Genomic DNA, 71,569 nt, shown 5'->3' with positions numbered 1-71,569 from the left:
CTTTCTATAGGTAAGTTCAAGTCTGTGAGTTGAATGCACTCAACACAAAGAAGTTTCTGAGAATGCTTCTGTTCAGTTTTTATGTGAAGATATTTCCTTTTCCAGCATAGGCCTCAAACGGCTCCAAATATCCACTTGCAGATTCTACAAAAAGAGTGTTTCCAAACTTCTCTATCAATGGGTAGGTTCAACTCTGTGAGTTGAATGAACTCATCACAAAGAAGTTTCTGAGAATGCTTCTGTCTAGTTTGTATGTGAAGATATTTCCTTTTCCAACGTTGGCCTCAAGGTGCTCCGAATAAACACTTGCAGATTCTACAAAAGGAGTGTTTCAAAACTGTTCTATCAAAGGGATCGTACAAGTCTGTGAGTTGAATGCACTCATCACACAGAAGTTTCTCAGAATGCTTCTGTCTAGTTTTTAGGTGAAGAGATTTCATTTCCCAGCATAGGCCTCAAAGCGCTCCAAATATCCCCTTGCAGATTCTACGAAAAGAGTGTTTCAAAGCTGCTCTTTCAAAAGCAATGTTCAAGTCTGTGTGTTGAATGCACTCATCAGAAAGAAGTTTCTGAGAATGCTTCTGTCTAGTTCTTACGTGAAGATATTTCCTTTTCCAGCTTAGGCCTCAAAGCGCTCCAAATAAACACTTGCAAATACCACAAAAGGAGTGTTTCAAAAGAGGTCTATCAAAAGGAATGTTCAAGTCTGTGAGTTGAATGCACTTATCATACAGAAGTTTCCTGGAATGCTTCTGTCTAGTTTTTATGTGAAGACATTTCCTTTTCCAGCATAGGCCTCAGAGCCCTCCAAATATCCACTTGCAGATTCTACCAAAAGAGTGTTTCAAAACTGCTCTATCAAAAGCAAGCTTCAACACTGTGAGTAGAATGCACTCATCACAAAGAAGTTTCGGAGAATGCTTCTGTCTAGTTTGTATGTGAAGATATTTCCTTTTCCAACATAGGCCTCAAAGCGCTCCAAATAAACACTTGCAGATTCTACAAAAGGAGTGTTTCAAAACTGCTCTTTCGAGAGGAACGTTCAAGTCTGTGAGTTGAATGCACTCATCACACAGAAGTTTCTGAGAATGCTTCTGTCTAGTTTTTATGTGAAGATATTTCCTTTTCCAGCATAGGCCTCAAAACGCTCCAAATATCCTCTTGCAGATTCTACAAAAAGAGTGTTCCAAAACTGTTCTATCAAAAGGAAGGTTCAACTCTGTGAGTTGAATGAGTGCATCGTGAAGAACTTTCTGAGAATGCTTCTCTGTAGTTTTTAGGTGAAGATATTCCATATCCCAGCACAGGCCTCGAAGTGCTCCAAATAACCACTTGCAGATTTTACCAAAAGAGTGTTTCAAAACTGCTCTTTCTATAGGTAAGTTCAAGTCTGTGAGTTGAATGCACTCAACACAAAGAAGTTTCTGAGAATGCTTCTGTTCAGTTTTTATGTGAAGATATTTCTTTTTCCAGCATAGGCCTCAAACGGCTCCAAATATCCACTTGCAGATTCTACAAAAAGAGTGTTTCCAAACTTCTCTATCAATTGGTAGGTTCAACTCTGTGAGTTGAATGAACTCATCACAAAGAAGTTTCTGAGAATCCTTCTCTCTAGTTTTTATGTGAAGATATTTCCTTTTCCAACATAGGCCTCAATGTGCTCCGAATAAACACTTGCAGATTCTACAAAAGGAGTGTTTCAAAACTGTTCTATCAAAGGGAACGTTCAAGTCTGTGAGTTGAATGCACTCATCACACAGAAGTTTCTCAGAATGCTTCTGTCTAGTTTTTAGGTGAAGAGATGTCATTTCCCAGCATAGGCCTCAAAGCGCTCCAAATATCCACTTGCAGATTCTACGAAAAGAGTGTTTCAAAGCTGCTCTTTCAAAAGCAAGGTTCAAGTCTGTGTGTTGAATGCACTCATCAGAAAGAAGTTTCTGAGAATGCTTCTGTCTAGTTCTTACGTGAAGATATTTCCTTTTCCAGCTTAGGCCTCAAAGCGCTCCAAATAAACACTTGCAAATACCACAAAAGGAGTGTTTCAAAAGAGTTCTATCAAAAGGAACGTTCAAGTCTGTGAGTTGAATGCACTTATCATACAGAAGTTTCCTGGAATGCTTCTGTCTAGTTTTTATGTGAAGACATTTCCTTTTCCAGCATAGGCCTCAAAGCCCTCCAAATATCCACTTGCAGATTCTACCAAAAGAGTGTTTCAAAACTGCTCTATCAAAAGCAAGCTTCAACACTGTGAGTAGAATGCACTCATCACAAAGAAGTTTCGGAGAATGCTTCTGTCTAGTTTTTATGTGAAGATATTTCCTTTTCAAACATAGGCCTCAAAGCGCTCCAAATAAACACTTGCAGATTCTACAAAAGGAGTGTTTCAAAACTGCTCTTTCGAGAGGAACGTTCAAGTCTGTGAGTTGAATGCACTCATCACACAGAAGGTTCCGAGAATGCTTCTGTCTAGTTTTTATGTGAAGATATTTCCTTTTCCAGCATAGGCCTCAAAACGCTCCAAATATCCTCTTGCAGATTCTACAAAAAGAGTGTTTCAAAACTGTTCTATCAAAAGGAAGGTTCAACTCTGTGAGTTGAATGAATCCATCGTGAGGAATTTTCTGAGAATGCTTCTCTGTAGTTTTTAGGTGAAGATATTCCATATCCCAGCACAGGCCTCGAAGTGCTCCAAATAACCACTTGCAGATTTTACCAAAAGAGTGTTTCAAAACTGCTCTTTCTATAGGTAAGTTCAAGTCTGTGAGTTGAATGCACTCAACACAAAGAAGTTTCTGAGAATGCTTCTGTTCAGTTTTTATGTGAAGATATTTCCTTTTCCAGCATAGGCCTCAAACGGCTCCAAATATCCACTTGCAGATTCTACAAAAAGAGTGTTTCCAAACTTCTCTATCAATTGGTAGGTTCAACTCTGTGAGTTGAATGAACTCATCCCAAAGAAGTTTCTGAGAATGCTTCTGTCTAGTTTTTATGTGAAGATATTTCCTTTTCCAACATAGGCCTCAATGTGCTCCGAATAAACACTTGCAGATTCTACAAAAGGAGTGTTTCAAAACTGTTCTATCAAAGGGAACGTTCAAGTCTGTGAGTTGAATGCACTCATCACACAGAAGTTTCTCAGAATGCTTCTGTCTAGTTTTTAGGTGAAGAGATGTCATTTCCCAGCATAGGCCTCAAAGCGCTCCAAATATCCACTTGCAGATTCTACGAAAATAGTGTTTCAAAGCTGCTCTTTCAAAAGCAAGGTTCAAGTCTGTGTGTTGAATGCACTCATCAGAAAGAAGTTTCTGAGAATGCTTCTGTCTAGTTCTTACGTGAAGATATTTCCTTTTCCAGCTTAGGCCTCAAAGCGCTCCAAATAAACACTTGCAAATACCACAAAAGGAGTGTTTCAAAAGAGTTCTATCAAAAGGAACGTTCAAGTCTGTGAGTTGAATGCACTTATCATACAGAAGTTTCCTGGAATGCTTCTGTCTAGTTTTTATGTGAAGACATTTCCTTTTCCAGCATAGGCCTCAAAGCCCTCCAAATATCCACTTGCAGATTCTACCAAAAGTGTGTTTCAAAACTGCTCTATCAAAAGCAAGCTTCAACACTGTGAGTAGAATGCACTCATCACAAAGAAGTTTCGGAGAATGCTTCTGTCTAGTTTTTATGTGAAGATATTTCCTTTTCCAACATAGGCCTCAAAGCGCTCCAAATAAACACTTGCAGATTCTACAAAAGGAGTGTTTCAAAACTGCTCTTTCGAGAGGAACGTTCAAGTCTGTGAGTTGAATGCACTCATCACACAGAAGGTTCCGAGAATGCTTCTGTCTAGTTTTTATGTGAAGATATTTCCTTTTCCAGCATAGGCCTCAAAACGCTCCAAATATCCTCTTGCAGATTCTACAAAAAGAGTGTTTCAAAACTGTTCTATCAAAAGGAAGGTTCAACTCTGTGAGTTGAATGAATCCATCGTGAGGAACTTTCTGAGAATGCTTCTCTGTAGTTTTTAGGTGAAGATATTCCATATCCCAGCACAGGCCTCGAAGTGCTCCAAATAACCACTTGCAGATTTTACCAAAAGAGTGTTTCAAAACTTCTCTTTCTATTGGTAAGTTCAAGTCTGTGAGTTGAATGCACTCAACACAAAGAAGTTTCTGAGAATGCTTCTGTTCAGTTTTTATGTGAAGATATTTCCTTTTCCAGCATAGGCCTCAAACGGCTCCAAATATCCACTTGCAGATTCTACAAAAAGAGTGTTTCCAAACTTCTCTATCAATTGGTAGGTTCAACTCTGTGAGTTGAATGAACTCATCCCAAAGAAGTTTCTGAGAATGCTTCTGTCTAGTTTTTATGTGAAGATATTTCCTTTTCCAACATAGGCCTCAAGGTGCTCCGAATAAACACTTGCAGATTCTACAAAAGGAGTGTTTCAAAACTGTTCTATCAAAAGGAACGTTCAAGTCTGTGAGTTGAATGCACTCATCACACAGAAGTTTCTCAGAATGCTTCTGTCTAGTTTTTAGGTGAAGAGATGTCATTTCCCAGCATAGGCCTCAAAGCGCTCCAAATATCCACTTGCAGATTCTACGAAAAGAGTGTTTCAAAGCTGCTCTTTCAAAAGCAAGGTTCAAGTCTGTGTGTTGAATGCACTCATCAGAAAGAAGTTTCTGAGAATGCTTCTGTCTAGTTCTTACGTGAAGATATTTCCTTTTCCAGCTTAGGCCTCAAAGCGCTCCAAATAAACACTTGCAAATTCCACAAAAGGAGTGTTTCAAAAGAGTTCTATCAAAAGGAACGTTCAAGTCTGTGAGTTGAATGCACTTATCATACAGAAGTTTCCTGGAATGCTTCTGTCTAGTTTTTATGTGAAGACATTTCCTTTTCCAGCATAGGCCTCAAAGCCCTCCAAATATCCACTTGCAGATTCTACCAAAAGAGTGTTTCAAAACTGCTCTATCAAAAGCAAGCTTCAACACTGTGAGTAGAATGCACTCATCACAAAGAAGTTTCGGAGAATGCTTCTGTCTAGTTTGTATGTGAAGATATTTCCTTTTCCAACATAGGCCTCAAAGCGCTCCAAATAAACACTTGCAGATTCTACAAAAGGAGTGTTTCAAAACTGCTCTTTCAAGAGGAACGTTCAAGTCTGTGAGTTGAATGCACTCATCACACAGAAGTTTCTGAGAATGCTTCTGTCTAGTTTTTATGTGAAGATATTTCCTTTTCCAGCATAGGCCTCAAAACCCTCCAAATATCCTCTTGCAGATTCTTCAAAAAGAGTGTTTCAAAACTGTTCTATCAAAAGGAAGGTTCAACTCTGTGAGTTGAATGAATGCATCGTGAAGAACTTTCTGAGAATGCTTCTCTGTAGTTTTTAGGTGAAGATATTCCATATCCCAGCACAGGCCTCGAAGTGCTCCAAATAACCACTTGCAGATTTTACCAAAAGAGTGTTTCAAAACTTCTCTTTCTATAGGTAAGTTCAGGTCTGTGAGTTGAATACACTCAACACAAAGAAGTTTCTGAGAATGCTTCTGTTCAGTTTTTATGTGAAGATATTTCCATTTCCAGCATAGGCCTCAAACGGCTCCAAATATCCACTTGCAGATTCTACAAAAAGAGTGTTTCCAAACTTCTCTATCAATTGGTAGGTTCAACTCTGTGAGTTGAATGAACTCATCACAAAGAAGTTTCTGAGAATCCTTCTCTCTAGTTTTTATGTGAAGATATTTCCTTTTCCAACATAGGCCTCAATGTGCTCCGAATAAACACTTGCAGATTCTACAAAAGGAGTGTTTCAAAACTGTTCTATCAAAGGGAACGTTCAAGTCTGTGAGTTGAATGCACTCATCACACAGAAGTTTCTCAGAATGCTTCTGTCTAGTTTTTAGGTGAAGAGATGTCATTTCCCAGCATAGGCCTCAAAGCGCTCCAAATATCCACTTGCAGATTCTACGAAAAGAGTGTTTCAAAGCTGCTCTTTCAAAAGCAAGGTTCAAGTCTGTGTGTTGAATGCACTCATCAGAAAGAAGTTTCTGAGAATGCTTCTGTCTAGTTCTTACGTGAAGATATTTCCTTTTCCAGCTTAGGCCTCAAAGCGCTCCAAATAAACACTTGCAAATTCCACAAAAGGAGTGTTTCAAAAGAGGTCTATCAAAAGGAACGTTCAAGTCTGTGAGTTGAATGCACTTATCATACAGAAGTTTCCTGGAATGCTTCTGTCTAGTTTTTATGTGAAGACATTTCCTTTTCCAGCATAGGCCTCAAAGCCCTCCAAATATCCACTTGCAGATTCTACCAAAAGAGTGTTTCAAAACTGCTCTATCAAAAGCAAGCTTCAACACTGTGAGTAGAATGCACTCATCACAAAGAAGTTTCGGAGAATGCTTCTGTCTAGTTTGTATGTGAAGATATTTCCTTTACCAACATAGGCCTCAAAGCGCTCCAAATAAACACTTGCAGATTCTACAAAAGGAGTGTTTCAAAACTGCTCTTTCGAGAGGAACGTTCAAGTCTGTGAGTTGAATGCACTCATCACACAGAAGTTTCTGAGAATGCTTCTGTCTAGTTTTTATGTGAAGATATTTCCTTTTCCAGCATAGGCCTCAAAACGCTCCAAATATCCTCTTGCAGATTCTTCAAAAAGAGTGTTTCAAAACTGTTCTATCAAAAGGAAGGTTCAACTCTGTGAGTTGAATGAATGCATCGTGAAGAACTTTCTGAGAATGCTTCTCTGTAGTTTTTAGGTGAAGATATTCCATATCCCAGCACAGGCCTCGAAGTGCTCCAAATAACCACTTGCAGATTTTACCAAAAGAGTGTTTCAAAACTTCTCTTTCTATAGGTAAGTTCAAGTCTGTGAGTTGAATACACTCAACACAAAGAAGTTTCTGAGAATGCTTCTGTTCAGTTTTTATGTGAAGATATTTCCATTTCCAGCATAGGCCTCAAACGGCTCCAAATATCCACTTGCAGATTCTACAAAAAGAGTGTTTCCAAACTTCTCTATCAATTGGTAGGTTCAACTCTGTGAGTTGAATGAACTCATCACAAAGAAGTTTCTGAGAATCCTTCTCTCTAGTTTTTATGTGAAGATATTTCCTTTTCCAACATAGGCCTCAATGTGCTCCGAATAAACACTTGCAGATTCTACAAAAGGAGTGTTTCAAAACTGTTCTATCAAAGGGAACGTTCAAGTCTGTGAGTTGAATGCACTCATCACACAGAAGTTTCTCAGAATGCTTCTGTCTAGTTTTTAGGTGAAGAGATGTCATTTCCCAGCATAGGCCTCAAAGCGCTCCAAATATCCACTTGCAGATTCTACGAAAAGAGTGTTTCAAAGCTGCTCTTTCAAAAGCAAGGTTCAAGTCTGTGTGTTGAATGCACTCATCAGAAAGAAGTTTCTGAGAATGCTTCTGTCTAGTTCTTACGTGAAGATATTTCCTTTTCCAGCTTAGGCCTCAAAGCGCTCCAAATAAACACTTGCAAATTCCACAAAAGGAGTGTTTCAAAAGAGGTCTATCAAAAGGAACGTTCAAGTCTGTGAGTTGAATGCACTTATCATACAGAAGTTTCCTGGAATGCTTCTGTCTAGTTTTTATGTGAAGACATCTCCTTTTCCAGCATAGGCCTCAAAGCCCTCCAAATATCCACTTGCAGATTCTACCAAAAGAGTGTTTCAAAACTGCTCTATCAAAAGCAAGCTTCAACACTGTGAGTAGAATGCACTCATCACAAAGAAGTTTCGGAGAATGCTTCTGTCTAGTTTTTATGTGAAGATATTTCCTTTTCCAACATAGGCCTCAAAGCGCTCCAAATAAACACTTGCAGATTCTACAAAAGGAGGGTTTCAAAACTGCTCTTTCGAGAGGAACGTTCAAGTCTGTGAGTTGAATGCACTCATCACACAGAAGTTTCTGAGAATGCTTCTGTCTAGTTTTTATGTGAAGATATTTCCTTTTCCAGCATAGGCCTCAAAACGCTCCAAATATCCTCTTGCAGATTCTACAAAAAGAGTGTTTCAAAACTGTTCTATCAAAAGGAAGGTTCAACTCTGTGAGTTGAATGAATGCATCGTGAAGAACTTTCTGAGAATGCTTCTCTGTAGTTTTTAGGTGAAGATATTCCATATCCCAGCACAGGCCTCGAAGTGCTCCAAATAACCACTTGCAGATTTTACCAAAAGAGTGTTTCAAAACTTCTCTTTCTATTGGTAAGTTCAAGTCTGTGAGTTGAATGCACTCAACACAAAGAAGTTTCTGAGAATGCTTCTGTTCAGTTTTTATGTGAAGATATTTCCTTTTCCAGCATAGGCCTCAAACGGCTCCAAATATCCACTTGCAGATTCTACAAAAAGAGTGTTTCCAAACTTCTCTATCAATTGGTAGGTTCAACTCTGTGAGTTGAATGAACTCATCACAAAGAAGTTTCTGAGAATCCTTCTCAGTAGTTTTTATGTGAAGTTATTTCCTTTTCCAACATAGGCCTCAAGGTGCTCCGAATAAACACTTGCAGATTCTACAAAAGGAGTGTTTCAAAACTGTTCTATCAAAGGGATCGTTCAAGTCTGTGAGTTGAATGCACTCATCACACAGAAGTTTCTCAGAATGCTTCTGTCTAGTTTTTAGGTGAAGAGATGTGATTTCCCAGCATAGGCCTCAAAGCGCTCCAAATATCCACTTGCAGATTCTACGAAAAGAGTGTTTCACAGCTGCTCTTTCAAAAGCAAGGTTCAAGTCTGTGTGTTGAATGCACTCATCAGAAAGAAGTTTCTGAGAATGCTTCTGTCTAGTTCTTACGTGAAGATATTTCCTTTTCCAGCTTAGGCCTCAAAGCGCTCCAAATAAACACTTGCAAATTCCACAAAAGGAGTGTTTCAAAAGAGTTCTATCAAAAGGAACGTTCAAGTCTGTGAGTTGAATGCACTTATCATACAGAAGTTTCCTGGAATGCTTCTGTCTAGTTTTTATGTGAAGACATTTCCTTTTCCAGCATAGGCCTCAAAGCCCTCCAAATATCCACTTGCAGATTCTACCAAAAGAGTGTTTCAAAACTGCTCTATCAAAAGCAAGCTTCAACACTGTGAGTAGAATGCACTCATCACAAAGAAGTTTCGGAGAATGCTTCTGTCTAGTTTTTATGTGAAGATATTTCCTTTTCCAACATAGGCCTCAAAGCGCTCCAAATAAACACTTGCAGATTCTACAAAAGGAGTGTTTCAAAACTGCTCTTTCGAGAGGAACGTTCAAGTCTGTGAGTTGAATGCACTCATCACACAGAAGTTTCTGAGAATGCTTCTGTCTAGTTTTTATGTGAAGATATTTCCTTTTCCAGCATAGGCCTCAAAACGCTCCAAATATCCTCTTGCAGATTCTTCAAAAAGAGTGTTTCAAAACTGTTCTATCAAAAGGAAGGTTCAACTCTGTGAGTTGAATGAATGCATCGTGAAGAACTTTCTGAGAATGCTTCTCTGTAGTTTTTAGGTGAAGATATTCCATATCCCAGCACAGGCCTCGAAGTGCTCCAAATAACCACTTGCAGATTTTACCAAAAGAGTGTTTCAAAACTTCTCTTTCTATAGGTAAGTTCAAGTCTGTGAGTTGAATACACTCAACACAAAGAAGTTTCTGAGAATGCTTCTGTTCAGTTTTTATGTGAAGATATTTCCATTTCCAGCATAGGCCTCAAACGGCTCCAAATATCCACTTGCAGATTCTACAAAAAGAGTGTTTCCAAACTTCTCTATCAATTGGTAGGTTCAACTCTGTGAGTTGAATGAACTCATCACAAAGAAGTTTCTGAGAATGCTTCTGTCTAGTTTTTATGTGAAGATATTTCCTTTTCCAACATAGGCCTCAAGGTGCTCCGAATAAACACTTGCAGATTCTACAAAAGGAGTGTTTCAAAACTGTTCTATCAAAGGGAACGTTCAAGTCTGTGAGTTGAATGCACTCATCACACAGAAGTTTCTCAGAATGCTTCTGTCTAGTTTTTAGGTGAAGAGATTTCATTTCCCAGCATAGGCCTCAAAGCGCTCCAAATATCCCCTTGCAGATTCTACGAAAAGAGTGTTTCAAAGCTGCTCTTTCAAAAGCAATGTTCAAGTCTGTGTGTTGAATGCACTCATCAGAAAGAAGTTTCTGAGAATGCTTCTGTCTAGTTCTTACGTGAAGATATTTCCTTTTCCAGCTTAGGCCTCAAAGCGCTCCAAATAAACACTTGCAAATTCCACAAAAGGAGTGTTTCAAAAGAGGTCTATCAAAAGGAATGTTCAAGTCTGTGAGTTGAATGCACTTATCATACAGAAGTTTCCTGGAATGCTTCTGTCTAGTTTTTATGTGAAGACATTTCCTTTTCCAGCATAGGCCTCAAAGCCCTCCAAATACCCACTTGCAGATTCTACCAAAAGAGTGTTTCAAAACTGCTCTATCAAAAGCAAGCTTCAACACTGTGAGTAGAATGCACTCATCACAAAGAAGTTTCGGAGAATGCTTCTGTCTAGTTTGTATGTGAAGATATTTCCTTTTCCAACATAGGCCTCAAAGCGCTCCAAATAAACACTTGCAGATTCTACAAAAGGAGTGTTTCAAAACTGCTCTTTCGAGAGGAACGTTCAAGTCTGTGAGTTGAATGCACTCATCACACAGAAGTTTCTGAGAATGCTTCTGTCTAGTTTTTATGTGAAGATATTTCCTTTTCCAGCATAGGCCTCAAAACGCTCCAAATATCCTCTTGCAGATTCTACAAAAAGAGTGTTCCAAAACTGTTCTATCAAAAGGAAGGTTCAACTCTGTGAGTTGAATGAGTGCATCGTGAAGAACTTTCTGAGAATGCTTCTCTGTAGTTTCTAGGTGAAGATATTCCATATCCCAGCACAGGCCTCGAAGTGCTCCAAATAACCACTTGCAGATTTTACCAAAAGAGTGTTTCAAAACTGCTCTTTCTATAGGTAAGTTCAAGTCTGTGAGTTGAATGCACTCAACACAAAGAAGTTTCTGAGAATGCTTCTGTTCAGTTTTTATGTGAAGATATTTCTTTTTCCAGCATAGGCCTCAAACGGCTCCAAATATCCACTTGCAGATTCTACAAAAAGAGTGTTTCCAAACTTCTCTATCAATTGGTAGGTTCAACTCTGTGAGTTGAATGAACTCATCCCAAAGAAGTTTCTGAGAATGCTTCTGTCTAGTTTTTATGTGAAGATATTTCCTTTTCCAACATAGGCCTCAAGGTGCTCCGAATAAACACTTGCAGATTCTACAAAAGGAGTGTTTCAAAACTGTTCTATCAAAAGGAACGTTCAAGTCTGTGAGTTGAATGCACTCATCACAAAGAAGTTTCTCAGAATGCTTCTGTCTAGTTTTTAGGTGAAGAGATGTCATTTCCCAGCATAGGCCTCAAAGCGCTCCAAATATCCACTTGCAGATTCTACGAAAAGAGTGTTTCAAAGCTGCTCTTTCAAAAGCAAGGTTCAAGTCTGTGTGTTGAATGCACTCATCAGAAAGAAGTTTCTGGGAATGCTTCTGTCTAGTTCTTACGTGAAGATATTTCCTTTTCCAGCTTAGGCCTCAAAGCGCTCCAAATAAACACTTGCAAATTCCACAAAAGGAGTGTTTCAAAAGAGTTCTATCAAAAGGAACGTTGAAGTCTGTGAGTTGAATGCACTTATCATACAGAAGTTTCCTGGAATGCTTCTGTCTAGTTTTTATGTGAAGACATTTCCTTTTCCAGCATAGGCCTCAAAGCCCTCCAAATATCCACTTGCAGATTCTACCAAAAGAGTGTTTCAAAACTGCTCTATCAAAAGCAAGCTTCAACACTGTGAGTAGAATGCACTCATCACAAAGAAGTTTCGGAGAATGCTTCTGTCTAGTTTTTATGTGAAGATATTTCCTTTTCCAACATAGGCCTCAAAGCGCTCCAAATAAACACTTGCAGATTCTACAAAAGGAGTGTTTCAAAACTGCTCTTTCGAGAGGAACGTTCAAGTCTGTGAGTTGAATGCACTCATCACACAGAAGTTTCTGAGAATGCTTCTGTCTAGTTTTTATGTGAAGATATTTCCTTTTCCAGCATAGGCCTCAAAACGCTCCAAATATCCTCTTGCAGATTCTTCAAAAAGAGTGTTTCAAAACTGTTCTATCAAAAGGAAGGTTCAACTCTGTGAGTTGAATGAATGCATCGTGAAGAACTTTCTGAGAATGCTTCTCTGTAGTTTTTAGGTGAAGATATTCCATATCCCAGCACAGGCCTCGAAGTGCTCCAAATAACCACTTGCAGATTTTACCAAAAGAGTGTTTCAAAACTTCTCTTTCTATAGGTAAGTTCGAGTCTGTGAGTTGAATACACTCAACACAAAGAAGTTTCTGAGAATGCTTCTGTTCAGTTTTTATGTGAAGATATTTCCATTTCCAGCATAGGCCTCAAATGGCTCCAAATATCCACTTGCAGATTCTACAAAAAGAGTGTTTCCAAACTTCTCTATCAATTGGTAGGTTCAACTCTGTGAGTTGAATGAACTCATCCCAAAGAAGTTTCTGAGAATGCTTCTGTCTAGTTTTTATGTGAAGATATTTCCTTTTCCAACATAGGCCTCAAGGTGCTCCGAATAAACAATTGCAGATTCTACAAAAGGAGTGTTTCAAAACTGTTCTATCAAAGGGAACGTTCAAGTCTGTGAGTTGAATGCACTCCTCACACAGAAGTTTCTCAGAATGCTTCTGTCTAGTTTTTAGCTGAAGAGATTTCATTTCCCAGCATAGGCCTCAAAGCGCTCTAAATATCACCTTGCAGATTCTACGAAAAGAGTGTTTCAAAGCTGCTCTTTCAAAAGCAAGGTTCAAGTCTGTGTGTTGAATGCACTCATCAGAAAGAAGTTTCTGAGAATGCTTCTGTCTAGTTCTTACGTGAAGATATTTCCTTTTCCAGCTTAGGCCTCAAAGCGCTCCAAATAAACACTTGCAAATTCCACAAAAGGAGTGTTTCAAAAGAGTTCTATCAAAAGGAACGTTCAAGTCTGTGAGTTGAATGCACTTATCATGCAGAAGTTTCCTGGAATGCTTCTGTCTAGTTTTTATATGAAGACATTTCATTTACCAGCATAGGCCTCAAAGCCCTCCAAATATCCACTTGCAGATTCTACCAAAAGAGTGTTTCAAAACTGCTCTATCAAAAGCAAGCTTCAACACTGTGAGTAGAATGCACTCATCACAAAGAAGTTTCGGAGAATGCTTCTGTCTAGTTTGTATGTGAAGATATTTCCTTTTCCAACATAGGCCTCAAAGCGCTCCAAATAAACACTTGCAGATTCTACAAAAGGAGTGTTTCAAAACTGCTCTTTCGAGAGGAACGTTCAAGTCTGTGAGTTGAATGCACTCATCACACAGAAGTTTCTGAGAATGCTTCTGTCTAGTTTTTATGTGAAGATATTTCCTTTTCCAGCATAGGCCTCAAAACGCTCCAAATATCCTCTTGCAGATTCTACAAAAAGAGTGTTTCAAAACTGTTCTATCAAAAGGAAGGTTCAACTCTGTGAGTTGAATGAGTGCATCGTGAAGAACTTTCTGAGAATGCTTCTGTGTAGTTTTTAGGTGAAGATATCCCAGCACAGGCCTCGAAGTGCTCCAAATAACCACTTGCAGATTTTACCAAAAGAGTGTTTCAAAACTGCTCTTTCTATAGGTAAGTTCAAGTCTGTGAGTTGAATGCACTCAACACAAAGAAGTTGCTGAGAATGCTTCTGTTCAGTTTTTATGTGAAGATATATCCTTTTCCAACATAGGCCTCAAGGTGCTCCGAATAAACACTTGCAGATTCTACAAAAGGAGTGTTTCAAAACTGTTCTATCAAAGGGAACGTTCAAGTCTGTGAGTTGAATGCACTCATCACACAGAAGTTTCTCAGAATGCTTCTGTCTAGTTTTTAGGTGAAGAGATTTCATTTCCCAGCATAGGCCTCAAAGCGCTCCAATTATCCACTTGCAGATTCTACGAAAAGAGTGTTTCAAAGCTGCTCTTTCAAAACCAAGGTTCAAGTCTGTGTGTTGAATGCACTCATCAGAAAGAAGTTTCTGAGAATGCTTCTGTCTAGTTCTTACGTGAAGATATTTCCTTTTCCAGCTTAGGCCACAAAGCGCTCCAAAGAAACACTTGCAAATTCCACAAAAGGAGTGTTTCAAAAGAGTTCTATCAAAAGGAACGTTCAAGTCTGTGAGTTGAATGCACTTATCATACAGAAGTTTCCTGGAATGCTTCTGTCTAGTTTTTATGTGAAGACATCTCCTTTTCCAGCATAGGCCTCAAAGCCCTCCAAATATCCACTTGCAGATTCTACCAAAAGAGTGTTTCAAAACTGCTCTATCAAAAGCAAGCTTCAACACTGTGAGTAGAATGCACTCATCACAAAGAAGTTTCGGAGAATGCTTCTGTCTAGTTTTTATGTGAAGATATCTCCTTTTAAAACATAGGCCTCAAAGCGCTCCAAATAAACACTTGCAGATTCTACAAAAGGAGTGTTTCAAAACTGCTCTTTCGAGAGGAACGTTCACGTCTGTGAGTTGAATACACTCAACACACAGAAGTTTCTGAGAATGCTTCTGTCTAGTTTTTATGTGAAGATATTTCCTTTTCCAGCATAGGCCTCAAAACGCTCCAAATATCCTCTTGCAGATTCTACAAAAAGAGTGTTTCAAAACTGTTCTATCAAAAGGAAGGTTCAACTCTGTGAGTTGAATGAATGCATCGTGAAGAACTTTCTGAGAATGCTTCTGTGTAGTTTTTAGGTGAAGATATTCCATATCCCAGCACAGGCCTCGAAGTGCTCCAAATAACCACTTGCAGATTTTACCAAAAGAGTGTTTCAAAACTGCTCTTTCTATAGGTAAGTTCAAGTCTGTGAGTTGAATGCACTCAACACAAAGAAGTTTCTGAGAATGCTCCTGTTCAGTTTTTATGTGAAGATATTTCCTTTTCCAGCATACGCCCCAAACGGCTCCAAATATCCACTTGCAGATTCTACAAAAATAGTGTTTCAAAACTGTTCTATCAAAAGGATGGTTCAAATCTGTGAGTTGAATGAATGCATCGGGAAGAACTTTCTGAGCATGCTTCTCTGTAGTTTTTAGGTGAAGATATTCCATATCCCAGCACAGGCCTCGAAGTGCTCCAAATAACCACTTGCAGATTTTACCAAAAGAGTGTTTCAAAACTGCTCTTTCTATAGGTAAGTTCAAGTCTGTGAGTTGAATACACTCAACACAAAGAAGTTTCTGAGAATGCTTCTGTTCAGTTTTTATGTGAAGATATTTCCTTTTCCAGCATAGGCCTCAAACGGCTCCAAATATCCACTTGCAGATTCTACAAAAAGAGTGTTTCCAAACTTCTCTATCAATTGGTAGGTTCAACTCTGTGAGTTGAATGAACTCATCACAAAGAAGTTTCTGAGAATCCTTCTCAGTAGTTTTTATGTGAAGTTATTTCCTTTTCCAACATAGGCCTCAAGGTGCTCCGAATAAACACTTGCAGATTCTACAAAAGGAGTGTTTCAAAACTGTTCTATCAAAGGGATCGTTCAAGTCTGTGAGTTGAATGCACTCATCACACAGAAGTTTCTCAGAATGCTTCTGTCTAGTTTTTAGGTGAAGAGATGTGATTTCCCAGCATAGGCCTCAAAGCGCTCCAAATATCCACTTGCAGATTCTACGAAAAGAGTGTTTCACAGCTGCTCTTTCAAAAGCAAGGTTCAAGTCTGTGTGTTGAATGCACTCATCAGAAAGAAGTTTCTGAGAATGCTTCTGTCTAGTTCTTACGTGAAGATATTTCCTTTTCCAGCTTAGGCCTCAAAGCGCTCCAAATAAACACTTGCAAATTCCACAAAAGGAGTGTTTCAAAAGAGTTCTATCAAAAGGAACGTTCAAGTCTGTGAGTTGAATGCACTTATCATACAGAAGTTTCCTGGAATGCTTCTGTCTAGTTTTTATGTGAAGACATTTCCTTTTCCAGCATAGGCCTCAAAGCCCTCCAAATATCCACTTGCAGATTCTACCAAAAGAGTGTTTCAAAACTGCTCTATCAAAAGCAAGCTTCAACACTGTGAGTAGAATGCACTCATCACAAAGAAGTTTCGGAGAATGCTTCTGTCTAGTTTTTATGTGAAGATATTTCCTTTTCCAACATAGGCCTCAAAGCGCTCCAAATAAACACTTGCAGATTCTACAAAAGGAGTGTTTCAAAACTGCTCTTTCGAGAGGAACGTTCAAGTCTGTGAGTTGAATGCACTCATCACACAGAAGTTTCTGAGAATGCTTCTGTCTAGTTTTTATGTGAAGATATTTCCTTTTCCAGCATAGGCCTCAAAACGCTCCAAATATCCTCTTGCAGATTCTTCAAAAAGAGTGTTTCAAAACTGTTCTATCAAAAGGAAGGTTCAACTCTGTGAGTTGAATGAATGCATCGTGAAGAACTTTCTGAGAATGCTTCTCTGTAGTTTTTAGGTGAAGATATTCCATATCCCAGCACAGGCCTCGAAGTGCTCCAAATAACCACTTGCAGATTTTACCAAAAGAGTGTTTCAAAACTTCTCTTTCTATAGGTAAGTTCAAGTCTGTGAGTTGAATACACTCAACACAAAGAAGTTTCTGAGAATGCTTCTGTTCAGTTTTTATGTGAAGATATTTCCATTTCCAGCATAGGCCTCAAACGGCTCCAAATATCCACTTGCAGATTCTACAAAAAGAGTGTTTCCAAACTTCTCTATCAATTGGTAGGTTCAACTCTGTGAGTTGAATGAACTCATCACAAAGAAGTTTCTGAGAATGCTTCTGTCTAGTTTTTATGTGAAGATATTTCCTTTTCCAACATAGGCCTCAAGGTGCTCCGAATAAACACTTGCAGATTCTACAAAAGGAGTGTTTCAAAACTGTTCTATCAAAGGGAACGTTCAAGTCTGTGAGTTGAATGCACTCATCACACAGAAGTTTCTCAGAATGCTTCTGTCTAGTTTTTAGGTGAAGAGATTTCATTTCCCAGCATAGGCCTCAAAGCGCTCCAAATATCCCCTTGCAGATTCTACGAAAAGAGTGTTTCAAAGCTGCTCTTTCAAAAGCAATGTTCAAGTCTGTGTGTTGAATGCACTCATCAGAAAGAAGTTTCTGAGAATGCTTCTGTCTAGTTCTTACGTGAAGATATTTCCTTTTCCAGCTTAGGCCTCAAAGCGCTCCAAATAAACACTTGCAAATTCCACAAAAGGAGTGTTTCAAAAGAGGTCTATCAAAAGGAACGTTCAAGTCTTTGAGTTGAAGGCACTTATCATACAGAAGTTTCCTGGAATGCTTCTGTCTAGTTTTTATGTGAAGACATTTCCTTTTCCAGCATAGGCCTCAAAGCCCTCCAAATATCCACTTGCAGATTCTACCAAAAGAGTGTTTCAAAACTGCTCTATCAAAAGCAAGCTTCAACACTGTGAGTAGAATGCACTCATCACAAAGAAGTTTCGGAGAATGCTTCTGTCTAGTTTGTATGTGAAGATATTTCCTTTTCCAACATAGGCCTCAAAGCGCTCCAAATAAACACTTGCAGATTCTACAAAAGGAGTGTTTCAAAACTGCTCTTTCGAGAGGAACGTTCAAGTCTGTGAGTTGAATGCACTCATCACACAGAAGTTTCTGAGAATGCTTCTGTCTAGTTTTTAGGTGAAGATATTTCCTTTTCCAGCATAGGCCTCAAAACGCTCCAAATATCCTCTTGCAGATTCTACAAAAAGAGTGTTTCAAAACTGTTCTATCAAAAGGAAGGTTCAACTCTGTGAGTTGAGCGAATGCATCGTGAAGAACTTTCTGAGAATGCTTCTCTGTAGTTTTTAGGTGAAGATATTCCATATCCCAGCACAGGCCTCGAAGTGCTCCAAATAACCACTTGCAGATTTTACCAAAAGAGTGTTTCAAAACCGCTCTTTCTATAGGTAAGTTCAAGTCTGTGAGTTGAATGCACTCAACACAAAGAAGTTTCTGAGAATGCTTCTGTTCAGTTTTTATGTGAAGATATTTCTTTTTCCAGCATAGGCCTCAAACGGCTCCAAAGATCCACTTGCAGATTCTACAAAAAGAGTGTTTCCAAACTTCTCTATCAATTGGTAGGTTCAACTCTGTGAGTTGAATGAACTCATCACAAAGAAGTTTCTGAGAATCCTTCTCTCTAGTTTTTATGTCAAGATATTTCCTTTTCCAACATAGGCCTCAAGGTGCTCCGAATAAACACTTGCAGATTCTACAAAAGGAGTGTTTCAAAACTGTTCTATCAAAGGGAACGTTCAAGTCTGTGAGTTGAATGCACTCATCACACAGAAGTTTCTCAGAATGCTTCTGTCTAGTTTTTAGGTGAAGAGATTTCATTTCCCAGCATAGGCCTCAAAGCGCTCCAAATATCCACTTGCAGATTCTACGAAAAGAGTGTTTCAAAGCTGCTCTTTCAAAAGCAAGGTTCAAGTCTGTGTGTTGAATGCACTCATCAGAAAGAAGTTTCTGAGAATGCTTCTGTCTAGTTCTTACGTGAAGATATTTCCTTTTCCAGCTTAGGCCTCAAAGCGCTCCAAATAAACACTTGCAAATTCCACAAAAGGAGTGTTTCAAAAGAGTTCTATCAAAAGGAACGTTCAAGTCTGTGAGTTGAATGCACTTATCATACAGAAGTTTCCTGGAATGCTTCTGTCTAGTTTTTATGTGAAGACATTTCCTTTTCCAGCATAGGCCTCAAAGCCCTCCAAATATCCACTTGCAGATTCTACCAAAAGAGTGTTTCAAAACTGCTCTATCAAAAGCAAGCTTCAACACTGTGAGTAGAATGCACTCATCACAAAGAAGTTTCGGAGAATGCTTCTGTCTAGTTTTTATGTGAAGATATTTCCTTTTCCAACATAGGCCTCAAAGCGCTCCAAATAAACACTTGCAGATTCTACAAAAGGAGTGTTTCAAAACTGCTCTTTCGAGAGGAACGTTCAAGTCTGTGAGTTGAATGCACTCATCACACAGAAGTTTCTGAGAATGCTTCTGTCTAGTTTTTATGTGAAGATATTTCCTTTTCCAGCATAGGCCTCAAAACGCTCCAAATATCCTCTTGCAGATTCTACAAAAAGAGTGTTTCAAAACTGTTCTATCAAAAGGAAGGTTCAACTCTGTGAGTTGAGCGTATGCATCATGAAGAACTTTCTGAGAATGCTTCTCTGTAGTTTTTAGGTGAAGATATTCCATATCCCAGCACACGCCTCGAAGTGCTCCAAATAACCACTTGCAGATTTTACCAAAAGAGTGTTTCAAAACTGCTCTTTCTATAGGTAAGTTCAAGTCTGTGAGTTGAATGCACTCAACACAAAGAAGTTTCTGAGAATGCTTCTGTTCAGTTTTTATGTGAAGATATTTCTTTTTCCAGCATAGGCCTCAAACGGCTCCAAAGATCCACTTGCAGATTCTACAAAAAGAGTGTTTCCAAACTTCTCTATCAATTGGTAGGTTCAACTCTGTGAGTTGAATGAACTCATCACAAAGAAGTTTCTGAGAATCCTTCTCTCTAGTTTTTATGTGAAGATATTTCCTTTTCCAACATAGGCCTCAAGGTGCTCCGAATAAACACTTGCAGATTCTACAAAAGGAGTGTTTCAAAACTGTTCTATCAAAGGGAACGTTCAAGTCTGTGAGTTGAATGCACTCATCACACAGAAGTTTCTCAGAATGCTTCTGTCTAGTTTTTAGGTGAAGAGATGTCATTTCCCAGCATAGGCCTCAAAGCGCTCCAAATATCCACTTGCAGATTCTACGAAAAGAGTGTTTCAAAGCTGCTCTTTCAAAAGCAAGGTTCAAGTCTGTGTGTTGAATACACTCATCAGAAAGAAGTTTCTGAGAATGCTTCTGTCTAGTTCTTACGTGAAGATATTTCCTTTTCCAGCTTAGGCCTCAAAGCGCTCCAAATAAACACTTGCAAATTCCACAAAAGGAGTGTTTCAAAAGAGTTCTATCAAAAGGAACGTTCAAGTCTGTGAGTTGAATGCACGTATCATACAGAAGTTTCCTGGAATGCTTCTGTCTAGTTTTTATGTGAAGACATCTCCTTTTCCAGCATAGGCCTCAAAGCCCTCCAAATATCCACTTGCAGATTCTACCAAAAGAGTGTTTCAAAACTGCTCTATCAAAAGCAAGCTTCAACACTGTGAGTAGAATGCACTCATCACAAAGAAGTTTCGGAGAATGCTTCTGTCTAGTTTTTATGTGAAGATATTTCCTTTTCCAACATAGGCCTCAAAGCGCTCCAAATAAACACTTGCAGATTCTACAAAAGGAGTGTTTCAAAACTGCTCTTTCGAGAGGAACGTTCAAGTCTGTGAGTTGAATGCACTCATCACACAGAAGTTTCTGAGAATGCTTCTGTCTAGTTTTTATGTGAAGATATTTCCTTTTCCAGCATAGGCCTCAAAACGCTCCAAATATCCTCTTGCAGATTCTACAAAAAGAGTGTTTCAAAACTGTTCTATCAAAAGGAAGGTTCAACTCTGTGAGTTGAATGAATGCATCGTGAAGAACTTTCTGAGAATGCTTCTCTGTAGTTTTTAGGTGAAGATATTCCATATCCCAGCACAGGCCTCGAAGTGCTCCAAATAACCACTTGCAGATTTTACCAAAAGAGTGTTTCAAAACTTCTCTTTCTATTGGTAATTTCAAGTCTGTGAGTTGAATGCACTCAACACAAAGAAGTTTCTGAGAATGCTTCTGTTCAGTTTTTATGTGAAGATATTTCCTTTTCCAGCATAGGCCTCAAACGGCTCCAAATATCCACTTGCAGATTCTACAAAAAGAGTGTTTCCAAACTTCTCTATCAATTGGTAGGTTCAACTCTGTGAGTTGAATGAACTCATCACAAAGAAGTTTCTGAGAATCCTTCTCTCTAGTTTTTATGTGAAGTTACTTCCTTTTCCAACATAGGCCTCAAGGTGCTCCGAATAAACACTTGCAGATTCTACAAAAGGAGTGTTTCAAAACTGTTCTATCAAAGGGAACGTTCAAGTCTGTGAGTTGAATGCACTCATCACACAGAAGTTTCTCAGAATGCTTCTGTCTAGTTTTTAGGTGAAGAGATGTGATTTACCAGCATAGGCCTCAAAGCGCTCCAAATATCCCCTTGCAGATTCTACGAAAAGAGTGTTTCAAAGCTGCTCTTTCAAAAGCAATGTTCAAGTCTGTGTGTTGAATGCACTCATCAGAGAGAAGTTTCTGAGAATGCTTCTGTCTAGTTCTTACGTGAAGATATTTCCTTTTCCAGCTTAGGCCTCAAAGCGCTCCAAATAAACACTTGCAAATTCCACAAAAGGAGTGTTTCAAAAGAGGTCTATCAAAAGGAATGTTCAAGTCTGTGAGTTGAATGCACTTATCATACAGAAGTTTCCTGGAATGCTTCTGTCTAGTTTTTATGTGAAGACATTTCCTTTTCCAGCATAGGCCTCAAAGCCCTCCAAATATCCACTTGCAGATTCTACCAAAAGAGTGTTTCAAAACTGCTCTATCAAAAGCAAGCTTCAACACTGTGAGTAGAATGCACTCATCACAAAGAAGTTTCGGAGAATGCTTCTGTCTAGTTTGTATGTGAAGATATTTCCTTTTCCAACATAGGCCTCAAAGCGCTCCAAATAAACACTTGCAGATTCTGCAAAAGGAGTGTTTCAAAACTGCTCTTTCGAGAGGAACGTTCAAGTCTGTGAGTTGAATGCACTCATCACACAGAAGTTTCTGAGAATGCTTCTGTCTAGTTTTTATGTGAAGATATTTCCTTTTCCAGCATAGGCCTCAAAACGCTCCAAATATCCTCTTGCAGATTCTACAAAAAGAGTGTTCCAAAACTGTTCTATCAAAAGGAAGGTTCAACTCTGTGAGTTGAATGAGTGCATCGTGAAGAACTTTCTGAGAATGCTTCTCTGTAGTTTTTAGGTGAAGATATTCCATATCCCAGCACAGGCCTCGAAGTGCTCCAAATAACCACTTGCAGATTTTACCAAAAGAGTGTTTCAAAACTGCTCTTTCTATAGGTAAGTTCAAGTCTGTGAGTTGAATGCACTCAACACAAAGAAGTTTCTGAGAATGCTTCTGTTCAGTTTTTATGTGAAGATATTTCTTTTTCCAGCATAGGCCTCAAACGGCTCCAAATATCCACTTGCAGATTCTACAAAAAGAGTGTTTCCAAACTTCTCTATCAATTGGTAGGTTCAACTCTGTGAGTTGAATGAACTCATCACAAAGAAGTTTCTGAGAATCCTTCTCAGTAGTTTTTATGTGAAGTTATTTCCTTTTCCAACATAGGCCTCAAGGTGCTCCGAATAAACACTTGCAGATTCTACAAAAGGAGTGTTTCAAAACTGTTCTATCAAAGGGATCGTTCAAGTCTGTGAGTTGAATGCACTCATCACACAGAAGTTTCTCAGAATGCTTCTGTCTAGTTTTTAGGTGAAGAGATGTGATTTCCCAGCATAGGCCTCAAAGCGCTCCAAATATCCACTTGCAGATTCTACGAAAAGAGTGTTTCAAAGCTGCTCTTTCAAAAGCAAGGTTCAAGTCTGTGTGTTGAATGCACTCATCAGAAAGAAGTTTCTGAGAATGCTTCTGTCTAGTTCTTACGTGAAGATATTTCCTTTTCCAGCTTAGGCCTCAAAGCGCTCCAAATAAACACTTGCAAATTCCACAAAAGGAGTGTTTCAAAAGAGTTCTATCAAAAGGAACGTTCAAGTCTGTGAGTTGAATGCACTTATCATACAGAAGTTTCCTGGAATGCTTCTGTCTAGTTTTTATGTGAAGACCTTTCCTTTTCCAGCATAGGCCTCAAAGCCCTCCAAATATCCACTTGCAGATTCTACCAAAAGAGTGTTTCAAAACTGCTCTATCAAAAGCAAGCTTCAACACTGTGAGTAGAATGCACTCATCACAAAGAAGTTTCGGAGAATGCTTCTGTCTAGTTTTTATGTGAAGATATTTCCTTTTCCAACATAGGCCTCAAAGCGCTCCAAATAAACACTTGCAGATTCTACAAAAGGAGTGTTTCAAAACTGCTCTTTCGAGAGGAACGTTCAAGTCTGTGAGTTGAATGCACTCATCACACAGAAGTTTCTGAGAATGCTTCTGTCTAGTTTTTATGTGAAGATATTTCCTTTTCCAGCATAGGCCTCAAAACGCTCCAAATATCCTCTTGCAGATTCTTCAAAAAGAGTGTTTCAAAACTGTTCTATCAAAAGGAAGGTTCAACTCTGTGAGTTGAATGAATGCATCGTGAAGAACTTTCTGAGAATGCTTCTCTGTAGTTTTTAGGTGAAGATATTCCATATCCCAGCACAGGCCTCGAAGTGCTCCAAATAACCACTTGCAGATTTTACCAAAAGAGTGTTTCAAAACTTCTCTTTCTATAGGTAAGTTCAAGTCTGTGAGTTGAATACACTCAACACAAAGAAGTTTCTGAGAATGCTTCTGTTCAGTTTTTATGTGAAGATATTTCCATTTCCAGCATAGGCCTCAAACGGCTCCAAATATCCACTTGCAGATTCTACAAAAAGAGTGTTTCCAAACTTCTCTATCAATTGGTAGGTTCAACTCTGTGAGTTGAATGAACTCATCACAAAGAAGTTTCTGAGAATGCTTCTGTCTAGTTTTTATGTGAAGATATTTCCTTTTCCAACATAGGCCTCAAGGTGCTCCGAATAAACACTTGCAGATTCTACAAAAGGAGTGTTTCAAAACTGTTCTATCAAAGGGAACGTTCAAGTCTGTGAGTTGAATGCACTCATCACACAGAAGTTTCTCAGAATGCTTCTGTCTAGTTTTTAGGTGAAGAGATTTCATTTCCCAGCATAGGCCTCAAAGCGCTCCAAATATCCCCTTGCAGATTCTACGAAAAGAGTGTTTCAAAGCTGCTCTTTCAAAAGCAATGTTCAAGTCTGTGTGTTGAATGCACTCATCAGAAAGAAGTTTCTGAGAATGCTTCTGTCTAGTTCTTACGTGAAGATATTTCCTTTTCCAGCTTAGGCCTCAAAGCGCTCCAAATAAACACTTGCAAATTCCACAAAAGGAGTGTTTCAAAAGAGGTCTATCAAAAGGAACGTTCAAGTCTGTGAGTTGAATGCACTTATCATACAGAAGTTTCCTGGAATGCTTCTGTCTAGTTTTTATGTGAAGACATCTCCTTTTCCAGCATAGGCCTCAAAGCCCTCCAAATATCCACTTGCAGATTCTACCAAAAGAGTGTTTCAAAACTGCTCTATCAAAAGCAAGCTTCAACACTGTGAGTAGAATGCACTCATCACAAAGAAGTTTCGGAGAATGCTTCTGTCTAGTTTGTATGTGAAGATATTTCCTTTTCCAACATAGGCCTCAAAGCGCTCCAAATAAACACTTGCAGATTCTACAAAAGGAGTGTTTCAAAACTGCTCTTTCGAGAGGAACGTTCAAGTCTGTGAGTTGAATGCACTCATCACACAGAAGTTTCTGAGAATGCTTCTGTCTAGTTTTTATGTGAAGATATTTCCTTTTCCAGCATAGGCCTCAAAACGCTCCAAATATCCTCTTGCAGATTCTACAAAAAGAGTGTTTCAAAACTGTTCTATCAAAAGGAAGGTTCAACTCTGTGAGTTGAATGAATGCATCGTGAAGAACTTTCTGAGAATGCTTCTCTGTAGTTTTTAGGTGAAGATATTCCATATCCCAGCACAGGCCTCGAAGTGCTCCAAATAACCACTTGCAGATTTTACCAAAAGAGTGTTTCAAAACTGCTCTTTCTATACGTAAGTTCAAGTCTGTGAGTTGAATGCACTCAACACAAAGAAGTTTCTGAGAATGCTCCTGTTCAGTTTTTATGTGAAGATATTTCCTTTTCCAGCATACGCCCCAAACGGCTCCAAATATCCACTTGCAGATTCTACAAAAATAGTGTTTCAAAACTGTTCTATCAAAAGGATGGTTCAAATCTGTGAGTTGAATGAATGCATCGGGAAGAACTTTCTGAGCATGCTTCTCTGTAGTTTTTAGGTGAAGATATTCCATATCCCAGCACAGGCCTCGAAGTGCTCCAAATAACCACTTGCAGATTTTACCAAAAGAGTGTTTCAAAACTGCTCTTTCTATAGGTAAGTTCAAGTCTGTGAGTTGAATACACTCAACACAAAGAAGTTTCTGAGAATGCTTCTGTTCAGTTTTTATGTGAAGATATTTCCTTTTCCAGCATAGGCCTCAAACGGCTCCAAATATCCACTTGCAGATTCTACAAAAAGAGTGTTTCCAAACTTCTCTATCAATTGGTAGGTTCAACTCTGTGAGTTGAATGAACTCATCACAAAGAAGTTTCTGAGAATCCTTCTCAGTAGTTTTTATGTGAAGTTATTTCCTTTTCCAACATAGGCCTCAAGGTGCTCCGAATAAACACTTGCAGATTCTACAAAAGGAGTGTTTCAAAACTGTTCTCTCAAAGGGATCGTTCAAGTCTGTGAGTTGAATGCACTCATCACACAGAAGTTTCTCAGAATGCTTCTGTCTAGTTTTTAGGTGAAGAGATGTGATTTCCCAGCATAGGCCTCAAAGCGCTCCAAATATCCACTTGCAGATTCTACGAAAAGAGTGTTTCACAGCTGCTCTTTCAAAAGCAAGGTTCAAGTCTGTGTGTTGAATGCACTCATCAGAAAGAAGTTTCTGAGAATGCTTCTGTCTAGTTCTTACGTGAAGATATTTCCTTTTCCAGCTTAGGCCTCAAAGCGCTCCAAATAAACACTTGCAAATTCCACAAAAGGAGTGTTTCAAAAGAGTTCTATCAAAAGGAACGTTCAAGTCTGTGAGTTGAATGCACTTATCATACAGAAGTTTCCTGGAATGCTTCTGTCTAGTTTTTATGTGAAGACATTTCCTTTTCCAGCATAGGCCTCAAAGCCCTCCAAATATCCACTTGCAGATTCTACCAAAAGAGTGTTTCAAAACTGCTCTATCAAAAGCAAGCTTCAACACTGTGAGTAGAATGCACTCATCACAAAGAAGTTTCGGAGAATGCTTCTGTCTAGTTTTTATGTGAAGATATTTCCTTTTCCAACATAGGCCTCAAAGCGCTCCAAATAAACACTTGCAGATTCTACAAAAGGAGTGTTTCAAAACTGCTCTTTCGAGAGGAACGTTCAAGTCTGTGAGTTGAATGCACTCATCACACAGAAGTTTCTGAGAATGCTTCTGTCTAGTTTTTATGTGAAGATATTTCCTTTTCCAGCATAGGCCTCAAAACGCTCCAAATATCCTCTTGCAGATTCTTCAAAAAGAGTGTTTCAAAACTGTTCTATCAAAAGGAAGGTTCAACTCTGTGAGTTGAATGAATGCATCGTGAAGAACTTTCTGAGAATGCTTCTCTGTAGTTTTTAGGTGAAGATATTCCATATCCCAGCACAGGCCTCGAAGTGCTCCAAATAACCACTTGCAGATTTTACCAAAAGAGTGTTTCAAAACTTCTCTTTCTATAGGTAAGTTCAAGTCTGTGAGTTGAATACACTCAACACAAAGAAGTTTCTGAGAATGCTTCTGTTCAGTTTTTATGTGAAGATATTTCCATTTCCAGCATAGGCCTCAAACGGCTCCAAATATCCACTTGCAGATTCTACAAAAAGAGTGTTTCCAAACTTCTCTATCAATTGGTAGGTTCAACTCTGTGAGTTGAATGAACTCATCACAAAGAAGTTTCTGAGAATGCTTCTGTCTAGTTTTTATGTGAAGATATTTCCTTTTCCAACATAGGCCTCAAGGTGCTCCGAATAAACACTTGCAGATTCTACAAAAGGAGTGTTTCAAAACTGTTCTATCAAAGGGAACGTTCAAGTCTGTGAGTTGAATGCACTCATCACACAGAAGTTTCTCAGAATGCTTCTGTCTAGTTTTTAGGTGAAGAGATTTCATTTCCCAGCATAGGCCTCAAAGCGCTCCAAATATCCCCTTGCAGATTCTACGAAAAGAGTGTTTCAAAGCTGCTCTTTCAAAAGCAATGTTCAAGTCTGTGTGTTGAATGCACTCATCAGAAAGAAGTTTCTGAGAATGCTTCTGTCTAGTTCTTACGTGAAGATATTTCCTTTTCCAGCTTAGGCCTCAAAGCGCTCCAAATAAACACTTGCAAATTCCACAAAAGGAGTGTTTCAAAAGAGGTCTATCAAAAGGAATGTTCAAGTCTGTGAGTTGAATGCACTTATCATACAGAAGTTTCCTGGAATGCTTCTGTCTAGTTTTTATGTGAAGACATTTCCTTTTCCAGCATAGGCCTCAAAGCCCTCCAAATATCCACTTGCAGATTCTACCAAAAGAGTGTTTCAAAACTGCTCTATCAAAAGCAAGCTTCAACACTGTGAGTAGAATGCACTCATCACAAAGAAGTTTCGGAGAATGCTTCTGTCTAGTTTGTATGTGAAGATATTTCCTTTTCCAACATAGGCCTCAAAGCGCTCCAAATAAACACTTGCAGATTCTACAAAAGGAGTGTTTCAAAACTGCTCTTTCGAGAGGAACGTTCAAGTCTGTGAGTTGAATGCACTCATCACACAGAAGTTTCTGAGAATGCTTCTGTCTAGTTTTTATGTGAAGATATTTCCTTTTCCAGCATAGGCCTCAAAACGCTCCAAATATCCTCTTGCAGATTCTACAAAAAGAGTGTTCCAAAACTGTTCTATCAAAAGGAAGGTTCAACTCTGTGAGTTGAATGAGTGCATCGTGAAGAACTTTCTGAGAATGCTTCTCTGTAGTTTTTAGGTGAAGATATTCCATATCCCAGCACAGGCCTCGAAGTGCTCCAAATAACCACTTGCAGATTTTACCAAAAGAGTGTTTCAAAACTGCTCTTTCTATAGGTAAGTTCAAGTCTGTGAGTTGAATGCACTCAACACAAAGAAGTTTCTGAGAATGCTTCTGTTCAGTTTTTATGTGAAGATATTTCTTTTTCCAGCATAGGCCTCAAACGGCTCCAAATATCCACTTGCAGATTCTACAAAAAGAGTGTTTCCAAACTTCTCTATCAATTGGTAGGTTCAACTCTGTGAGTTGAATGAACTCATCCCAAAGAAGTTTCTGAGAATGCTTCTGTCTAGTTTTTATGTGAAGATATTTCCTTTTCCAGCATAGGCCTCAAAACGCTCCAAATATCCTCTTGCAGATTCTACAAAAAGAGTGTTTCAAAACTGTTCTATCAAAAGGAAGGTTCAACTCTGTGAGTTGAATGAGTGCATCGTGAAGAACTTTCTGAGAATGCTTCTGTGTAGTTTTTAGGTGAAGATATCCCAGCACAGGCCTCGAAGTGCTCCAAATAACCACTTGCAGATTTTACCAAAAGAGTGTTTCAAAACTGCTCTTTCTATAGGTAAGTTCAAGTCTGTGAGTTGAATGCACTCAACACAAAGAAGTTGCTGAGAATGCTTCTGTTCAGTTTTTATGTGAAGATATATCCTTTTCCAACATAGGCCTCAAGGTGCTCCGAATAAACACTTGCAGATTCTACAAAAGGAGTGTTTCAAAACTGTTCTATCAAAGGGAACGTTCAAGTCTGTGAGTTGAATGCACTCATCACACAGAAGTTTCTCAGAATGCTTCTGTCTAGTTTTTAGGTGAAGAGATTTCATTTCCCAGCATAGGCCTCAAAGCGCTCCAATTATCCACTTGCAGATTCTACGAAAAGAGTGTTTCAAAGCTGCTCTTTCAAAACCAAGGTTCAAGTCTGTGTGTTGAATGCACTCATCAGAAAGAAGTTTCTGAGAATGCTTCTGTCTAGTTCTTACGTGAAGATATTTCCTTTTCCAGCTTAGGCCACAAAGCGCTCCAAAGAAACACTTGCAAATTCCACAAAAGGAGTGTTTCAAAAGAGTTCTATCAAAAGGAACGTTCAAGTCTGTGAGTTGAATGCACTTATCATACAGAAGTTTCCTGGAATGCTTCTGTCTAGTTTTTATGTGAAGACATCTCCTTTTCCAGCATAGGCCTCAAAGCCCTCCAAATATCCACTTGCAGATTCTACCAAAAGAGTGTTTCAAAACTGCTCTATCAAAAGCAAGCTTCAACACTGTGAGTAGAATGCACTCATCACAAAGAAGTTTCGGAGAATGCTTCTGTCTAGTTTTTATGTGAAGATATCTCCTTTTAAAACATAGGCCTCAAAGCGCTCCAAATAAACACTTGCAGATTCTACAAAAGGAGTGTTTCAAAACTGCTCTTTCGAGAGGAACGTTCACGTCTGTGAGTTGAATACACTCAACACACAGAAGTTTCTGAGAATGCTTCTGTCTAGTTTTTATGTGAAGATATTTCCTTTTCCAGCATAGGCCTCAAAACGCTCCAAATATCCTCTTGCAGATTCTACAAAAAGAGTGTTTCAAAACTGTTCTATCAAAAGGAAGGTTCAACTCTGTGAGTTGAATGAATGCATCGTGAAGAACTTTCTGAGAATGCTTCTGTGTAGTTTTTAGGTGAAGATATTCCATATCCCAGCACAGGCCTCGAAGTGCTCCAAATAACCACTTGCAGATTTTACCAAAAGAGTGTTTCAAAACTGCTCTTTCTATAGGTAAGTTCAAGTCTGTGAGTTGAATGCACTCAACACAAAGAAGTTTCTGAGAATGCTCCTGTTCAGTTTTTATGTGAAGATATTTCCTTTTCCAGCATACGCCCCAAACGGCTCCAAATATCCACTTGCAGATTCTACAAAAATAGTGTTTCAAAACTGTTCTATCAAAAGGATGGTTCAAATCTGTGAGTTGAATGAATGCATCGGGAAGAACTTTCTGAGCATGCTTCTCTGTAGTTTTTAGGTGAAGATATTCCATATCCCAGCACAGGCCTCGAAGTGCTCCAAATAACCACTTGCAGATTTTACCAAAAGAGTGTTTCAAAACTGCTCTTTCTATAGGTAAGTTCAAGTCTGTGAGTTGAATGCACTCAACACAAAGAAGTTTCTGAGAATGCTTCTGTTCAGTTTTTATGTGAAGATATTTCCTTTTCCAGCATAGGCCTCAAACGGCTCCAAATATCCACTTGCAGATTCTACAAAAAGAGTGTTTCCAAACTTCTCTATCAATGGGTAGGTTCAACTCTGTGAGTTGAATGAACTCATCACAAAGAAGTTTCTGAGAATCCTTCTCTCTAGTTTTTATGTGAAGATATTTCCTTTTCCAACATAGGCCTCAAGGTGCTCTGAATAAACACTTGCAGATTCTACAAAAGGAGTGTTTCAAAACTGTTCTATCAAAGGGAACGTTCAAGTCTGTGAGTTGAATGCACTCGTCACACAGAAGTTTCTCAGAATGCTTCTGTCTAGTTTTTAGGTGAAGAGATGTCATTTCCCAGCATAGGCCTCAAAGCGCTCCAAATATCCACTTGCAGATTCTACGAAAAGAGTGTTTCAAAGCTGCTCTTTCAAAAGCAAGGTTCAAGTCTGTGTGTTGAATGCACTCATCAGAAAGAAGTTTCTGAGAATGCTTCTGTCTAGTTCTTACGTGAAGATATTTCCTTTTCCAGCTTAGGCCTCAAAGCGCTCCAAATAAACACTTGCAAATTCCACAAAAGGAGTGTTTCAAAAGAGTTCTATCAAAAGGAACGTTCAAGTCTGTGAGTTGAATGCACTTATCATACAGAAGTTTCCTGGAATGCTTCTGTCTAGTTTTTATGTGAAGACATTTCCTTTTCCAGCATAGGCCTCAAAGCCCTCCAAATATCCACTTGCAGATTCTACCAAAAGAGTGTTTCAAAACTGCTCTATCAAAAGCAAGCTTCAACACTGTGAGTAGAATGCACTCATCACAAAGAAGTTTCGGAGAATGCTTCTGTCTAGTTTGTATGTGAAGATATTTCCTTTTCCAACATAGGCCTCAAAGCGCTCCAAATAAACACTTGCAGATTCTACAAAAGGAGTGTTTCAAAACTGCTCTTTCAAGAGGAACGTTCAAGTCTGTGAGTTGAATGCACTCATCACACAGAAGTTTCTGAGAATGCTTCTGTCTTGTTTTTATGTGAAGATATTTCCTTTTCCAGCATAGGCCTCAAAACGCTCCAAATATCCTCTTGCAGATTCTACAAAAAGAGTGTTTCAAAACTGTTCTATCAAAAGGAAGGTTCAACTCTGTGAGTTGAGCGAATGCATCGTGAAGAACTTTCTGAGAATGCTTCTCTGTAGTTTTTAGGTGAAGATATTCCATATCCCAGCACAGGCCTCGAAGTGCTCCAAATAACCACTTGCAGATTTTACCAAAAGAGTGTTTCAAAACCGCTCTTTCTATAGGTAAGTTCAAGTCTGTGAGTTGAATGCACTCAACACAAAGAAGTTTCTGAGAATGCTTCTGTTCAGTTTTTATGTGAAGATATTTCTTTTTCCAGCATAGGCCTCAAACGGCTCCAAAGATCCACTTGCAGATTCTACAAAAAGAGTGTTTCCAAACTTCTCTATCAATTGGTAGGTTCAACTCTGTGAGTTGAATGAACTCATCACAAAGAAGTTTCTGAGAATCCTTCTCTCTAGTTTTTATGTCAAGATATTTCCTTTTCCAACATAGGCCTCAAGGTGCTCTGAATAAACACTTGCAGATTCTACAAAAGGAGTGTTTCAAAACTGTTCTATCAAAGGGAACGTTCAAGTCTGTGAGTTGAATGCACTCATCACACAGAAGTTTCTCAGAATGCTTCTGTCTAGTTTTTAGGTGAAGAGATTTCATTTCCCAGCATAGGCCTCAAAGCGCTCCAAATATCCACTTGCAGATTCTACGAAAAGAGTGTTTCAAAGCTGCTCTTTCAAAAGCAAGGTTCAAGTCTGTGTGTTGAATGCACTCATCAGAAAGAAGTTTCTGAGAATGCTTCTGTCTAGTTCTTACGTGAAGATATTTCCTTTTCCAGCTTAGGCCTCAAAGCGCTCCAAATAAACACTTGCAAATTCCACAAAAGGAGTGTTTCAAAAGAGTTCTATCAAAAGGAACGTTCAAGTCTGTGAGTTGAATGCACTTATCATACAGAAGTTTCCTGGAATGCTTCTGTCTAGTTTTTATGTGAAGACATTTCCTTTTCCAGCATAGGCCTCAAAGCCCTCCAAATATCCACTTGCAGATTCTACCAAAAGAGTGTTTCAAAACTGCTCTATCAAAAGCAAGCTTCAACACTGTGAGTAGAATGCACTCATCACAAAGAAGTTTCGGAGAATGCTTCTGTCTAGTTTGTATGTGAAGATATTTCCTTTTCCAACATAGGCCTCAAAGCGCTCCAAATAAACACTTGCAGATTCTACAAAAGGAGTGTTTCAAAACTGCTCTTTCAAGAGGAACGTTCAAGTCTGTGAGTTGAATGCACTCATCACACAGAAGTTTCTGAGAATGCTTCTGTCTTGTTTTTATGTGAAGATATTTCCTTTTCCAGCATAGGCCTCAAAACGCTCCAAATATCCTCTTGCAGATTCTACAAAAAGAGTGTTTCAAAACTGTTCTATCAAAAGGAAGGTTCAACTCTGTGAGTTGAGCGAATGCATCGTGAAGAACTTTCTGAGAATGCTTCTCTGTAGTTTTTAGGTGAAGATATTCCATATCCCAGCACAGGCCTCGAAGTGCTCCAAATAACCACTTGCAGATTTTACCAAAAGAGTGTTTCAAAACCGCTCTTTCTATAGGTAAGTTCAAGTCTGTGAGTTGAATGCACTCAACACAAAGAAGTTTCTGAGAATGCTTCTGTTCAGTTTTTATGTGAAGATATTTCTTTTTCCAGCATAGGCCTCAAACGGCTCCAAAGATCCACTTGCAGATTCTACAAAAAGAGTGTTTCCAAACTTCTCTATCAATTGGTAGGTTCAACTCTGTGAGTTGAATGAACTCATCACAAAGAAGTTTCTGAGAATCCTTCTCTCTAGTTTTTATGTCAAGATATTTCCTTTTCCAACATAGGCCTCAAGGTGCTCCGAATAAACACTTGCAGATTCTACAAAAGGAGTGTTTCAAAACTGTTCTATCAAAGGGAACGTTCAAGTCTGTGAGTTGAATGCACTCATCACACAGAAGTTTCTCAGAATGCTTCTGTCTAGTTTTTAGGTGAAGAGATTTCATTTCCCAGCATAGGCCTCAAAGCGCTCCAAATATCCACTTGCAGATTCTACGAAAAGAGTGTTTCAAAGCTGCTCTTTCAAAAGCAAGGTTCAAGTCTGTGTGTTGAATGCACTCATCAGAAAGAAGTTTCTGAGAATGCTTCTGTCTAGTTCTTACGTGAAGATATTTCCTTTTCCAGCTTAGGCCTCAAAGCGCTCCAAATAAACACTTGCAAATTCCACAAAAGGAGTGTTTCAAAAGAGTTCTATCAAAAGGAACGTTCAAGTCTGTGAGTTGAATGCACTTATCATACAGAAGTTTCCTGGAATGCTTCTGTCTAGTTTTTATGTGAAGACATTTCCTTTTCCAGCATAGGCCTCAAAGCCCTCCAAATATCCACTTGCAGATTCTACCAAAAGAGTGTTTCAAAACTGCTCTATCGAAAGCAAGCTTCAACACTGTGAGTAGAATGCACTCATCACAAAGAAGTTTCGGAGAATGCTTCTGTCTAGTTTTTATGTGAAGATATTTCCTTTTCCAACATAGGCCTCAAAGCGCTCCAAATAAACACTTGCAGATTCTACAAAAGGAGTGTTTCAAAACTGCTCTTTCGAGAGGAACGTTCAAGTCTGTGAGTTGAATGCACTCATCACACAGAAGTTTCTGAGAATGCTTCTGTCTAGTTTTTATGTGAAGATATTTCCTTTTCCAGCATAGGCCTCAAAACGCTCCAAATATCCTCTTGCAGATTCTACAAAAAGAGTGTTTCAAAACTGTTCTATCAAAAGGAAGGTTCAACTCTGTGAGTTGAGCGAATGCATCATGAAGAACTTTCTGAGAATGCTTCTCTGTAGTTTTTAGGTGAAGATATTCCATATCCCAGCACACGCCTCGAAGTGCTCCAAATAACCACTTGCAGATTTTACCAAAAGAGTGTTTCAAAACTGCTCTTTCTATAGGTAAGTTCAAGTCTGTGAGTTGAATGCACTCAACACAAAGAAGTTTCTGAGAATGCTTCTGTTCAGTTTTTATGTGAAGATATTTCTTTTTCCAGCATAGGCCTCAAACGGCTCCAAAGATCCACTTGCAGATTCTACAAAAAGAGTGTTTCCAAACTTCTCTATCAATTGGTAGGTTCAACTCTGTGAGTTGAATGAACTCATCACAAAGAAGTTTCTGAGAATCCTTCTCTCTAGTTTTTATGTCAAGATATTTCCTTTTCCAACATAGGCCTCAAGGTGCTCCGAATAAACACTTGCAGATTCTACAAAAGGAGTGTTTCAAAACTGTTCTATCAAAGGGAACGTTCAAGTCTGTGAGTTGAATGCACTCATCACACAGAAGTTTCTCAGAATGCTTCTGTCTAGTTTTTAGGTGAAGAGATTTCATTTCCCAGCATAGGCCTCAAAGCGCTCCAAATATCCACTTGCAGATTCTACGAAAAGAGTGTTTCAAAGCTGCTCTTTCAAAAGCAAGGTTCAAGTCTGTGTGTTGAATGCACTCATCAGAAAGAAGTTTCTGAGAATGCTTCTGTCTAGTTCTTACGTGAAGATATTTCCTTTTCCAGCTTAGGCCTCAAAGCGCTCCAAATAAACACTTGCAAATTCCACAAAAGGAGTGTTTCAAAAGAGTTCTATCAAAAGGAACGTTCAAGTCTGTGAGTTGAATGCACTTATCATACAGAAGTTTCCTGGAATGCTTCTGTCTAGTTTTTATGTGAAGACATTTCCTTTTCCAGCATAGGCCTCAAAGCCCTCCAAATATCCACTTGCAGATTCTACCAAAAGAGTGTTTCAAAACTGCTCTATCGAAAGCAAGCTTCAACACTGTGAGTAGAATGCACTCATCACAAAGAAGTTTCGGAGAATGCTTCTGTCTAGTTTGTATGTGAAGATATTTCCTTTTCCAACATAGGCCTCAAAGCGCTCCAAATAAACACTTGCAGATTCTACAAAAGGAGTGTTTCAAAACTGTTCTATCAAAGGGAACGTTCAAGTCTGTGAGTTGAATGCACTCATCACACAGAAGTTTCTCAGAATGCTTCTGTCTAGTTTTTAGGTGAAGAGATGTCATTTCCCAGCATAGCCCTCAAAGCGCTCCAAATATCCACTTGCAGATTCTACGAAAAGAGTGTTTCAAAGCTGCTCTTTCCAAAGCAAGGTTCAAGTCTGTGTGTTGAATGCACTCATTGGAAAGAAGTTTCTGAGAATGCTTCTGTCTAGTTCTTACGTGAAGATATTTCCTTTTCCAGCTTAGGCCTCAAAGCGCTCCAAATAAACACTTGCAAATTCCACAAAAGGAGTGTTTCAAAAGAGTTCTATCAAAAGGAACGTTCAAGTCTTTGAGTTGAAGGCACTTATCATACAGAAGTTTCCTGGAATGCTTCTGTCTAGTTTTTATGTGAAGACATTTCCTTTTCCAGCATAGGCCTCAAAGCCCTCCAAATATCCATTTGCAGATTCTACCAAAAGAGTGTTTCAAAACTGCTCTATCAAAAGCAAGCTTCAACACTGTGAGTAGAATGCACTCATCACAAAGAAGTTTCGGAGAATGCTTCTGTCTAGTTTGTATGTGAAGATATTTCCTTTTCCAACATAGGCCTCAAAGCGCTCCAAATAAACACTTGCAGATTCTACAAAAGGAGTGTTTCAAAACTGCTCTTTCGAGAGGAACGTTCAAGTCTGTGAGTTGAATGCACTCATCACACAGAAGTTTCTGAGAATGCTTCTGTCTAGTTTTTAGGTGAAGATATTTCCTTTTCCAGCATAGGCCTCAAAACGCTCCAAATATCCTCTTGCAGATTCTACAAAAAGAGTGTTTCAAAACTGTTCTATCAAAAGGAAGGTTCAACTCTGTGAGTTGAGCGAATGCATCGTGAAGAACTTTCTGAGAATGCTTCTCTGTAGTTTTTAGGTGAAGATATTCCATATCCCAGCACAGGCCTCGAAGTGCTCCAAATAACCACTTGCAGATTTTACCAAAAGAGTGTTTCAAAACTGCTCTTTCTATAGGTAAGTTCAAGTCTGTGAGGTGAATGCACTCAACACAAAGAAGTTTCTGAGAATGCTTCTGTTCAGTTTTTATGTGAAGATATTTCTTTTTCCAGCATAGGCCTCAAACGGCTCCAAAGATCCACTTGCAGATTCTACAAAAAGAGTGTTTCCAAACTTCTCTATCAATTGGTAGGTTCAACTCTGTGAGTTGAATGAACTCATCACAAAGAAGTTTCTGAGAATCCTTCTCTCTAGTTTTTATGTGAAGATATTTCCTTTTCCAACATAGGCCTCAAGGTGCTCTGAATAAACACTTGCAGATTCTACAAAAGGAGTGTTTCAAAACTGTTCTATCAAAGGGAACGTTCAAGTCTGTGAGTTGAATGCACTCGTCACACAGAAGTTTCTCAGAATGCTTCTGTCTAGTTTTTAGGTGAAGAGATGTCATTTCCCAGCATAGGCCTCAAAGCGCTCCAAATATCCACTTGCAGATTCTACGAAAAGAGTGTTTCAAAGCTGCTCTTTCAAAAGCAAGGTTCAAGTCTGTGTGTTGAATGCACTCATCAGAAAGAAGTTTCTGAGAATGCTTCTGTCTAGTTCTTACGTGAAGATATTTCCTTTTCCAGCTTAGGCCTCAAAGCGCTCCAAATAAACACTTGCAAATTCCACAAAAGGAGTGTTTCAAAAGAGTTCTATCAAAAGGAACGTTCAAGTCTGTGAGTTGAATGCACTTATCATACAGAAGTTTCCTGGAATGCTTCTGTCTAGTTTTTATGTGAAGACATTTCCTTTTCCAGCATAGGCCTCAAAGCCCTCCAAATATCCACTTGCAGATTCTACCAAAAGAGTGTTTCAAAACTGCTCTATCAAAAGCAAGCTTCAACACTGTGAGTAGAATGCACTCATCACAAAGAAGTTTCGGAGAATGCTTCTGTCTAGTTTGTATGTGAAGATATTTCCTTTTCCAACATAGGCCTCAAAGCGCTCCAAATAAACACTTGCAGATTCTACAAAAGGAGTGTTTCAAAACTGCTCTTTCAAGAGGAACGTTCAAGTCTGTGAGTTGAATGCACTCATCACACAGAAGTTTCTGAGAATGCTTCTGTCTTGTTTTTATGTGAAGATATTTCCTTTTCCAGCATAGGCCTCAAAACGCTCCAAATATCCTCTTGCAGATTCTACAAAAAGAGTGTTTCAAAACTGTTCTATCAAAAGGAAGGTTCAACTCTGTGAGTTGAGCGAATGCATCGTGAAGAACTTTCTGAGAATGCTTCTCTGTAGTTTTTAGGTGAAGATATTCCATATCCCAGCACAGGCCTCGAAGTGCTCCAAATAACCACTTGCAGATTTTACCAAAAGAGTGTTTCAAAACCGCTCTTTCTATAGGTAAGTTCAAGTCTGTGAGTTGAATGCACTCAACACAAAGAAGTTTCTGAGAATGCTTCTGTTCAGTTTTTATGTGAAGATATTTCTTTTTCCAGCATAGGCCTCAAACGGCTCCAAAGATCCACTTGCAGATTCTACAAAAAGAGTGTTTCCAAACTTCTCTATCAATTGGTAGGTTCAACTCTGTGAGTTGAATGAACTCATCACAAAGAAGTTTCTGAGAATCCTTCTCTCTAGTTTTTATGTCAAGATATTTCCTTTTCCAACATAGTCCTCAAGGTGCTCCGAATAAACACTTGCAGATTCTACAAAAGGAGTGTTTCAAAACTGTTCTATCAAAGGGAACGTTCAAGTCTGTGAGTTGAATGCACTCATCACACAGAAGTTTCTCAGAATGCTTCTGTCTAGTTTTTAGGTGAAGAGATTTCATTTCCCAGCATAGGCCTCAAAGCGCTCCAAATATCCACTTGCAGATTCTACGAAAAGAGTGTTTCAAAGCTGCTCTTTCAAAAGCAAGGTTCAAGTCTGTGTGTTGAATGCACTCATCAGAAAGAAGTTTCTGAGAATGCTTCTGTCTAGTTCTTACGTGAAGATATTTCCTTTTCCAGCTTAGGCCTCAAAGCGCTCCAAATAAACACTTGCAAATTCCACAAAAGGAGTGTTTCAAAAGAGTTCTATCAAAAGGAACGTTCAAGTCTGTGAGTTGAATGCACTTATCATACAGAAGTTTCCTGGAATGCTTCTGTCTAGTTTTTATGTGAAGACATTTCCTTTTCCAGCATAGGCCTCAAAGCCCTCCAAATATCCACTTGCAGATTCTACCAAAAGAGTGTTTCAAAACTGCTCTATCAAAAGCAAGCTTCAACACTGTGAGTAGAATGCACTCATCACAAAGAAGTTTCGGAGAATGCTTCTGTCTAGTTTTTATGTGAAGATATTTCCTTTTCCAACATAGGCCTCAAAGCGCTCCAAATAAACACTTGCAGATTCTACAAAAGGAGTGTTTCAAAACTGCTCTTTCGAGAGGAACGTTCAAGTCTGTGAGTTGAATGCACTCATCACACAGAAGTTTCTGAGAATGCTTCTGTCTAGTTTTTATGTGAAGATATTTCCTTTTCCAGCATAGGCCTCAAAACGCTCCAAATATCCTCTTGCAGATTCTACAAAAAGAGTGTTTCAAAACTGTTCTATCAAAAGGAAGGTTCAACTCTGTGAGTTGAGCGTATGCATCATGAAGAACTTTCTGAGAATGCTTCTCTGTAGTTTTTAGGTGAAGATATTCCATATCCCAGCACACGCCTCGAAGTGCTCCAAATAACCACTTGCAGATTTTACCAAAAGAGTGTTTCAAAACTGCTCTTTCTATAGGTAAGTTCAAGTCTGTGAGTTGAATGCACTCAACACAAAGAAGTTTCTGAGAATGCTTCTGTTCAGTTTTTATGTGAAGATATTTCTTTTTCCAGCATAGGCCTCAAACGGCTCCAAAGATCCACTTGCAGATTCTACAAAAAGAGTGTTTCCAAACTTCTCTATCAATTGGTAGGTTCAACTCTGTGAGTTGAATGAACTCATCACAAAGAAGTTTCTGAGAATCCTTCTCTCTAGTTTTTATGTGAAGATATTTCCTTTTCCAACATAGGCCTCAAGGTGCTCCGAATAAACACTTGCAGATTCTACAAAAGGAGTGTTTCAAAACTGTTCTATCAAAGGGAACTTTCAAGTCTGTGAGTTGAATGCACTCATCACACAGAAGTTTCTCAGAATGCTTCTGTCTAGTTTTTAGGTGAAGAGATGTCATTTCCCAGCATAGGCCTCAAAGCGCTCCAAATATCCACTTGCAGATTCCACGAAAAGAGTGTTTCAAAGCTGCTCTTTCCAAAGCAAGGTTCAAGTCTGTGTGTTGAATGCACTCATCAGAAAGAAGTTTCTGAGAATGCTTCTGTCTAGTTCTTACGTGAAGATATTTCCTTTTCCAGCTTAGGCCTCAAAGCGCTCCAAATAAACACTTGCAAATTCCACAAAAGGAGTGTTTTAAAAGAGTTCTATCAAAAGGAACGTTCAAGTCTGTGAGTTGAATGCACTTATCATACAGAAGTTTCCTGGAATGCTTCTGTCTAGTTTTTATGTTAAGACATTTCCTTTTCCAGCATAGGCCTCAAAGCCCTCCAAATATCCACTTGCAGATTCTACCAAAAGAGTGTTTCAAAACTGCTCTATCAAAAGCAAGCTTCAACACTGTGAGTAGATTGCACTCATCACAAAGAAGTTTCGGAGAATGCTTCTGTCTAGTTTGTATGTGAAGATATTTCCTTTTCCAACATAGGCCTCAAAGCGCTCCAAATAAACACTTGCAGATTCTACAAAAGGAGTGTTTCAAAACTGCTCTTTTGAGAGGAACGTTCAAGTCTGTGAGTTGAATGCACTCATCACACAGAAGTTTCTGAGAATGCTTCTGTCTAGTTTTTATGTGAAGATATTTCCTTTTCCAGCATAGGCCTCAAAACGCTCCAAATATCCTCTTGCAGATTCTACAAAAAGAGTGTTTCAAAACTGTTCTATCAAAAGGAAGGTTCAACTCTGTGACTTGAGCGAATGCATCGTGAAGAACTTTCTGAGAATGCTTCTCTGTAGTTTTTAGGTGAAGATATTCCATATCCCAGCACAGGCTTCGAAGTGCTCCAAATAACCACTTGCAGATTTTACCAAAAGAGTGTTTCAAAACTGCTCTTTCTATAGGTAAGTTCAAGTCTGTGAGTTGAATGCACTCAACACAAAGAAGTTTCTGAGAATGCTTCTGTTCAGTTTTTATGTGAAGATATTTCTTTTTCCAGCATAGGCCTCAAACGGCTCCAAAGATCCACTTGCAGATTCTACAAAAAGAGTGTTTCCAAACTTCTCTATCAATTGGTAGGTTCAACTCTGTGAGTTGAATGAACTCATCACAAAGAAGTTTCTGAGAATCCTTCTCTCTAGTTTTTATGTGAAGATATTTCCTTTTCCAACATAGGCCTCAAGGTGCTCCGAATAAACACTTGCAGATTCTACAAAAGGAGTGTTTCAAAACTGTTCTATCAAAGGGAACGTTCAAGTCTGTGAGTTGAATGCACTCATCACACAGAAGTTTCTCAGAATGCTTCTGTCTAGTTTTTAGGTGAAGAGATGTCATTTCCCAGCATAGGCCTCAAAGCGCTCCAAATATCCACTTGCAGATTCTACGAAAAGAGTGTTTCAAAGCTGCTCTTTCAAAAGCAAGGTTCAAGTCTGTGTGTTGAATACACTCATCAGAAAGAAGTTTCTGAGAATGCTTCTGTCTAGTTCTTACGTGAAGATATTTCCTTTTCCAGCTTAGGCCTCAAAGCGCTCCAAATAAACACTTGCAAATTCCACAAAAGGAGTGTTTCAAAAGAGTTCTATCAAAAGGAACGTTCAAGTCTGTGAGTTGAATGCACTTATCATACAGAAGTTTCCTGGAATGCTTCTGTCTAGGTTTTATGTGAAGACATCTCCTTTTCCAGCATAGGCCTCAAAGCCCTCCAAATATCCACTTGCAGATTCTACCAAAAGAGTGTTTCAAAACTGCTCTATCAAAAGCAAGCTTCAACACTGTGAGTAGAATGCACTCATCACAAAGAAGTTTCGGAGAATGCTTCTGTCTAGTTTTTATGTGAAGATATTTCCTTTTCCAACATAGGCCTCAAAGCGCTCCAAATAAACACTTGCAGATTCTACAAAAGGAGTGTTTCAAAACTGCTCTTTCGAGAGGAACGTTCAAGTCTGTGAGTTGAATGCACTCATCACACAGAAGTTTCTGAGAATGCTTCTGTCTAGTTTTTATGTGAAGATATTTCCTTTTCCAGCATAGGCCTCAAAACGCTCCAAATATCCTCTTGCAGATTCTACAAAAAGAGTGTTTCAAAACTGTTCTATCAAAAGGAAGGTTCAACTCTGTGAGTTGAATGAATGCATCGTGAAGAACTTTCTGAGAATGCTTCTCTGTAGTTTTTAGGTGAAGATATTCCATATCCCAGCACAGGCCTCGAAGTGCTCCAAATAACCACTTGCAGATTTTACCAAAAGAGTGTTTCAAAACTTCTCTTTCTATTGGTAATTTCAAGTCTGTGAGTTGAATGCACTCAACACAAAGAAGTTTCTGAGAATGCTTCTGTTCAGTTTTTATGTGAAGATATTTCCTTTTCCAGCATAGGCCTCAAACGGCTCCAAATATCCACTTGCAGATTCTACAAAAAGAGTGTTTCCAAACTTCTCTATCAATTGGTAGGTTCAACTCTGTGAGTTGAATGAACTCATCACAAAGAAGTTTCTGAGAATCCTTCTCTCTAGTTTTTATGTGAAGTTACTTCCTTTTCCAACATAGGCCTCAAGGTGCTCCGAATAAACACTTGCAGATTCTACAAAAGGAGTGTTTCAAAACTGTTCTATCAAAGGGAACGTTCAAGTCTGTGAGTTGAATGCACTCATCACACAGAAGTTTCTCAGAATGCTTCTGTCTAGTTTTTAGGAGAAGAGATGTGATTTCCCAGCATAGGCCTCAAAGCGCTCCAAATATCCCCTTGCAGATTCTACGAAAAGAGTGTTTCAAAGCTGCTCTTTCAAAAGCAATGTTCAAGTCTGTGTGTTGAATGCACTCATCAGAGAGAAGTTTCTGAGAATGCTTCTGTCTAGTTCTTACGTGAAGATATTTCCTTTTCCAGCTTAGGCCTCAAAGCGCTCCAAATAAACACTTGCAAATTCCACAAAAGGAGTGTTTCAAAAGAGGTCTATCAAAAGGAATGTTCAAGTCTGTGAGTTGAATGCACTTATCATACAGAAGTTTCCTGGAATGCTTCTGTCTAGTTTTTATGTGAAGACATTTCCTTTTCCAGCATAGGCCTCAAAGCCCTCCAAATATCCACTTGCAGATTCTACCAAAAGAGTGTTTCAAAACTGCTCTATCAAAAGCAAGCTTCAACACTGTGAGTAGAATGCACTCATCACAAAGAAGTTTCGGAGAATGCTTCTGTCTAGTTTGTATGTGAAGATATTTCCTTTTCCAACATAGGCCTCAAAGCGCTCCAAATAAACACTTGCAGATTCTGCAAAAGGAGTGTTTCAAAACTGCTCTTTCGAGAGGAACGTTCAAGTCTGTGAGTTGAATGCACTCATCACACAGAAGTTTCTGAGAATGCTTCTGTCTAGTTTTTATGTGAAGATATTTCCTTTTCCAGCATAGGCCTCAAAACGCTCCAAATATCCTCTTGCAGATTCTACAAAAAGAGTGTTCCAAAACTGTTCTATCAAAAGGAAGGTTCAACTCTGTGAGTTGAATGAGTGCATCGTGAAGAACTTTCTGAGAATGCTTCTCTGTAGTTTTTAGGTGAAGATATTCCATATCCCAGCACAGGCCTCGAAGTGCTCCAAATAACCACTTGCAGATTTTACCAAAAGAGTGTTTCAAAACTGCTCTTTCTATAGGTAAGTTCAAGTCTGTGAGTTGAATGCACTCAACACAAAGAAGTTTCTGAGAATGCTTCTGTTCAGTTTTTATGTGAAGATATTTCTTTTTCCAGCATAGGCCTCAAACGGCTCCAAATATCCACTTGCAGATTCTACAAAAAGAGTGTTTCCAAACTTCTCTATCAATTGGTAGGTTCAACTCTGTGAGTTGAATGAACTCATCACAAAGAAGTTTCTGAGAATCCTTCTCAGTAGTTTTTATGTGAAGTTATTTCCTTTTCCAACATAGGCCTCAAGGTGCTCCGAATAAACACTTGCAGATTCTACAAAAGGAGTGTTTCAAAACTGTTCTATCAAAGGGAACGTTCAAGTCTGTGAGTTGAATGCACTCATCACACAGAAGTTTCTCAGAATGCTTCTGTCTAGTTTTTAGGTGAAGAGATGTGATTTCCCAGCATAGGCCTCAAAGCGCTCCAAATATCCACTTGCAGATTCTACGAAAAGAGTGTTTCAAAGCTGCTCTTTCAAAAGCAAGGTTCAAGTCTGTGTGTTGAATGCACTCATCAGAAAGAAGTTTCTGAGAATGCTTCTGTCTAGTTCTTACGTGAAGATATTTCCTTTTCCAGCTTAGGCCTCAAAGCGCTCCAAATAAACACTTGCAAATTCCACAAAAGGAGTGTTTCAAAAGAGTTCTATCAAAAGGAACGTTCAAGTCTGTGAGTTGAATGCACTTATCATACAGAAGTTTCCTGGAATGCTTCTGTCTAGTTTTTATGTGAAGACATTTCCTTTTCCAGCATAGGCCTCAAAGCCCTCCAAATATCCACTTGCAGATTCTACCAAAAGAGTGTTTCAAAACTGCTCTATCAAAAGCAAGCTTCAACACTGTGAGTAGAATGCACTCATCACAAAGAAGTTTCGGAGAATGCTTCTGTCTAGTTTTTATGTGAAGATATTTCCTTTTCCAACATAGGCCTCAAAGCGCTCCAAATAAACACTTGCAGATTCTACAAAAGGAGTGTTTCAAAACTGCTCTTTCGAGAGGAACGTTCAAGTCTGTGAGTTGAATGCACTCATCACACAGAAGTTTCTGAGAATGCTTCTGTCTAGTTTTTATGTGAAGATATTTCCTTTTCCAGCATAGGCCTCAAAACGCTCCAAATATCCTCTTGCAGATTCTACAAAAAGAGTGTTTCAAAACTGTTCTATCAAAAGGAAGGTTCAACTCTGTGAGTTGAATGAATGCATCGTGAAGAACTTTCTGAGAATGCTTCTCTGTAGTTTTTAGGTGAAGATATTCCATATCCCAGCACAGGCCTCGAAGTGCTCCAAATAACCACTTGCAGATTTTACCAAAAGAGTGTTTCAAAACTTCTCTTTCTATTGGTAAGTTCAAGTCTGTGAGTTGAATGCACTCAACACAAAGAAGTTTCTGAGAATGCTTCTGTTCAGTTTTTATGTGAAGATATTTCCTTTTCCAGCATAGGCCTCAAACGGCTCCAAATATCCACTTGCAGATTCTACAAAAAGAGTGTTTCCAAACTTCTCTATCAATTGGTAGGTTCAACTCTGTGAGTTGAATGAACTCATCACAAAGAAGTTTCTGAGAATCCTTCTCTCTAGTTTTTATGTGAAGTTACTTCCTTTTCCAACATAGGCCTCAAGGTGCTCCGAATAAACACTTGCAGATTCTACAAAAGGAGTGTTTCAAAACTGTTCTATCAAAGGGAACGTTCAAGTCTGTGAGTTGAATGCACTCATCACACAGAAGTTTCTCAGAATGCTTCTGTCTAGTTTTTAGGAGAAGAGATGTGATTTCCCAGCATAGGCCTCAAAGCGCTCCAAATATCCCCTTGCAGATTCTACGAAAAGAGTGTTTCAAAGCTGCTCTTTCAAAAGCAATGTTCAAGTCTGTGTGTTGAATGCACTCATCAGAGAGAAGTTTCTGAGAATGCTTCTGTCTAGTTCTTACGTGAAGATATTTCCTTTTCCAGCTTAGGCCTCAAAGCGCTCCAAATAAACACTTGCAAATTCCACAAAAGGAGTGTTTCAAAAGAGGTCTATCAAAAGGAATGTTCAAGTCTGTGAGTTGAATGCACTTATCATACAGAAGTTTCCTGGAATGCTTCTGTCTAGTTTTTATGTGAAGACATTTCCTTTTCCAGCATAGGCCTCAAAGCCCTCCAAATATCCACTTGCAGATTCTACCAAAAGAGTGTTTCAAAACTGCTCTATCAAAAGCAAGCTTCAACACTGTGAGTAGAATGCACTCATCACAAAGAAGTTTCGGAGAATGCTTCTGTCTAGTTTGTATGTGAAGATATTTCCTTTTCCAACATAGGCCTCAAAGCGCTCCAAATAAACACTTGCAGATTCTGCAAAAGGAGTGTTTCAAAACTGCTCTTTCGAGAGGAACGTTCAAGTCTGTGAGTTGAATGCACTCATCACACAGAAGTTTCTGAGAATGCTTCTGTCTAGTTTTTATGTGAAGATATTTCCTTTTCCAGCATAGGCCTCAAAACGCTCCAAATATCCTCTTGCAGATTCTACAAAAAGAGTGTTCCAAAACTGTTCTATCAAAAGGAAGGTTCAACTCTGTGAGTTGAATGAGTGCATCGTGAAGAACTTTCTGAGAATGCTTCTCTGTAGTTTTTAGGTGAAGATATTCCATATCCCAGCACAGGCCTCGAAGTGCTCCAAATAACCACTTGCAGATTTTACCAAAAGAGTGTTTCAAAACTGCTCTTTCTATAGGTAAGTTCAAGTCTGTGAGTTGAATGCACTCAACACAAAGAAGTTTCTGAGAATGCTTCTGTTCAGTTTTTATGTGAAGATATTTCTTTTTCCAGCATAGGCCTCAAACGGCTCCAAATATCCACTTGCAGATTCTACAAAAAGAGTGTTTCCAAACTTCTCTATCAATTGGTAGGTTCAACTCTGTGAGTTGAATGAACTCATCACAAAGAAGTTTCTGAGAATCCTTCTCAGTAGTTTTTATGTGAAGTTATTTCCTTTTCCAACATAGGCCTCAAGGTGCTCCGAATAAACACTTGCAGATTCTACAAAAGGAGTGTTTCAAAACTGTTCTATCAAAGGGAACGTTCAAGTCTGTGAGTTGAATGCACTCATCACACAGAAGTTTCTCAGAATGCTTCTGTCTAGTTTTTAGGTGAAGAGATGTGATTTCCCAGCATAGGCCTCAAAGCGCTCCAAATATCCACTTGCAGATTCTACGAAAAGAGTGTTTCAAAGCTGCTCTTTCAAAAGCAAGGTTCAAGTCTGTGTGTTGAATGCACTCATCAGAAAGAAGTTTCTGAGAATGCTTCTGTCTAGTTCTTACGTGAAGATATTTCCTTTTCCAGCTTAGGCCTCAAAGCGCTCCAAATAAACACTTGCAAATTCCACAAAAGGAGTGTTTCAAAAGAGTTCTATCAAAAGGAACGTTCAAGTCTGTGAGTTGAATGCACTTATCATACAGAAGTTTCCTGGAATGCTTCTGTCTAGTTTTTATGTGAAGACATTTCCTTTTCCAGCATAGGCCTCAAAGCCCTCCAAATATCCACTTGCAGATTCTACCAAAAGAGTGTTTCAAAACTGCTCTATCAAAAGCAAGCTTCAACACTGTGAGTAGAATGCACTCATCACAAAGAAGTTTCGGAGAATGCTTCTGTCTAGTTTTTATGTGAAGATATTTCCTTTTCCAACATAGGCCTCAAAGCGCTCCAAATAAACACTTGCAGATTCTACAAAAGGAGTGTTTCAAAACTGCTCTTTCGAGAGGAACGTTCAAGTCTGTGAGTTGAATGCACTCATCACACAGAAGTTTCTGAGAATGCTTCTGTCTAGTTTTTATGTGAAGATATTTCCTTTTCCAGCATAGGCCTCAAAACGCTCCAAATATCCTCTTGCAGATTCTACAAAAAGAGTGTTTCAAAACTGTTCTATCAAAAGGAAGGTTCAACTCTGTGAGTTGAATGAATGCATCGTGAAGAACTTTCTGAGAATGCTTCTCTGTAGTTTTTAGGTGAAGATATTCCATATCCCAGCACAGGCCTCGAAGTGCTCCAAATAACCACTTGCAGATTTTACCAAAAGAGTGTTTCAAAACTTCTCTTTCTATTGGTAAGTTCAAGTCTGTGAGTTGAATGCACTCAACACAAAGAAGTTTCTGAGAATGCTTCTGTTCAGTTTTTATGTGAAGATATTTCCTTTTCCAGCATAGGCCTCAAACGGCTCCAAATATCCACTTGCAGATTCTACAAAAAGAGTGTTTCCAAACTTCTCTATCAATTGGTAGGTTCAACTCTGTGAGTTGAATGAACTCATCACAAAGAAGTTTCTGAGAATCCTTCTCAGTAGTTTTTATGTGAAGTTATTTCCTTTTCCAACATAGGCCTCAAGGTGCTCCGAATAAACACTTGCAGATTCTACAAAAGGAGTGTTTCAAAACTGTTCTATCAAAGGGATCGTTCAAGTCTGTGAGTTGAATGCACTCATCACACAGAAGTTTCTCAGAATGCTTCTGTCTAGTTTTTAGGTGAAGAGATGTGATTTCCCAGCATAGGCCTCAAAGCGCTCCAAATATCCAATTGCAGATCCTACGAAAAGAGTGTTTCACAGCTGCTCTTTCAAAAGCAAGGTTCAAGTCTGTGTGTTGAATGCACTCATCAGAAAGAAGTTTCTGAGAATGCTTCTGTCTAGTTCTTACGTGAAGATATTTCCTTTTCCAGCTTAGGCCTCAAAGCGCTCCAAATAAACACTTGCAAATTCCACAAAAGGAGTGTTTCAAAAGAGGTCTATCAAAAGGAACGTTCAAGTCTGTGAGTTGAATGCACTTATCATACAGAAGTTTCCTGGAATGCTTCTGTCTAGTTTTTATGTGAAGACATCTCCTTTTCCAGCATAGGCCTCAAAGCCCTCCAAATATCCACTTGCAGATTCTACAAAAGGAGTGTTTCAAAACTGTTCTATCAAAGGGAACGTTCAAGTCTGTGAGTTGAATGCACTCATCACACAGAAGTTTCTCAGAATGCTTCTGTCTAGTTTTTAGGTGAAGAGATATTTCCCAGCATAGGCCTCAAAGCGCTCCAAATATCCACTTGCAGATTCTACGAAAAGAGTGTTTCAAAGCTGCTCTTTCAAAAGCAAGGTTCAAGTCTGTGTGTTGAATGCACTCATCAGAAAGAAGTTTCTGAGAATGCTTCTGTCTAGTTCTTACGTGAAGATATTTCCTTTTCCAGCTTAGGCCTCAAAGCGCTCCAAATAAACACTTGCAAATTCCACAAAAGGAGTGTTTCAAAAGAGGTCTATCAAAAGGAACGTTCAAGTCTGTGAGTTGAATGCACTTATCATACAGAAGTTTCCTGGAATGCTTCTGTCTAGTTTTTATGTGAAGACATCTCCTTTTCCAGCATAGGCCTCAAAGCCCTCCAAATATCCACTTGCAGATTCTACCAAAAGAGTGTTTCAAAACTGCTCTATCAAAAGCAAGCTTCAACACTGTGAGTAGAATGCACTCATCACAAAGAAGTTTCGGAGAATGCTTCTGTCTAGTTTTTATGTGAAGATATTTCCTTTTCCAACATAGGCCTCAAAGCGCTCCAAATAAACACTTGCACATTCTACAAAAGGAGTGTTTCAAAACTGCTCTTTCGAGAGGAACGTTCAAGTCTGTGAGTTGAATGCACTCATCACACAGAAGTTTCTGAGAATGCTTCTGTCTAGTTTTTATGTGAAGATATTTCCTTTTCCAGCATAGGCCTCAAAACGCTCCAAATATCCTCTTGCAGATTCTACAAAAAGAGTGTTTCAAAACTGTTCTATCAAAAGGAAGGTTCAACTCTGTGAGTTGAATGAATGCATCGTGAAGAACTTTCTGAGAATGCTTCTCTGTAGTTTTTAGGTGAAGATATTCCATATCCCAGCACAGGCCTCGAAGTGCTCCAAATAACCACTTGCAGATTTTACCAAAAGAGTGTTTCAAAACTTCTCTTTCTATTGGTAAGTTCAAGTCTGTGAGTTGAATGCACTCAACACAAAGAAGTTTCTGAGAATGCTTCTGTTCAGTTTTTATGTGAAGATATTTCCTTTTCCAGCATAGGCCTCAAACGGCTCCAAATATCCACTTGCAGATTCTACAAAAAGAGTGTTTCCAAACTTCTCTATCAATTGGTAGGTTCAACTCTGTGAGTTGAATGAACTCATCACAAAGAAGTTTCTGAGAATCCTTCTCAGTAGTTTTTATGTGAAGTTATTTCCTTTTCCAACATAGGCCTCAAGGTGCTCCGAATAAACACTTGCAGATTCTACAAAAGGAGTGTTTCAAAACTGTTCTATCAAAGGGATCGTTCAAGTCTGTGAGTTGAATGCACTCATCACACAGAAGTTTCTCAGAATGCTTCTGTCTAGTTTTTAGGTGAAGAGATGTGATTTCCCAGCATAGGCCTCAAAGCGCTCCAAATATCCAATTGCAGATTCTACGAAAAGAGTGTTTCACAGCTGCTCTTTCAAAAGCAAGGTTCAAGTCTGTGTGTTGAATGCACTCATCAGAAAGAAGTTTCTGAGAATGCTTCTGTCTAGTTCTTACGTGAAGATATTTCCTTTTCCAGCTTAGGCCTCAAAGCGCTCCAAATAAACACTTGCAAATTCCACAAAAGGAGTGTTTCAAAAGAGTTCTATCAAAAGGAACGTTCAAGTCTGTGAGTTGAATGCACTTATCATACAGAAGTTTCCTGGAATGCTTCTGTCTAGTTTTTATGTGAAGACCTTTCCTTTTCCAGCATAGGCCTCAAAGCCCTCCAAATATCCACTTGCAGATTCTACCAAAAGAGTGTTTCAAAACTGCTCTATCAAAAGCAAGCTTCAACACTGTGAGTAGAATGCACTCATCACAAAGAAGTTTCGGAGAATGCTTCTGTCTAGTTTTTATGTGAAGATATTTCCTTTTCCAACATAGGCCTCAAAGCGCTCCAAATAAACACTTGCAGATTCTACAAAAGGAGTGTTTCAAAACTGCTCTTTCGAGAGGAACGTTCAAGTCTGTGAGTTGAATGCACTCATCACACAGAAGTTTCTGAGAATGCTTCTGTCTAGTTTTTATGTGAAGATATTTCCTTTTCCAGCATAGGCCTCAAAACGCTCCAAATATCCTCTTGCAGATTCTTCAAAAAGAGTGTTTCAAAACTGTTCTATCAAAAGGAAGGTTCAACTCTGTGAGTTGAATGAATGCATCGTGAAGAACTTTCTGAGAATGCTTCTCTGTAGTTTTTAGGTGAAGATATTCCATATCCCAGCACAGGCCTCGAAGTGCTCCAAATAACCACTTGCAGATTTTACCAAAAGAGTGTTTCAAAACTTCTCTTTCTATAGGTAAGTTCAAGTCTGTGAGTTGAATACACTCAACACAAAGAAGTTTCTGAGAATGCTTCTGTTCAGTTTTTATGTGAAGATATTTCCATTTCCAGCACAGGCCTCAAACGGCTCCAAATATCCACTTGCAGATTCTACAAAAAGAGTGTTTCCAAACTTCTCTATCAATTGGTAGGTTCAACTCTGTGAGTTGAATGAACTCATCACAAAGAAGTTTCTGAGAATGCTTCTGTCTAGTTTTTATGTGAAGATATTTCCTTTTCCAACATAGGCCTCAAGGTGCTCCGAATAAACACTTGCAGATTCTACAAAAGGAGTGTTTCAAAACTGTTCTATCAAAGGGAACGTTCAAGTCTGTGAGTTGAATGCACTCATCACACAGAAGTTTCTCAGAATGCTTCTGTCTAGTTTTTAGGTGAAGAGATGTCATTTCCCAGCATAGGCCTCAAAGCGCTCCAAATATCCCCTTGCAGATTCTACGAAAAGAGTGTTTCAAAGCTGCTCTTTCAAAAGCAATGTTCAAGTCTGTGTGTTGAATGCACTCATCAGAAAGAAGTTTCTGAGAATGCTTCTGTCTAGTTCTTACGTGAAGATATTTCCTTTTCCAGCTTAGGCCTCAAAGCGCTCCAAATAAACACTTGCAAATACCACAAAAGGAGTGTTTCAAAAGAGTTCTATCAAAAGGAACGTTCAAGTCTGTGAGTTGAATGCACTTATCATACAGAAGTTTCCTGGAATGCTTCTGTCTAGTTTTTATGTGAAGACATTTCCTTTTCCAGCATAGGCCTTAAAGCCCTCCAAATATCCACTTGCAGATTCTACCAAAAGAGTGTTTCAAAACTGCTCTATCAAAAGCAAGCTTCAACACTGTGAGTAGAATGCACTCATCACAAAGAAGTTTCGGAGAATGCTTCTGTCTAGTTTTTATGTGAAGATATTTCCTTTTCCAACATAGGCCTCAAAGCGCTCCAAATAAACACTTGCAGATTCTACAAAAGGAGTGTTTCAAAACTGCTCTTTCGAGAGGAACGTTCAAGTCTGTGAGTTGAATGCACTCATCACACAGAAGGTTCCGAGAATGCTTCTGTCTAGTTTTTATGTGAAGATATTTCCTTTTCCAGCATAGGCCTCAAAACGCTCCATATATCCTCTTGCAGATTCTTCAAAAAGAGTGTTTCAAAACTGTTCTATCTAAAGGAAGGTTCAACTCTGTGAGTTGAATGAATGCATCGTGAAGAACTTTCTGAGAATGCTTCTCTGTAGTTTTTAGGTGAAGATATTCCATATCCCAGCACAGGCCTCGAAGTGCTCCAAATAACCACTTGCAGATTTTACCAAAAGAGTGTTTCAAAACTTCTCTTTCTATAGGTAAGTTCAAGTCTGTGAGTTGAATACACTCAACACAAAGAAGTTTCTGAGAATGCTTCTGTTCAGTTTTTATGTGAAGATATTTCCATTTCCAGCATAGGCCTCAAACGGCTCCAAATATCCACTTGCAGATTCTACAAAAAGAGTGTTTCCAAACTTCTCTATCAATTGGTAGGTTCAACTCTGTGAGTTGAATGAACTCATCACAAAGAAGTTTCTGAGAATGCTTCTGTCTAGTTTTTATGTGAAGATATTTCCTTTTCCAAAATAGGCCTCAAGGTGCTCCGAATAAACACTTGCAGATTCTACAAAAGGAGTGTTTCAAAACTGTTCTATCAAAGGGAACGTTCAAGTCTGTGAGTTGAATGCACTCATCACACAGAAGTTTCTCAGAATGCTTCTGTCTAGTTTTTAGGTGAAGAGATGTCATTTCCCAGCATAGGCCTCAAAGCGCTCCAAATATCCACTTGCAGATTCTACGAAAAGAGTGTTTCAAAGCTGCTCTTTCAAAAGCAAGGTTCAAGTCTGTGTGTTGAATGCACTCATCAGAGAGAAGTTTCTGAGAATGCTTCTGTCTAGTTCTTACGTGAAGATATTTCCTTTTCCAGCTTAGGCCTCAAAGCGCTCCAAATAAACACTTGCAAATTCCACAAAAGGAGTGTTTCAAAAGAGGTCTATCAAAAGGAACGTTCAAGTCTGTGAGTTGAATGCACTTATCATACAGAAGTTTCCTGGAATGCTTCTGTCTAGTTTTTATGTGAAGACATCTCCTTTTCCAGCATAGGCCTCAAAGCCCTCCAAATATCCACTTGCAGATTCTACAAAAGGAGTGTTTCAAAACTGTTCTATCAAAGGGAACGTTCAAGTCTGTGAGTTGAATGCACTCATCACACAGAAGTTTCTCAGAATGCTTCTGTCTAGTTTTTAGGTGAAGAGATGTCATTTCCCAGCATAGGCCTCAAAGCGCTCCAAATATCCACTTGCAGATTCTACGAAAAGAGTGTTTCAAAGCTGCTCTTTCAAAAGCAAGGTTCAAGTCTGTGTGTTGAATGCACTCATCAGAAAGAAGTTTCTGAGAATGCTTCTGTCTAGTTCTTACGTGAAGATATTTCCTTTTCCAGCTTAGGCCTCAAAGCGCTCCAAATAAACACTTGCAAATTCCACAAAAGGAGTGTTTCAAAAGAGGTCTATCAAAAGGAACGTTCAAGTCTGTGAGTTGAATGCACTTATCATACAGAAGTTTCCTGGAATGCTTCTGTCTAGTTTTTATGTGAAGACATCTCCTTTTCCAGCATAGGCCTCAAAGCCCTCCAAATATCCACTTGCAGATTCTACCAAAAGAGTGTTTCAAAACTGCTCTATCAAAAGCAAGCTTCAACACTGTGAGTAGAATGCACTCATCACAAAGAAGTTTCGGAGAATGCTTCTGTCTAGTTTTTATGTGAAGATATTTCCTTTTCCAACATAGGCCTCAAAGCGCTCCAAATAAACACTTGCACATTCTACAAAAGGAGTGTTTCAAAACTGCTCTTTCGAGAGGAACGTTCAAGTCTGTGAGTTGAATGCACTCATCACACAGAAGTTTCTGAGAATGCTTCTGTCTAGTTTTTATGTGAAGATATTTCCTTTTCCAGCATAGGCCTCAAAACGCTCCAAATATCCTCTTGCAGATTCTACAAAAAGAGTGTTTCAAAACTGTTCTATCAAAAGGAAGGTTCAACTCTGTGAGTTGAATGAATGCATCGTGAAGAACTTTCTGAGAATGCTTCTCTGTAGTTTTTAGGTGAAGATATTCCATATCCCAGCACAGGCCTCGAAGTGCTCCAAATAACCACTTGCAGATTTTACCAAAAGAGTGTTTCAAAACTTCTCTTTCTATTGGTAAGTTCAAGTCTGTGAGTTGAATGCACTCAACACAAAGAAGTTTCTGAGAATGCTTCTGTTCAGTTTTTATGTGAAGATATTTCCTTTTCCAGCATAGGCCTCAAACGGCTCCAAATATCCACTTGCAGATTCTACAAAAAGAGTGTTTCCAAACTTCTCTATCAATTGGTAGGTTCAACTCTGTGAGTTGAATGAACTCATCACAAAGAAGTTTCTGAGAATGCTTCTGTCTAGTTTTTATGTGAAGATATTTCCTTTTCCAACATAGGCCTCAAGGTGCTCCGAATAAACACTTGCAGATTCTACAAAAGGAGTGTTTCAAAACTGTTCTATCAAAGGGAACGTTCAAGTCTGTGAGTTGAATGCACTCATCACACAGAAGTTTCTCAGAATGCTTCTGTCTAGTTTTTAGGTGAAGAGATTTCATTTCCCAGCATAGGCCTCAAAGCGCTCCAAATATCCACTTGCAGATTCTACGAAAAGAGTGTTTCAAAGCTGCTCTTTCAAAAGCAAGGTTCAAGTCTGTGTGTTGAATGCACTCATCAGAGAGAAGTTTCTGAGAATGCTTCTGTCTAGTTCTTACGTGAAGATATTTCCTTTTCCAGCTTAGGCCTCAAAGCGCTCCAAATAAACACTTGCAAATTCCACAAAAGGAGTGTTTCAAAAGAGGTCTATCAAAAGGAACGTTCAAGTCTGTGAGTTGAATGCACTTATCATACAGAAGTTTCCTGGAATGCTTCTGTCTAGTTTTTATGTGAAGACATCTCCTTTTCCAGCATAGGCCTCAAAGCCCTCCAAATATCCACTTGCAGATTCTACCAAAAGAGTGTTTCAAAACTGCTCTATCAAAAGCAAGCTTCAACACTGTGAGTAGAATGCACTCATCACAAAGAAGTTTCGGAGAATGCTTCTGTCTAGTTTTTATGTGAAGATATTTCCTTTTCCAACATAGGCCTCAAAGCGCTCCAAATAAACACTTGCAGATTCTACAAAAGGAGTGTTTCAAAACTGCTCTTTCGAGAGGAACGTTCAAGTCTGTGAGTTGAATGCACTCATCACACAGAAGTTTCTGAGAATGCTTCTGTCTAGTTTTTATGTGAAGATATTTCCTTTTCCAGCATAGGCCTCAAAACGCTCCAAATATCCTCTTGCAGATTCTACAAAAAGAGTGTTTCAAAACTGTTCTATCAAAAGGAAGGTTCAACTCTGTGAGTTGAATGAATGCATCGTGAAGAACTTTCTGAGAATGCTTCTCTGTAGTTTTTAGGTGAAGATATTCCATATCCCAGCACAGGCCTCGAAGTGCTCCAAATAACCACTTGCAGATTTTACCAAAAGAGTGTTTCAAAACTTCTCTTTCTATTGGTAAGTTCAAGTCTGTGAGTTGAATGCACTCAACACAAAGAAGTTTCTGAGAATGCTTCTGTTCAGTTTTTATGTGAAGATATTTCCTTTTCCAGCATAGGCCTCAAACGGCTCCAAATATCCACTTGCAGATTCTACAAAAAGAGTGTTTCCAAACTTCTCTATCAATTGGTAGGTTCAACTCTGTGAGTTGAATGAACTCATCACAAAGAAGTTTCTGAGAATCCTTCTCAGTAGTTTTTATGTGAAGTTATTTCCTTTTCCAACATAGGCCTCAAGGTGCTCCGAATAAACACTTGCAGATTCTACAAAAGGAGTGTTTCAAAACTGTTCTATCAAAGGGATCGTTCAAGTCTGTGAGTTGAATGCACTCATCACACAGAATTTTCTCAGAATGCTTCTGTCTAGTTTTTAGGTGAAGAGATGTGATTTCCCAGCATAGGCCTCAAAGCGCTCCAAATATCCAATTGCAGATTCTACGAAAAGAGTGTTTCACAGCTGCTCTTTCAAAAGCAAGGTTCAAGTCTGTGTGTTGAATGCACTCATCAGAAAGAAGTTTCTGAGAATGCTTCTGTCTAGTTCTTACGTGAAGATATTTCCTTTTCCAGCTTAGGCCTCAAAGCGCTCCAAATAAACACTTGCAAATTCCACAAAAGGAGTGTTTCAAAAGAGTTCTATCAAAAGGAACGTTCAAGTCTGTGAGTTGAATGCACTTATCATACAGAAGTTTCCTGGAATGCTTCTGTCTAGTTTTTATGTGAAGACCTTTCCTTTTCCAGCATAGGCCTCAAAGCCCTCCAAATATCCACTTGCAGATTCTACCAAAAGAGTGTTTCAAAACTGCTCTATCAAAAGCAAGCTTCAACACTGTGAGTAGAATGCACTCGTCACAAAGAAGTTTCGGAGAATGCTTCTGTCTAGTTTTTATGTGAAGATATTTCCTTTTCCAACATAGGCCTCAAAGCGCTCCAAATAAACACTTGCAGATTCTACAAAAGGAGTGTTTCAAAACTGCTCTTTCGAGAGGAACGTTCAAGTCTGTGAGTTGAATGCACTCATCACACAGAAGTTTCTGAGAATGCTTCTGTCTAGTTTTTCTGTGAAGATATTTCCTTTTCCAGCATAGGCCTCAAAACGCTCCAAATATCCTCTTGCAGATTCTACAAAAAGAGTGTTTCAAAACTGTTCTATCAAAAGGAAGGTTCAACTCTGTGAGTTGAATGAATGCATCGTGAAGAACTTTCTGAGAATGCTTCTGTGTAGTTTTTAGGTGAAGATATTCCATATCCCAGCACAGGCCTCGAAGTGCTCCAAATAACCACTTGCAGATTTTACCAAAAGAGTGTTTCAAAACTGCTCTTTCTATAGGTAAGTTCAAGTCTGTGAGTTGAATGCACTCAACACAAAGAAGTTTCTCAGAATGCTCCTGTTCAGTTTTTATGTGAAGATATTTCCTTTTCCAGCATACGCCCCAAACGGCTCCAAATATCCACTTGCAGATTCTACAAAAATAGTGTTTCAAAACTGTTCTATCAAAAGGATGGTTCAAATCTGTGAGTTGAATGAATGCATCGGGAAGAACTTTCTGAGCATGCTTCTCTGTAGTTTTTAGGTGAAGATATTCCATATCCCAGCACAGGCCTCGAAGTGCTCCAAATAACCACTTGCAGATTTTACCAAAAGAGTGTTTCAAAACTGCTCTTTCTATAGGTAAGTTCAAGTCTGTGAGTTGAATGCACTCAACACAAGTTTCTGAGAATGCTTCTGTTCAGTTTTTATGTGAAGATATTTCCTTTTCCAGCATAGGCCTCAAACGGCTCCAAATATCCACTTGCAGATTCTACAAAAAGAGTGTTTCCAAACTTCTCTATCAATGGGTAGGTTCAACTCTGTGAGTTGAATGAACTCATCACAAAGAAGTTTCTGAGAATCCTTCTCTCTAGTTTTTATGTGAAGATATTTCCTTTTCCAACATAGGCCTCAAGGTGCTCCGAATAAACACTTGCAGATTCTACAAAAGGAGTGTTTCAAAACTGTTCTATCAAAGGGAACGTTCAAGTCTGTGAGTTGAATGCACTCATCACACAGAAGTTTCTCAGAATGCTTCTGTCTAGTTTTTAGGTGAAGAGATGTCATTTCCCAGCATAGGCCTCAAAGCGCTCCAAATATCCACTTGCAGATTCTACGAAAAGAGTGTTTCAAAGCTGCTCTTTCAAAAGCAAGGTTCAAGTCTGTGTGTTGAATACACTCATCAGAAAGAAGTTTCTGAGAATGCTTCTGTCTAGTTCTTACGTGAAGATATTTCCTTTTCCAGCTTAGGCCTCAAAGCGCTCCAAATAAACACTTGCAAATTCCACAAAAGGAGTGTTTCAAAAGAGTTCTATCAAAAGGAACGTTCAAGTCTGTGAGTTGAATGCACTTATCATACAGAAGTTTCCTGGAATGCTTCTGTCTAGTTTTTATGTGAAGACATCTCCTTTTCCAGCATAGGCCTCAAAGCCCTCCAAATATCCACTTGCAGATTCTACCAAAAGAGTGTTTCAAAACTGCTCTATCAAAAGCAAGCTTCAACACTGTGAGTAGAATGCACTCATCACAAAGAAGTTTCGGAGAATGCTTCTGTCTAGTTTTTATGTGAAGATATTTCCTTTTCCAACATAGGCCTCAAAGCGCTCCAAATAAACACTTGCAGATTCTACAAAAGGAGTGTTTCAAAACTGCTCTTTCGAGAGGAACGTTCAAGTCTGTGAGTTGAATGCACTCATCACACAGAAGTTTCTGAGAATGCTTCTGTCTAGTTTTTATGTGAAGATATTTCCTTTTCCAGCATAGGCCTCAAAACGCTCCAAATATCCTCTTGCAGATTCTACAAAAAGAGTGTTTCAAAACTGTTCTATCAAAAGGAAGGTTCAACTCTGTGAGTTGAATGAATGCATCGTGAAGAACTTTCTGAGAATGCTTCTCTGTAGTTTTTAGGTGAAGATACTCCATATCCCAGCACAGGCCTCGAAGTGCTCCAAATAACCACTTGCAGATTTTACCAAAAGAGTGTTTCAAAACTTCTCTTTCTATTGGTAATTTCAAGTCTGTGAGTTGAATGCACTCAACACAAAGAAGTTTCTGAGAATGCTTCTGTTCAGTTTTTATGTGAAGATATTTCCTTTTCCAGCATAGGCCTCAAACGGCTCCAAATATCCACTTGCAGATTCTACAAAAAGAGTGTTTCCAAACTTCTCTATCAATTGGTAGGTTCAACTCTGTGAGTTGAATGAACTCATCACAAAGAAGTTTCTGAGAATCCTTCTCTCTAGTTTTTATGTGAAGTTATTTCCTTTTCCAACATAGGCCTCAAGGTGCTCCGAATAAACACTTGCAGATTCTACAAAAGGAGTGTTTCAAAACTGTTCTATCAAAGGGAACGTTCAAGTCTGTGAGTTGAATGCACTCATCACACAGAAGTTTCTCAGAATGCTTCTGTCTAGTTTTTAGGTGAAGAGATGTGATTTCCCAGCATAGGCCTCCAAGCGCTCCAAATATCCCCTTGCAGATTCTACGAAAAGAGTGTTTCAAAGCTGCTCTTTCAAAAGCAATGTTCAAGTCTGTGTGTTGAATGCACTCATCAGAGAGAAGTTTCTGAGAATGCTTCTGTCTAGTTCTTACGTGAAGATATTTCCTTTTCCAGCTTAGGCCTCAAAGCGCTCCAAATAAACACTTGCAAATTCCACAAAAGGAGTGTTTCAAAAGAGGTCTATCAAAAGGAATGTTCAAGTCTGTGAGTTGAATGCACTTATCATACAGAAGTTTCCTGGAATGCTTCTGTCTAGTTTTTATGTGAAGACATTTCCTTTTCCAGCATAGGCCTCAAAGCCCTCCAAATATCCACTTGCAGATTCTACCAAAAGAGTGTTTCAAATCTGCTCTATCAAAAGCAAGCTTCAACACTGTGAGTAGAATGCACTCATCACAAAGAAGTTTCGGAGAATGCTTCTGTCTAGTTTGTATGTGAAGATATTTCCTTTTCCAACATAGGCCTCAAAGCGCTCCAAATAAACACTTGCAGATTCTGCAAAAGGAGTGTTTCAAAACTGCTCTTTCGAGAGGAACGTTCAAGTCTGTGAGTTGAATGCACTCATCACACAGAAGTTTCTGAGAATGCTTCTGTCTAGTTTTTATGTGAAGATATTTCCTTTTCCAGCATAGGCCTCAAAACGCTCCAAATATCCTCTTGCAGATTCTACAAAAAGAGTGTTCCAAAACTGTTCTATCAAAAGGAAGGTTCAACTCTGTGAGTTGAATGAGTGCATCGTGAAGAACTTTCTGAGAATGCTTCTCTGTAGTTTTTAGGTGAAGATATTCCATATCCCAGCACAGGCCTCGAAGTGCTCCAAATAACCACTTGCAGATTTTACCAAAAGAGTGTTTCAAAACTGCTCTTTCTATAGGTAAGTTCAAGTCTGTGAGTTGAATGCACTCAACACAAAGAAGTTTCTGAGAATGCTTCTGTTCAGTTTTTATGTGAAGATATTTCTTTTTCCAGCATAGGCCTCAAACGGCTCCAAATATCCACTTGCAGATTCTACAAAAAGAGTGTTTCCAAACTTCTCTATCAATTGGTAGGTTCAACTCTGTGAGTTGAATGAACTCATCACAAAGAAGTTTCTGAGAATCCTTCTCAGTAGTTTTTATGTGAAGTTATTTCCTTTTCCAACATAGGCCTCAAGGTGCTCCGAATAAACACTTGCAGATTCTACAAAAGGAGTGTTTCAAAACTGTTCTATCAAAGGGATCGTTCAAGTCTGTGAGTTGAATGCACTCATCACACAGAAGTTTCTCAGAATGCTTCTGTCTAGTTTTTAGGTGAAGAGATGTGATTTCCCAGCATAGGCCTCAAAGCGCTCCAAATATCCACTTGCAGATTCTACGAAAAGAGTGTTTCAAAGCTGCTCTTTCAAAAGCAAGGTTCAAGTCTGTGTGTTGAATGCACTCATCAGAAAGAAGTTTCTGAGAATGCTTCTGTCTAGTTCTTACGTGAAGATATTTCCTTTTCCAGCTTAGGCCTCAAAGCGCTCCAAATAAACACTTGCAAATTCCAGAAAAGGAGTGTTTCAAAAGAGTTCTATCAAAAGGAACGTTCAAGTCTGTGAGTTGAATGCACTTATCATACAGAAGTTTCCTGGAATGCTTCTGTCTAGTTTTTATGTGAAGACATCTCCTTTTCCAGCATAGGCCTCAAAGCCCTCCAAATATCCACTTGCAGATTCTACCAAAAGAGTGTTTCAAAACTGCTCTATCAAAAGCAAGCTTCAACACTGTGAGTAGAATGCACTCATCACAAAGAAGTTTCGGAGAATGCTTCTGTCTAGTTTGTATGTGAAGATATTTCCTTTTCCAACATAGGCCTCAAAGCGCTCCAAATAAACACTTGCAGATTCTACAAAAGGAGTGTTTCAAAACTGCTCTTTCGAGAGGAACGTTCAAGTCTGTGAGTTGAATGCACTCATCACACAGAAGTTTCTGAGAATGCTTCTGTCTAGTTTTTATGTGAAGATATTTCCTTTTCCAGCATAGGCCTCAAAACGCTCCAAATATCCTCTTGCAGATTCTTCAAAAAGAGTGTTTCAAAACTGTTCTATCAAAAGGAAGGTTCAACTCTGTGAGTTGAATGAATGCATCGTGAAGAACTTTCTGAGAATGCTTCTCTGTAGTTTTTAGGTGAAGATATTCCATATCCCAGCACAGGCCTCGAAGTGCTCCAAATAACCACTTGCAGATTTTACCAAAAGAGTGTTTCAAAACTTCTCTTTCTATAGGTAAGTTCAAGTCTGTGAGTTGAATACACTCAACACAAAGAAGTTTCTGAGAATGCTTCTGTTCAGTTTTTATGTGAAGATATTTCCATTTCCAGCGTAGGCCTCAAACGGCTCCAAATATCCACTTGCAGATTCTACAAAAAGAGTGTTTCCAAACTTCTCTATCAATTGGTAGGTTCAACTCTGTGAGTTGAATGAACTCATCACAAAGAAGTTTCTGAGAATCCTTCTCTCTAGTTTTTATGTGAAGATATTTCCTTTTCCAACATAGGCCTCAATGTGCTCCGAATAAACACTTGCAGATTCTACAAAAGGAGTGTTTCAAAACTGTTCTATCAAAGGGAACGTTCAAGTCTGTGAGTTGAATGCACTCATCACACAGAAGTTTCTCAGAATGCTTCTGTCTAGTTTTTAGGTGAAGAGATGTCATTTCCCAGCATAGGCCTCAAAGCGCTCCAAATATCCACTTGCAGATTCTACGAAAAGAGTGTTTCAAAGCTGCTCTTTCAAAAGCAAGGTTCAAGTCTGTGTGTTGAATGCACTCATCAGAAAGAAGTTTCTGAGAATGCTTCTGTCTAGTTCTTACGTGAAGATATTTCCTTTTCCAGCTTAGGCCTCAAAACGCTCCAAATAAACACTTGCAAATTCCACAAAAGGAGTGTTTCAAAAGAGGTCTATCAAAAGGAACGTTCAAGTCTGTGAGTTGAATGCACTTATCATACAGAAGTTTCCTGGAATGCTTCTGTCTAGTTTTTATGTGAAGACATCTCCTTTTCCAGCATAGGCCTCAAAGCCCTCCAAATATCCACTTGCAGATTCTACCAAAAGAGTGTTTCAAAACTGCTCTATCAAAAGCAAGCTTCAACACTGTGAGTAGAATGCACTCATCACAAAGAAGTTTCGGAGAATGCTTCTGTCTAGTTTTTATGTGAAGATATTTCCTTTTCCAACATAGGCCTCAAAGCGCTCCAAATAAACACTTGCAGATTCTACAAAAGGAGTGTTTCAAAACTGCTCTTTTGAGAGGAACGTTCAAGTCTGTGAGTTGAATGCACTCATCACACAGAAGTTTCTGAGAATGCTTCTGTCTAGTTTTTATGTGAAGATATTTCCTTTTCCAGCATAGGCCTCAAAACGCTCCAAATATCCTCTTGCAGATTCTACAAAAAGAGTGTATCAAAACTGTTCTATCAAAAGGAAGGTTCAACTCTGTGAGTTGAATGAATGCATCGTGAAGAACTTTCTGAGAATGCTTCTCTGTAGTTTTTAGGTGAAGATATTCCATATCCCAGCACAGGCCTCGAAGTGCTCCAAATAACCACTTGCAGATTTTACCAAAAGAGTGTTTCAAAACTTCTCTTTCTATTGGTAAGTTCAAGTCTGTGAGTTGAATGCACTCAACACAAAGAAGTTTCTGAGAATGCTTCTGTTCAGTTTTTATGTGAAGATATTTCCTTTTCCAGCATAGGCCTCAAACGGCTCCAAATATCCACTTGCAGATTCTACAAAAAGAGTGTTTCCAAACTTCTCTATCAATTGGTAGGTTCAACTCTGTGAGTTGAATGAACTCATCACAAAGAAGTTTCTGAGAATCCTTCTCAGTAGTTTTTATGTGAAGTTATTTCCTTTTGCAACATAGGCCTCAAGGTGCTCCGAATAAACACTTGCAGATTCTACAAAAGGAGTGTTTCAAAACTGTTCTATCAAAGGGATCGTTCAAGTCTGTGAGTTGAATGCACTCATCACACAGAAGTTTCTCAGAATGCTTCTGTCTAGTTTTTAGGTGAAGAGATGTGATTTCCCAGCATAGGCCTCAAAGCGCTCCAAATATCCAATTGCAGATTCTACGAAAAGAGTGTTTCACAGCTGCTCTTTCAAAAGCAAGGTTCAAGTCTGTGTGTTGAATGCACTCATCAGAAAGAAGTTTCTGAGAATGCTTCTGTCTAGTTCTTACGTGAAGATATTTCCTTTTCCAGCTTAGGCCTCAAAGCGCTCCAAATAAACACTTGCAAATTCCACAAAAGGAGTGTTTCAAAAGAGTTCTATCAAAAGGAACGTTCAAGTCTGTGAGTTGAATGCACTTATCATACAGAAGTTTCCTGGAATGCTTCTGTCTAGTTTTTATGTGAAGACATTTCCTTTTCCAGCATAGGCCTCAAAGCCCTCCAAATATCCACTTGCAGATTCTACCAAAAGAGTGTTTCAAAACTGCTCTATCAAAAGCAAGCTTCAACACTGTGAGTAGAATGCACTCATCACAAAGAAGTTTCGGAGAATGCTTCTGTCTAGTTTTTATGTGAAGATATTTCCTTTTCCAACATAGGCCTCAAAGCGCTCCAAATAAACACTTGCAGATTCTACAAAAGGAGTGTTTCAAAACTGCTCTTTCGAGAGGAACGTTCAAGTCTGTGAGTTGAATGCACTCATCACACAGAAGTTTCTGAGAATGCTTCTGTCTAGTTTTTATGTGAAGATATTTCCTTTTCCAGCATAGGCCTCAAAACGCTCCAAATATCCTCTTGCAGATTCTTCAAAAAGAGTGTTTCAAAACTGTTCTATCAAAAGGAAGGTTCAACTCTGTGAGTTGAATGAATGCATCGTGAAGAACTTTCTGAGAATGCTTCTCTGTAGTTTTTAGGTGAAGATATTCCATATCCCAGCACAGGCCTCGAAGTGCTCCAAATAACCACTTGCAGATTTTACCAAAAGAGTGTTTCAAAACTTCTCTTTCTATAGGTAAGTTCAAGTCTGTGAGTTGAATACACTCAACACAAAGAAGTTTCTGAGAATGCTTCTGTTCAGTTTTTATGTGAAGATATTTCCATTTCCAGCATAGGCCTCAAACGGCTCCAAATATCCACTTGCAGATTCTACAAAAAGAGTGTTTCCAAACTTCTCTATCAATTGGTAGGTTCAACTCTGTGAGTTGAATGAACTCATCACAAAGAAGTTTCTGAGAATGCTTCTGTCTAGTTTTTATGTGAAGATATTTCCTTTTCCAACATAGGCCTCAAGGTGCTCCGAATAAACACTTGCAGATTCTACAAAAGGAGTGTTTCAAAACTGTTCTATCAAAGGGAACGTTCAAGTCTGTGAGTTGAATGCACTCATCACACAGAAGTTTCTCAGAATGCTTCTGTCTAGTTTTTAGGTGAAGAGATGTCATTTCCCAGCATAGGCCTCAAAGCGCTCCAAATATCCACTTGCAGATTCTACGAAAAGAGTGTTTCAAAGCTGCTCTTTCAAAAGCAAGGTTCAAGTCTGTGTGTTGAATGCACTCATCAGAAAGAAGTTTCTGAGAATGCTTCTGTCTAGTTCTTACGTGAAGATATTTCCTTTTCCAGCTTAGGCCTCAAAGCGCTCCAAATAAACACTTGCAAATTCCACAAAAGGAGTGTTTCAAAAGAGGTCTATCAAAAGGAACGTTCAAGTCTGTGAGTTGAATGCACTTATCATACAGAAGTTTCCTGGAATGCTTCTGTCTAGTTTTTATGTGAAGACATCTCCTTTTCCAGCATAGGCCTCAAAGCCCTCCAAATATCCACTTGCAGATTCTACCAAAAGAGTGTTTCAAAACTGCTCTATCAAAAGCAAGCTTCAACACTGTGAGTAGAATGCACTCATCACAAAGAAGTTTCGGAGAATGCTTCTGTCTAGTTTTTATGTGAAGATATTTCCTTTTCCAACATAGGCCTCAAAGCGCTCCAAATAAACACTTGCAGATTCTACAAAAGGAGTGTTTCAAAACTGCTCTTTCGAGAGGAACGTTCAAGTCTGTGAGTTGAATGCACTCATCACACAGAAGGTTCCGAGAATGCTTCTGTCTAGTTTTTATGTGAAGATATTTCCTTTTCCAGCATAGGCCTCAAAACGCTCCAAATATCCTCTTGCAGATTCTATAAAAAGAGTGTTTCAAAACTGTTCTATCAAAAGGAAGGTTCAACTCTGTGAGTTGAATGAATCCATCGTGAGGAACTTTCTGAGAATGCTTCTCTGTAGTTTTTAGGTGAAGATATTCCATATCCCAGCACAGGCCTCGAAGTGCTCCAAATAACCACTTGCAGATTTTACCAAAAGAGTGTTTCAAAACTTCTCTTTCTATAGGTAAGTTCAAGTCTGTGAGTTGAATGCACTCAACACAAAGAAGTTTCTGAGAATGCTTCTGTTCAGTTTTTATGTGAAGATATTTCCTTTTCCAGCATAGGCCTCAAACGGCTCCAAATATCCACTTGCAGATTCTACAAAAAGAGTGTTTCCAAACTTCTCTATCAATTGGTAGGTTCAACTCTGTGAGTTGAATGAACTCATCACAAAGAAGTTTCTGAGAATCCTTCTCAGTAGTTTTTATGTGAAGTTATTTCCTTTTCCAACATAGGCCTCAAGGTGCTCCGAATAAACACTTGCAGATTCTACAAAAGGAGTGTTTCAAAACTGTTCTATCAAAGGGATCGTTCAAGTCTGTGAGTTGAATGCACTCATCACACAGAAGTTTCTCAGAATGCTTCTGTCTAGTTTTTAGGTGAAGAGATGTGATTTCCCAGCATAGGCCTCAAAGCGCTCCAAATATCCACTTGCAGATTCTACGAAAAGAGTGTTTCACAGCTGCTCTTTCAAAAGGAAGGTTCAAGTCTGTGTGTTGAATGCACTCATCAGAAAGAAGTTTCTGAGAATGCTTCTGTCTAGTTCTTACGTGAAGATATTTCCTTTTCCAGCTTAGGCCTCAAAGCGCTCCAAATAAACACTTGCAAATTCCACAAAAGGAGTGTTTCAAAAGAGTTCTATCAAAAGGAACGTTCAAGTCTGTGAGTTGAATGCACTTATCATACAGAAGTTTCCTGGAATGCTTCTGTCTAGTTTTTATGTGAAGACATTTCCTTTTCCAGCATAGGCCTCAAAGCCCTCCAAATATCCACTTGCAGATTCTACCAAAAGAGTGTTTCAAAACTGCTCTATCAAAAGCAAGCTTCAACACTGTGAGTAGAATGCACTCATCACAAAGAAGTTTCGGAGAATGCTTCTGTCTAGTTTTTATGTGAAGATATTTCCTTTTCCAACATAGGCCTCAAAGCGCTCCAAATAAACACTTGCAGATTCTACAAAAGGAGTGTTTCAAAACTGCTCTTTCGAGAGGAACGTTCAAGTCTGTGAGTTGAATGCACTCATCACACAGAAGTTTCTGAGAATGCTTCTGTCTAGTTTTTATGTGAAGATATTTCCTTTTCCAGCATAGGCCTCAAAACGCTCCAAATATCCTCTTGCAGATTCTTCAAAAAGAGTGTTTCAAAACTGTTCTATCAAAAGGAAGGTTCAACTCTGTGAGTTGAATGAATGCATCGTGAAGAACTTTCTGAGAATGCTTCTCTGTAGTTTTTAGGTGAAGATATTCCATATCCCAGCACAGGCCTCGAAGTGCTCCAAATAACCACTTGCAGATTTTACCAAAAGAGTGTTTCAAAACTTCTCTTTCTATAGGTAAGTTCAAGTCTGTGAGTTGAATACACTCAACACAAAGAAGTTTCTGAGAATGCTTCTGTTCAGTTTTTATGTGAAGATATTTCCATTTCCAGCATAGGCCTCAGACGGCTCCAAATATCCACTTGCAGATTCTACAAAAAGAGTGTTTCCAAACTTCTCTATCAATTGGTAGGTTCAACTCTGTGAGTTGAATGAACTCATCACAAAGAAGTTTCTGAGAATGCTTCTGTCTAGTTTTTATGTGAAGATATTTCCTTTTCCAACATAGGCCTCAAGGTGCTCCGAATAAACACTTGCAGATTCTACAAAAGGAGTGTTTCAAAACTGTTCTATCAAAGGGAACGTTCAAGTCTGTGAATTGAATGCACTCATCACACAGAAGTTTCTCAGAATGCTTCTGTCTAGTTTTTAGGTGAAGAGATTTCATTTCCCAGCATAGGCCTCAAAGCGCTCCAAATATCCCCTTGCAGATTCTACGAAAAGAGTGTTTCAAAGCTGCTCTTTCAAAAGCAATGTTCAAGTCTGTGTGTTGAATGCACTCATCAGAAAGAAGTTTCTGAGAATGCTTCTGTCTAGTTCTTACGTGAAGATATTTCCTTTTCCAGCTTAGGCCTCAAAGCGCTCCAAATAAACACTTGCAAATTCCACAAAAGGAGTGTTTCAAAAGAGGTCTATCAAAAGGAACGTTCAAGTCTGTGAGTTGAATGCACTTATCATACAGAAGTTTCCTGGAATGCTTCTGTCTATTTTTTATGTGAAGACATTTCCTTTTCCAGCATAGGCCTCAAAGCCCTCCAAATATCCACTTGCAGATCCTACCAAAAGAGTGTTTCAAAACTGCTCTATCAAAAGCAAGCTTCAACACTGTGAGTAGAATGCACTCATCACAAAGAAGTTTCGGAGAATGCTTCTGTCTAGTTTGTATGTGAAGATATTTCCTTTTCCAACATAGGCCTCAAAGCGCTCCAAATAAACACTTGCAGATTCTACAAAAGGAGTGTTTCAAAACTGCTCTTTCGAGAGGAACGTTCAAGTCTGTGAGTTGAATGCACTCATCACACAGAAGTTTCTGAGAATGCTTCTGTCTAGTTTTTATGTGAAGATATTTCCTTTTCCAGCATAGGCCTCAAAACGCTCCAAATATCCTCTTGCAGATTCTACAAAAAGAGTGTTCCAAAACTGTTCTATCAAAAGGAAGGTTCAACTCTGTGAGTTGAATGAGTGCATCGTGAAGAACTTTCTGAGAATGCTTCTCTGTAGTTTTTAGGTGAAGATATTCCATATCCCAGCACAGGCCTCGAAGTGCTCCAAATAACCACTTGCAGATTTTACCAAAAGAGTGTTTCAAAACTGCTCTTTCTATAGGTAAGTTCAAGTCTGTGAGTTGAATGCACTCAACACAAAGAAGTTTCTGAGAATGCTTCTGTTCAGTTTTTATGTGAAGATATTTCTTTTTCCAGCATAGGGCTCAAACGGCTCCAAATATCCACTTGCAGATTCTACAAAAAGAGTGTTTCCAAACTTCTCTATCAATTGGTAGGTTCAACTCTGTGAGTTGAATGAACTCATCACAAAGAAGTTTCTGAGAATCCTTCTCTCTAGTTTTTATGTGAAGATATTTCCTTTTCCAACATAGGCCTCAATGTGCTCCGAATAAACACTTGCAGATTCTACAAAAGGAGTGTTTCAAAACTGTTCTATCAAAGGGAACGTTCAAGTCTGTGAGTTGAATGCACTCATCACACAGAAGTTTCTCAGAATGCTTCTGTCTAGTTTTTAGGTGAAGAGATCTCATTTCCCAGCATAGGCCTCAAAGCGCTCCAAATATCCACTTGCAGATTCTGCGAAAAGAGTGTTTCAAAGCTGCTCTTTCAAAAGCAAGGTTCAAGTCTGTGTGTTGAATGCACTCATCAGAAAGAAGTTTCTGAGAATGCTTCTGTCTAGTTCTTACGTGAAGATATTTCCTTTTCCAGCTTAGGCCTCAAAGCGCTCCAAATAAACACTTGCAAATACCACAAAAGGAGTGTTTCAAAAGAGTTCTATCAAAAGGAACGTTCAAGTCTGTGAGTTGAATGCACTTATCATACAGAAGTTTCCTGGAATGCTTCTGTCTAGTTTTTATGTGAAGACATCTCCTTTTCCAGCATAGGCCTCAAAGCCCTCCAAATATCCACTTGCAGATTCTACCAAAAGAGTGTTTCAAAACTGCTCTATCAAAAGCAAGCTTCAACACTGTGAGTAGAATGCACTCATCACAAAGAAGTTTCGGAGAATGCTTCTGTCTAGTTTTTATGTGAAGATATTTCCTTTTCCAACATAGGCCTCAAAGCGCTCCAAATAAACACTTGCAGATTCTACAAAAGGAGTGTTTCAAAACTGCTCTTTCGAGAGGAACGTTCAAGTCTGTGAGTTGAATGCACTCATCACACAGAAGGTTCCGAGAATGCTTCTGTCTAGTTTTTATGTGAAGATATTTCCTTTTCCAGCATAGGCCTCAAAACGCTCCAAATATCCTCTTGCAGATTCTACAAAAAGAGTGTTTCAAAACTGTTCTATCAAAAGGAAGGTTCAACTCTGTGAGTTGAATGAATCCATCGTGAGGAACTTTCTGAGAATGCTTCTCTGTAGTTTTTAGGTGAAGATATTCCATATCCCAGCACAGGCCTCGAAGTGCTCCAAATAACCACTTGCAGATTTTACCAAAAGAGTGTTTCAAAACTTCTCTTTCTATAGGTAAGTTCAAGTCTGTGAGTTGAATGCACTCAACACAAAGAAGTTTCTGAGAATGCTTCTGTTCAGTTTTTATGTGAAGATATTTCCTTTTCCAGCATAGGCCTCAAACGGCTCCAAATATCCACTTGCAGATTCTACAAAAAGAGTGTTTCCAAACTTCTCTATCAATTGGTAGGTTCAACTCTGTGAGTTGAATGAACTCATCCCAAAGAAGTTTCTGAGAATGCTTCTGTCTAGTTTTTATGTGAAGATATTTCCTTTTCCAACATAGGCCTCAAGGTGCTCCGAATAAACACTTGCAGATTCTACAAAAGGAGTGTTTCAAAACTGTTCTATCAAAGGGAACGTTCAAGTCTGTGAGTTGAATGCACTCATCACACAGAAGTTTCTCAGAATGCTTCTGTCTAGTTTATAGGTGAAGAGATTTCATTTCCCAGCATAGGCCTCAAAGCGCTCCAATTATCCACTTGCAGATTCTACGAAAAGAGTGTTTCAAACCTGCTCTTTCAAAACCAAGGTTCAAGTCTGTGTGTTGAATGCACTCATCAGAAAGAAGTTTCTGAGAATGCTTCTGTCTAGTTCTTACGTGAAGATATTTCCTTTTCCAGCTTAGGCCACAAAGCGCTCCAAAGAAACACTTGCAAATTCCACAAAAGGAGTGTTTCAAAAGAGTTCTATCAAAAGGAACGTTCAAGTCTGTGAGTTGAATGCACTTATCATACAGAAGTTTCCTGGAATGCTTCTGTCTAGTTTTTATGTGAAGACATCTCCTTTTCCAGCATAGGCCTCAAAGCCCTCCAAATATCCACTTGCAGATTCTACCAAAAGAGTGTTTCAAAACTGCTCTATCAAAAGCAAGCTTCAACACTGTGAGTAGAATGCACTCATCACAAAGAAGTTTCGGAGAATGCTTCTGTCTAGTTTTTATGTGAAGATAACTCCTTTTAAAACATAGGCCTCAAAGCGCTCCAAATAAACACTTGCAGATTCTACAAAAGGAGTGTTTCAAAACTGCTCTTTCGAGAGGAACGTTCACGTCTGTGAGTTGAATACACTCAACACACAGAAGTTTCTGAGAATGCTTCTGTCTAGTTTTTATGTGAAGATATTTCCTTTTCCAGCATAGGCCTCAAAACGCTCCAAATATCCTCTTGCAGATTCTACAAAAAGAGTGTTTCAAAACTGTTCTATCAAAAGGAAGGTTCAACTCTGTGAGTTGAATGAATGCATCGTGAAGAACTTTCTGAGAATGCTTCTGTGTAGTTTTTAGGTGAAGATATTCCATATCCCAGCACAGGCCTCGAAGTGCTCCAAATAACCACTTGCAGATTTTACCAAAAGAGTGTTTCAAAACTGCTCTTTCTATAGGTACGTTCAAGTCTGTGAGTTGAATGCACTCATCACACAGAAGTTTCTGAGAATGCTTCTGTCTAGTTTTTATGTGAAGATATTTCCTTTTCCAGCATAGGCCTCAAAACGCTCCAAATATCCTCTTGCAGATTCTTCAAAAAGAGTGTTTCAAAACTGTTCTATCAAAAGGAAGGTTCAACTCTGTGAGTTGAATGAATGCATCGTGAAGAACTTTCTGAGAATGCTTCTCTGTAGTTTTTAGGTGAAGATATTCCATATCCCAGCACAGGCCTCGAAGTGCTCCAAATAACCACTTGCAGATTTTACCAAAAGAGTGTTTCAAAACTTCTCTTTCTATAGGTAAGTTCAAGTCTGTGAGTTGAATACACTCAACACAAAGAAGTTTCTGAGAATGCTTCTGTTCAGTTTTTATGTGAAGATATTTCCATTTCCAGCATAGGCCTCAAACGGCTCCAAATATCCACTTGCAGATTCTACAAAAAGAGTGTTTCCAAACTTCTCTATCAATTGGTAGGTTCAACTCTGTGAGTTGAATGAACTCATCACAAAGAAGTTTCTGAGAATGCTTCTGTCTAGTTTTTATGTGAAGATATTTCCTTTTCCAACATAGGCCTCAAGGTGCTCCGAATAAACACTTGCAGATTCTACAAAAGGAGTGTTTCAAAACTGTTCTATCAAAGGGAACGTTCAAGTCTGTGAGTTGAATGCACTCATCACACAGAAGTTTCTCAGAATGCTTCTGTCTAGTTTTTAGGTGAAGAGATGTCATTTCCCAGCATAGGCCTCAAAGCGCTCCAAATATCCACTTGCAGATTCTACGAAAAGAGTGTTTCAAAGCTGCTCCTTCAAAAGCAAGGTTCAAGTCTGTGTGTTGAATGCACTCATCAGAAAGAAGTTTCTGAGAATGCTTCTGTCTAGTTCTTACGTGAAGATATTTCCTTTTCCAGCTTAGGCCTCAAAGCGCTCCAAATAAACACTTGCAAATTCCACAAAAGGAGTGTTTCAAAAGAGGTCTATCAAAAGGAACGTTCAAGTCTGTGAGTTGAATGCACTTATCATACAGAAGTTTCCTGGAATGCTTCTGTCTAGTTTTTATGTGAAGACATCTCCTTTTCCAGCATAGGCCTCAAAGCCCTCCAAATATCCACTTGCAGATTCTACCAAAAGAGTGTTTCAAAACTGCTCTATCAAAAGCAAGCTTCAACACTGTGAGTAGAATGCACTCATCACAAAGAAGTTTCGGAGAATGCTTCTGTCTAGTTTTTATGTGAAGATATTTCCTTTTCCAACATAGGC

Source organism: Pongo pygmaeus, chromosome 13, assembly GCF_028885625.2.
Source record: "Pongo pygmaeus isolate AG05252 chromosome 13, NHGRI_mPonPyg2-v2.0_pri, whole genome shotgun sequence".
Classification (NCBI taxonomy): domain Eukaryota; kingdom Metazoa; phylum Chordata; class Mammalia; order Primates; family Hominidae; genus Pongo; species Pongo pygmaeus.
This window is presented reverse-complemented; position numbering follows the sequence as displayed.